Source organism: Gossypium raimondii, chromosome 6 (genome assembly GCF_025698545.1).
Source record: "Gossypium raimondii isolate GPD5lz chromosome 6, ASM2569854v1, whole genome shotgun sequence".
Taxonomy (NCBI): Eukaryota; Viridiplantae; Streptophyta; class Magnoliopsida; order Malvales; family Malvaceae; genus Gossypium; species Gossypium raimondii.
In genome coordinates this window covers 21146450-21218538 of record NC_068570.1, presented here as the reverse complement: position 1 = coordinate 21218538, position 72089 = coordinate 21146450, and the positions used below count along the sequence as shown (strand labels likewise).

The window sequence follows — 72089 nt, the reverse complement described above, 5'->3', positions numbered from 1 at the left end:
TAAAGCCATTAATTAAGTTTATTAGGATTTATATCTCAAATGGTTCAATTGGACTTTTATCATTCTATCCATCATATCCATCAGTTTACTCGTCCATCTTCCACTTTGTTTTTTTTTTAATTTCTATTTCTTATTTTTTTATGATTTTTATTTATTTTTATTCTCAAATTTTTTTCTTTTACGATTTTTGCTTTCTTTATTACTAAATTTGTTTATTTCTTCTTTTGAGATCATATCCAAATATTTTCTTTTCGAGTCAAACAACTTGATCATTGATCCGCTTCTACTTCATTTCTTTCTATTTGGTATCAAATTTGGGCATTTTAGGTGTTCTTATAAAATTTTTTTAAGCAAACAGCCTCAAAATAATTTTTTTTATCCAGACAGTTTTTGAAAAAATATTTTTTGTGGGTAAACATTTTTCAAGCGATATGAAATTTTACATACTGTTTCTTGGCACCATTTTAGAATATAAAAAAAATATTTCCCACAAAAAAGTGATCGAAAAGGTACAGAAAAAAGAAAATATGAAAAAAATAAAAAATATTCTGTGGGTTGAATTTTGTGCCGAAACTTTCCAAATCAGATCTACATTATTTGAAGAGACTCCAGTTTAAATTTTGTGATTTTTGGAAATTGAGAACACCTCGAACGAAAAAAATTCAAGTTGTTTTCCATTGTTTCGGGTTTTCCGTTGGGTAGTTTATTATCTTTGATTCTAGCATTAGGTTTTATTTTATTTTAGCTTTTTTTTTTAAAATGCTATTACACATTCTAACACATTTTCGTTTCTTGTGTTAATAGGTATGAAAAGAGTTGTCTCTCCTTTTTCCGCACAACTTACTTCCTTTGGAGTCAAGTTTTTCTTTAGCTATACTTTATTAGAGAGTGATCCCACATCTTTTTGAATATTATTGACTTTGATTTCTCTTTAAAAGTTACAAATGAGAAAAATCTTAACTTCTTTTCTTTGTGTCTTAGAGTTGTTTTTTTTTATTGCGAGTTTATCATGGTGAGGTTTAATTTTCTTTGATCAACTCTCTTTTGAGTGTTTTTATTTCAAGCTTTAATAATGATTCGCAAACATAGTATGGAAAAGTTTTTGGAATCTCCTACCGATGGGGACGATTTGTTTGATTCCCATTGTCTTGTAGTGTGACAATCCTCTAACATTCAAGTAAGGGATGATTCTGACGAAGTGCAAAGGACTAACATCTTTCACTCGAGGTGCTTGATTCAAGGAAAACTATGTTCTTTTGTTGTTGATAGTGGTAGTTGTGCCAATATTGTGAGTAGCTTTTTAGTGAATACGTTATCTTTACCTTGTCAAAATCATCCTAAGTCATATATCACTTACAATGGCTTGACGAAAGTTCAGAAGTTAAGGTAGTTAAACAATCCTTAATTGCATTCAAAATTAGAAATTATTCTGACGAGGTTTGGTGTGATGTAGTTCCTATGCATGTTGCCCATTTGTTTCTTTGAAGACCATGGCAATATGATCGTGATGTGGTACACCATGGCAAATTGAACAGTTTCTCCCATGTGTTTAAAGGGAAAAAATACACTAGCCCTTTTGGAGCCCAAAGATGTGTATAAGAACCGATTGAAAATGATGAAATTTCGTGAAATGGTTAAGGGGAAAGAAAAAATTGAAAAGAAATAGAGAAAAGAGACCTTGAGTGATAAAAGTATACTTGATGGTCCACTTTTGGTGAGCAAAAATAAATATGAGGTAAAATTGGAGAGTTCTCAACTGAGAAAAGAAAATGAAAAATAAGAAAATATCCATGTAAAAGTGATGAATTATTATGTTTTAACTAACCATAACTCGAATTTGTTTAGTGGTGTTTCTTTGTTACAAGATTTCAAGGATCCATTGATGGACTTCCAATTACATTACTCTACCATCGATAGACAATTTTACTTGTGGGAGAGAGGTAAGTTGAACATTGATAATTTTCCACAAGTGCTACAAGGTTAGAAAAGTAAAGATACATTAAATAGGTTTATTAAAGCATTTTATACATTTTCTCTTACAACAAAATTTTCTATCTTGACCTTTAACGATGAATTTTACATAATAATCTTAACCTTTTATTTTTATTGTTATGTGAAATTCTTGACTCATTATTGAAAATTCTTATGGATAACCTTGCATATTCAAATAAAGTTACTGATTATTTTTACTTGAAAACTCATGTTCCTAACACTTATTTGTTTAGTGTTGATACATTGTTTTTAAAGGAGACATACATGATTAAAGCTGATTTGCAGGATCAAAATAATGTCTTTGATCCCAGAGATAGTTTTGGTGCACAAGAAAGTTTAGGTAAGTATTTTTTTTTCATTTTATTATTATTTATTCTAACCGTTTTTCTTTTTGTGCAGCTAAAGATTCAGGGACAAATCTTTGTAAGGAAGGGGGGAATGATACGAGTCTCAAGGCCCAATTTCAGACCCATGAATGTGATGGGTTCACACTACCTAAAGGCCTAATAGTAATGTCAAAGGCCAAGCAAATTGAACCAAAATTCGATCAAAGACAAGATTTGAGGATGAATCTTTTTGAGGAAAGGGGGAATGATACATACACGGATGGGGTGAAATTTATTAAATTTCATTCATCGAAACTGCCAATTTTCAAGTTAGGGAACTTAGTAGACTTGCAATGACATTGTCGATGGGATTCAGGCATTTCTAGGTTAAGATGTCTCATGGTGTTCGAAGATATATCTCTTAGCTTTAAAACACACTTTAAAACACCCGATTTCGAGTCTGGGAGCTCAAGTTATGATCGTTTTAGTGAATACTACGGAAGCAAAATTTTTGGATGGGATTATGACGGGAATTACGAGTTTTGGGCTTTTAATTCGAGTTTAAATCATATTGGGTTTGGGTTTTATGCTTAAATTTTATTATATATGAGCCCAATATTGAATTTATTAACTCTTATTATTTTATTATTTTTTATTACAAAATTTTATAATTATTAAGTATTTTAAGTAATTTAGGAGTTTTGTGTTAACAAGAAAGTTTTGTTTAAAACTACTTCTTATTTAGATTAATTAGAGTTTTAGTATACTTTAGAGTTTTATTTGAATGTACTTAGCTAGCATGTATAAAGGCTTCTTCATTGTTTATTCGACACACAATTGTTTTCATTAATAAACTTTTCAACTCTAGGAGTTTGTTTCTTATGCAAGATTTCTTTCTTGTGATTTTTAGAAGTAGTTTTCTTCTCGATTTTCTTCAAGGAGTCGTGGGAATTCATTCTTCACCCTTCAATTTGCCAAGGATTATTTCTTGGCGGGTTGCTTAGAGCCATTAATTAAGTTTGTTGTGATTTATATCTCAAAGGTTTTAATTGGACATTTATCCTTCTATCCATCATATCTATCGATTTACTCGTCCATCTTCCACTTTGTTATTTTTTTAATTTCTATTTCTTATTTATTTATGATTTTTATTTGTTTTTATTCTCAAATTTATTCTTTTGCTATTTTCGATTTCTTTATTTCTTTTTAAAGATCATATCCAAATATTTTTTTGAGTCAAACAACTTGATCCTTGACCTGCTTTCGCTCATTCCTTATCACACTAGGTACCCTTCACAGTATTTCTATGGTGGTCAAGTTTCTCACCTTTTCCTGTCATGAGCCAACTTATAATTCATTAATTGAGATGGTGAGGGTACTTGTGAGTTGGATGAAGTCCTAAACTAATCAGAAACAACTTCGGTCTCGTGAGAGCCAAAATTTTGTCACGTCATCGTGACATCATGTGTTTCTTTGTCGGGATGACGTCCCTATTTGTCATGACATTATGACGTCTTGATCCCTCTCATTGTGGTGTCACTTATTGTTTCTTCTTTCGACTTCACGTTGTTTGAGACACTCTGATTTGTTGTGTCTTTAAATTTAGGCGACCCCCTTTCTGAGCCAATCATGGTAAATTCATCGAATGTAACATCTCTAGTAACAATTATTTTATTGGTTTTCAGGTACCACAACTTAAAACCTTTTTTACCGACAGATAATTCCAAAAATATGCATTTCACGACCCTTGGTTCAAGCTTTCCCTAGCAAACCTTTGCATAAGCAGGACAACCAAAAATTCCAAGGTTAGAATAATTGGGAGAATTACCTGATCATATCTCCTCTGTGACTTTACCATTTAATGCTCGATGGGGAGATCGGTTCACCAAATGATTTTCCAAGTTTATAGCTTCAGCTCAAAATTCCTTCCCTAAGCCTGCATTAGAAAGCATACATTAGGCTTTTTCGTGCAAGGTTTTGTTCATCCTTTCAGCAACTCCATTCTATTGCGAAGTACTTGCAATGGTGCAATATCTCTCTATTCCTTCCCGTTTGCAGTAATCATTAAACTCCGATGAACAAAATTCATTACTATTTTCCATTCTTAATCGCTTCACAGACTTTTTGGTTTGTTTCTCTAACAGCGTTTTCCACTACCTAGAGATTCTGAAAACTTGTTCTTCTGTTTCAAAAAATAAACTCAAACTTTTCCATATTAATCATCAATGAAAGTTAGGAAATATTTATTACCTTCTTTTTAAATGTTAGGAGTCGGACCCCATAAATTGGAATGGATATAGTCAAGAGTCCCTTTTATTTTGTGTATCGCGAAATAAAAAATTACTCGTGTCTGTTTTCCATAAGTGTAGTGCTCGCAAAAACCTAACTTTCCAAGTTTAGTGTCTTTAAAAAGACCTCTTTTACACAATGTTGTCATAACTTTCTCTCTCATATGACCAAGTCGTATGTGCTATAGTTTGGTTGATTCGGGATATATAGAGAAAAATCATGTTGTATCATCGCGATGTCATGGTGGTCCTCATCATAATATGATAATGGTTTCAACTCTTTTTCAGTGATTGCAGCCACACAAATTACCGTTAACCCCTGCAGAACGTAAAGGCTGCCCTTTTTCTATCCTCTCATCACAACAAGAGCTCCACAAGAAACTTTTAAACTGTTTGACTTGATAATTATCCTGCAACTATTAGAGTCCAAAATTCCCTTTGAGATGATATTTTTCTTTAAGTCAGGTACATACTTGACATCTGACAATGTCCAAATAATTTCACCGTGCATCCTGATTTGTACTGTTCCTATTTTGGTTATCTTACATGAAGAAATTTTCCCCATCAACACAACTCCACCTTCAATAGAACTATACATTGAAAACCAGTCCTTGTTGGGAAACATGTGATAAGAGCATCCTGAATCTAGGATCCATTCAAAAGTAAGCTTGGAACTTTTGCTCGTCAACACTAACAAGAAATAATCACCTCTTTCTTCAGCTACACTAGCATCAACAACTTCTGCTTTTTGCTTACCTTTCTCATCATTTTCGACATCCCTTTTTATTTTTATTTTCAAGTTTGTAACATCCTGATTTAGTGTGTCCCATATTCTTGCAATAGCCATATTATTTGTCTTAGTTTATGGATTTTGATCTTACCCTAGACCCGCTTCAATTTGATCTTTTGGATTATTGCCTGGCCCTTGCAGCAAGAATTGAGGCTTGCCGATCTGACTTCTTATTTGGGCCTAAATCATTATCAAGTTTGTCTTTTCTAAGTAGATTTCCCTTCACGTCCTCGAACAAGAGATTATCTCTCCCATAAATCTGGGTTTCCCTGAACATTTTGTAAGAAGGGGTAAAGAACATAACAACAACATAGTCTGATCCTCGTCACTAATATCTGTTTCGAGATTCTTTAGGTAATTTAGAAGGGTAACAAACTCACTAATATGAGTTCTAATAGACTCACCTTTGGCCATCCTGAACGTGTATAAACGTTGTTTTAAAACAAACTTGTGGGCTAGACATTTTGTCATATATAAGGCTTTTAGTTTTTTCATAGTGCAGATGTTGTTTTCTCCATCAAAACCTCCTGTAACACATTATTTGTAAGGTATATTTGAATTGCAGATAGAAATATTTTAGCAAGCTCTTCCCATTCTGACTGATCCATATCTTTGGGCTTCTTCCCTATAGCTGTAATACCCCCTACCCGTATTCGTCGCTGGAATAGAGTACGAGGCATTACTAGATTTTACCAAATAAATTTTTCGTTATTACGAGTTAAATACTATTTATTTATCGAAACATGTCATGACGTCCCTTGGATGGGCCTCCGAAGCCCAAAACATACATCAGGACCAAATTGAGATTAAATCAAAACCATAAGAAATTTTTCACAAAATCTCAAAGTTTTGTTTTTCTTTTTTGAGATCAATATAACCCCTTTATAAATATCTAATCTTCCCTGCAATTTTAAACTGAGACCAATCCAACACAACCAATCCATTTCAACATATTTTCAAGATAGATTTAACGTATTCATAAGATAACCTCATCACATACCAAAACCAAAATTTGTTAGCCATACCAATGGCTAACCATACATTCATTTCACATTAACATTTACTTTACTAGCTTATACATGCCATTGATTTCCAAAATAAAGTTTCTTTATATACCGAGATCTTGAGGTTGATAGTGTGATACGTCTCTGACCGAATCCGACCTCCGAGCTCTTAACACTACAAAACAGGGGAAAATGAAACAGGGTAAGCACTTTGTGCTTAGTAAGTTCATGTAACAAGAATTATACTTACCTAATATTTTCAATACAATGCAATAAACATTCATACACCCATTCAATATATTATTCCCCTATCATGCACAAACTCAACATTTAAATTAGTCCAATAATTTCCATGTATCAATAATATATACCATGATTTCCATTCCCTTGTTATTTTTCCATATTTATCCCGTTGAACTACTTGGAATTTCGATGGATTTTCAGGGGTACACCTAAGTGTACAGATCCGGGTCCATCAATTCATATTCATGTGCGCACATTTCCATTTCAGAGAGTACACTCCCGCGAACCTCATCCTTATAGCGGGATTACAAGTCCAGGCTAAATCCCCTGTAATATAAACTCATAGAGTATTGTCGGGATTACCAGTCCAGGCTAAATCCCCTGCAATGACAATTACTCTAATGAGCTTGGATCTGAATTACTAGTCTAGGCTAAATTCAGACCCTAATTCGGATTACCCGTCTGGGCTAAATCCATTTTCCACATATTCTTCGGGAGGGCTATATCAGGATAGGATCACCCGTCCGGGCTAGATCCTATTTACAGTCAATTCCTTTTCAAAGATCCATCGAATTTTGCTTTCATTCAACTGGGATTCCTTCCCCTTTTTTATCAAATATATCAATGTTTCATCAATTTTCATACAATGAACATTCAAATCATATTCACATCAATAACAAACATTTCAAGCATTTAAGAATATAATTCAAGTTACACGAACTTACCTCAATACTTGTTCGTAAAAAAAAATACTAATCTTGAACTTTTTCTTTTCCTCGATCTAGCTTCGTATTTGAATTTTTTGGATCTAAATAAATAAATTTAATCATTAATCTAATACATTTCATGTTCATATGTAACATTCTATATAATTCCATTATTATTTATAGTGCATTCAAAGCTGTCTTATTGAGTCATAGTCACTAAATTATTTATATCTTGAGCTACAGAACTCAAAATTAAGATCCGCTAATTTTCCTAAAACTAGACTTATATATCTTCTTATAGTAAAATTTTAAAAATTTTTGGTTTATCCAATAATTACAGTTTATTCTTTAAATTTTCCCTATTTCACTGTTTGACAGTTCCGACCCTCTTCACTAAAAATTAATTATCTCATTGTACAGAATTTGGATGATGTTATAATTTGTTTCTTTTGAAAATAGACTCATTAAGGATTTTAAACATATAAATTTAAGCCCATAATTATTTCTCTCCAATTTTTATGATTTTCCAAAGTCAGAATAGGTGAACCCAAATTCATTCTGACATTGTCTCATAAAATCTATTATATCTCATGATTTACAATTACATTGCTTACACGTTTCTTTTATAAGAAAATAGACTCAATAAGATTTAATTTTATATTTTATTCATCCTTTAATTAAATCTCTAAAATTTTTGGTGATTTTTCAAAGTTAGACTACTGCTGCTGTCCAAAACTGTTTTAGTGCATGATGTTAATTACCATTTTCGCCCTAAGCTTTCAATAAATGATAATTTCATCCCTGCTCAATTAACCTCTCAATTGAGCTGATTTTTCTCAATTAACACTTTATTCTATGACTTTAAACTACCTTATAACCTTTGGAAATCAGAATTTTAGCACTAGACTTTAATTCCAAACTTTTTTCACAGTTAGGTCCTACAAATCAATTTCTATTGAAATTACGTAATAAAATCATCTCATAAAAAATTAAAGCTTCAATTTCATTCTATTCATCTTAAAATTCCAGCACATATTCATATAAACTTTCAATTTCATTCATAAAATCAAAAACTAATGAATTTAGTATTAGGACCAAGTTGTAAAAGTCTTAGAAACACAAAAATTACAAGAAAAAGGCAATGATTAACTCACTTGGTGCAAAAATTATGAAGTACCAGCTTGAACAAACCCCTAGGATGTTTTTTGGTTGATGATAATGAAGAAAATATGAAGAGAATTCTAGATATTCCAATTTGGTTCCATTTTTATGTTAGTAAAATTTATTATTTTCCCATTTTACCCTTATTTCACTAATTCTCCTGATCTTTCTCAGCTTATGCCGCCCAAAATATCTCAGTTTGGCTTATTTACAATTTATGTCCCTCCTCATTTAATAATTGAGCTATTTAATCCTTCTAGTAAATTTTACACCTTTTTCAATTTAGTTCTTTTCACTTAATTGACTCCCCAAACATTAAAATTTTCTAACGAAATTTTAATACCATATTATCGACATTTCATAAATATTTATAAAAATATTTTTGACTTGGTTTTATGAGATTGAGGTCTCGATACCTTGTTTTTACCCAATTTCTTCAATAATTTCTTTTTCTAACTAACCACTAAATCGGTAAAATTATTCTATCTATATTTTCATACGATTTTCTTATCATATCAATATTCATGCAAAACTATTAAAATAAATTTATCATTAAATAGGATTTGTGGCTACAAAACCACTGTTCCAATAACCTTGAATTTAGGCCATTACAATAGCGACCTTTTTCAAACTGTTCTGAACTAGTATTGTCGTCATCTGAACTTGCCACAGACTAAAATTTGCAATTCCATCGAACTTCTCAATATCAAACCTTGTCATTTCCATATCTGAATGAGTAGAATGCGGACTCAAACCAAGCTTTGATAGCAGTTTGTTGGGGATAAACCCGTGTATGCAACAAACAAGAATAGTAAAGAAGAAATTGAAAAGATAGAACACACAAATTTACATGGAAAAACTTCTCAAAGAGGATAATAAACCATGAGAAAAAAAAAGATTTCACTAATATAAAATAAGTACAAAGATGGAGAGAATTAAAGAAAGGAAAACCCAAAACCCCAAAAGAAAAACCCTTCAAACTTAAAAAACACAGAATTCTCTCAATCTGTATATTTTATGTACTTTAAACCTAGGGTAAATAAGGCCTATTTATAGGTTGAAATTCATAGCTTTTATGACTAGAATATCCCTAGGTTAATTAAAGAGATTTAACCAATGAAGCAAACCGTTTGGAACTAGTAAAAAATTGAAAATCGAGATAAAAAAATAACAGTTGAAGTTTTAATTATTTATTTAACTATTTTTGGATCGACGATTGAATAAATTGAACCGAGAACCAATAGTTGGAATAATTCAACCATTGGTTTGAGTTTTAAAACATTAAGGTAAGCTAAAAATATTAAAGTGCAATCATTAATTAGTGTCTCACAGGTAAAAGTACCATTGAGGCTCTTGTACTAGGAAGTAAATTATATTTCCCCCATCTACTTAAAAACTAGGTAAATTAGCCCCCCGTGCATTAGGAAATAGTGCAGATTAGCCATTACGTTAATAATTACATCTATATGTGCTATGAAGTGATGATTTGGTTTTTCTCAATTTTTTATGTAAGTGACCTAGAATTAAGGGATGAGTAGAATTAGATAAAAGGAAAAATTAGTCAAATTGCATTTTACCACTTCTACTTAAAAGTGACAAATTAGTCTTTGTACATTAAATTAAAGAGCAAATCTATTCTTCTAATAAAAACTACATCTACTTTTACTGTTAAATGTTGATGTGGCTGATAGAGGACCCAAATACTAACATGTGACATGCCACATGTACTTCATGCTAACATAACAATATTTAAAAAAAATAAAAAAATATCAAAAATAAATATTTTTCATAAATATTTTTAAAAAAACCACATCTAGAATAAACTTGGGCAAATTGTTGTCTTGGTTCATTTCATCTTAGACATGGTTTTCAAAAATTATAAAAAAACATAAAGAATTATTTAAAACTATTAAGAACTATAAAAGTTTTAGAAAAAGTTCTAAAATTATTAAAAACAAAGTCTAAAATAATCTTAGACAAATGGTTGTCCAAGCTCGAATAAACTCGAACAATTATTTGTCTAGGTTCATTCTAAAGTAGTTTATTAAATAATTATAAAATATATATAATTATTTAAAATTATTAAGAATTATAAGAAATTTTAAATAATAATTAAAATTTTTAACATATATATACACATAGACTTATATAGCATGTTTAAAGAATTCAAATTTACCCATATAAACACATATGTATCTTTTGATTCAGTTGATATTTTAGTTAATCAAGTTGATAAGTCATATTTTATTAATTTCTTATAATTCTTAATAGATGTTAAATAAATTTCTATAATCATGTACAAATATTTAATAAACATGACCATAGGTCATTTGTTGTAACACCCCAAACTCGGCCTAAACGTTATAGCTAGATTTGGAGGTGTTACCATAAAATGGTTGAAAATCTAGATTTCATATATTTTGAAAACATCATAAAATCTTATAAAATGAAAACTCAATTTATTTGAAAAACATATCTTACTTAGTTGTTGTGTTGAAAAAGTTGTTTATTTATGTTTTCTGAAAACGTATAACTTTGCAGTGGAAATTTTTAGAAAGTTAAACTTTAGAAAACACTGTTTGTTGTTTGAAATCCATTATTTTTGTAGAAAAGTGATTATTGTCGATAAAACTTTTAAACAGTATTATGCAAAATACAAAAATAGAGTCCAAAACCCAAAACAATCCAAAATGTCCAGACAATCCAAAATTTACAAAACTCTCAAACTCAAATTTAAATAAACCAAATTTACGAAAATGTGGTTATAACCGAGCTCCGTTGCACTGACTTACTTAAGTCTAAGGATTACCTGCAAGTAAATGATAAATAAAAAGTGATTTTTCATAACTCAGTGTGTAACTTTAAACCAAATAAAATTACAGATTTAATTTCAGATTTATATCATAGTAGAGCAAATACAGAACGTATATCTTGTACAAAATCAGATTTAGATACAAATTTACAATCTTACCCCCATCCTTACTTTGCAGACCACTCAGTGTCGATATGAAACTTTTCAGAATGTTTACAGCTAAGCTACTTGTTTATTAGGCAGTTTATCGCCATTTACAGAAATACTTGTGGTTGTGCCACCAAATATGGTATGTTATTACAACTGCCCACACTTCCTCCATAACACAAATCACATCCCAGCTACAAATGCAAAACTAACAGATATCAAATATACTTATGATATACATGCTTATCATGACAGATAGAGACATACACAACATTTTTCAGATTATAGATAACATATCACGGATTTTACTCATCATAAATCATATTAGACATACATACATACATATATCTTATCTTACACTATTAGATAGTCAGATTTCATGTTTTGCAGCTTATTTAATCATATATCGGCCTTACGGAAGGCCTATATTTGATTCAGACGATAACTACAGCCTTAAGGAAAAATTTAGGATTTTGGGCCAACACGCCCGTGTGGTCTACACGGGCTAAATAGCCCAGACCGTGTGTCACACACGGCCGTGTGGTGTCGACTGTGTAGTTTTTTTGGCTTTTTCCTTTCGCTATTTTTCGTATTTTTTGTTACACACCTAACCCGATTCCAATGCCAAACTTCTCACAAGCCGTCCAGAACCTAAAGTCGTCAATTAGTTCACCAAATTAACAATGGTAGCGAATTTATTTAGAGAACAAAATCATTGATTTAACCTAAAATACCAAACGTGCTCACATAAAAAACCCACACAACCAAAACATCTCCAAATCAGAATTAATTGCTTACCCTTGCACGTAACAGAAGTACTACTTCATCAACCTGAAGGAATCGCAAAACTAGAGAATCATCCCTCAATTGTTTAACCCGAATTTGATCAATCTAAGTCGGTGTAACTTGCAACTCGTCTAATAGACTACCATCATCAAACAAACTTAAGTGAGCAAACATCGCCCTCAAATCAAACATTGCTTTACGACTAAGAGAATTAGCCATCACATTGGCCTTACTGGAATGATACTCAATCATGTAGTCGTAGTCCTTAAGCAACTCAATCCATCTACGCTGCCTAAGGTTCAACTCCTTTTGAGTAAGGAGGTACGTGAGACTCTTATGATAGGTGTAAATGGTACACCTCTCACCATACAAATAATGCCTCTAAATCTTTAAGGCGAAGACAATCGTATCCAACTCAAGATTGTGCATGGGGTAGTTTCTTTCGTATGATTTAAGCTATTGGGATGCATAAGCCACTACGTTACCATCTTGCATCAGAACACAATCCAATCCAACATGTGATGTGTCATTATAAACCACAAACTCTTTGCCAGATTCAATTTATATCAAAACGGGAACCTGAGTCAAAATAGATATGAGCTTCTCAAAGCTTGATTGTTGCTCATCAGTCTAGATAAATGGTGCATTCTTACGCAACAACTTAGTCAGAGGAGCTGCGATAAGCGAAAATCTTTCAACAAATCTCTAATAATAACCTGCTAACCCAAGGAAATTGCGGATCTTAGTCACATTTCTAGATTGTTTCCACTCAAGAACAGCCTCGATTTTCTTAGGATCAACTCGGATCCCTTTGGCAGAAACTACATAATCTAGAAAAGTTACCTCCCTTAACCAAAATTCGCACTTACTCAACTTAGCGTAGAAATTCTTCTCCCAGAATACTTGCGGAACTACTCTAAGAAGCTCATCACAATCATCCTTAGGCTTAGAGTATACCAGAATATCATCGATGAAAACCACGATGAACTCATCCAGATACGGCTGAAAGACCCGATTCATAAGGTGTATGAATGCAGTCAGAGCATTCGTTAAACCGACAGGCATGACTAGGAACTCGCAATGACCATAATGAGTCCTAACAGCAGTCTTATAAACATCAACCTGTTTAAACTTAAGTTGATTGTACCCATAATGGATATCTATCTTAGAAAACACAGAGGCCCCACGAAACTAATCAAACAAGTCGTCAATCTTTAAAAGTGGGTACTTATTCTTTACCGTCAATTTATTTAGCTGACGATAATCCACACAAATCCTTATAGTTTTATCTTTCTTCTTTACGAACAAAACTGGTGCTCCCCATGGGGACACACTAGACCGAATAAAACCTTGATCAATAAGTTTTTAAAGTTGAGCCTTTAATTCCATAAACTCCTTCGGGGCCATACGATAGGGAGCAATGGACACCAGAGCTGTACTCAGTAGAATCTCGATACCGAACTCAACCTCCTTGTTCAGAGGCAACCCTGTCAACTCCCTAAGAAAAACCTTCGAAAACTCCTTAACCATCTGAATATCCCCAACAGATGAATCCACAAAAACTAAATCACACACATAGGCCAGAAATGCCTCAAATCCTTTATGAACCAAGTTTTCGGCCATAAGAGCAGAGATCACATTGGAGAGGTAATCTCGACGCTCATCGACCAAAACCACTTCTACACCCTCCTCAGATCTCAGAACCACCCTTTTTGTAACACAATCCAAGTTGACCCGATGCTTCATGAGCCAGTTTATTCCCAGATTTAAATCAAATTCCGCTAATGGTAATTCCCTCAGATTAGTTGGAAATACAACCCCTTGTATATCCAGTGGTACTCTCATATAAATCCTATGTCCAAATAAACTGACCAAGTGGACTAATCACATTAACCTCACCAGAAGTGCTCTCAACAAAAATACCCAAGTTCACAGAAGCAAAACTAGCTATGTAGGAACATGTTGATCCTATGTCTATTAAAGAAAAATATGGAGCAGTATTAATGAAAAACGTACTAGCTATAACATCTATGACATCTCTGTCCTCACGGTGCCTAGCCCCATATACCATTGCAGACTACCTACCCTCAGTCTAATTAACACCTCTACCCAGTGCTCTCTAACCTCTACCTAAACCGTTACCACCCTTGGCCAGACCACAGCCTCTAGGCGATTGCTAAATTGCCCACTGAGGCTGAACTAAACTCAGAGCTGGAGCTTACACCTGATCAAAACACTATGGACAATCCCTGATACGATGTTCCATCAACCCACATCATAAGCAAGCACCCAACCTCCTCCAATATTCTCCAGGATGACGCATGCCACAATCTCTACATGACTGAACCACAATAAGAGCAACATAAGCCTCAACCCTCGGAGGCCTATCAAATCTGGCTCGTTTTTTAGGCTGTTGAATAGAACTAGAGGGCTCTGAATCCCTCTTATTCTTACCCCTCTCATGGTCCCTATTTTTGTGCTCAATGTGCTTAACCTCCTCAATAATTCTCGCCTTCTCTACCAAGACGAAAAAACCCGGTCCCTCTATGGAGCTATTACAACCTTGAGGTCATACCTCAACCCTTCCTCGGAGCGAATACATTTATCACAATCATTCGATACCAGCCCAAGAACATATCTACTTAGTCTCAGAAATTTGGCCTCATACTTGACCATAGTCCTATTTCCCTGAGTAAGGCTCATAAACCTGCATCTACGAGCATTCACATAACTCACCCCCACATATTTGCTTTGGAAGGCATTCCTAAAATAATCTTACGAAATCTGATTCGATTGACTACCCTTATCAACCGTCAACCACCACTGATATGTCTCATCGTGAAGCAAAGATACTGCACCCTTCAATTTATGCCCGGGGGTGCAGTCAATATCGTTCATGATACTCTCTGTGGCCTCCAACCAATATTCAGCCACAGTCGGGGGGACACCAGTGACACCCCTAAACAATTTAGCACCATTGGACTAGACTTGTTCAGATATTGACCCTCGGCTCTCAGATCCAAAATAGGGCCAGCAACCTTCTCCAAAACCCTCAACATAGCTTGGGACAATACGTCATCCCTAGTCGTCTGAGTCTGAAACTCGGTATCAGCAGTAGGTGTACCCAGCGTCTCACTTGTATCCAAATTGGGTATGCTACCCATCGAGGATGGCTCAGCCCATGCCTCTCTTCGGCGCCCGTCGCACCCACGGTTACTGCGTCCATGAGTTTCACGTGTACTCATAATTTGTTTATCTACACTACAGAGTTTTATGCATTAGTTCTGATGTTTATTAACATATATTTTATGCTCAAAAAGTTATTAGAAGAATTTACAGACTTGCTACAGTCTAGCTATCACAGAAGAATTCTAATCGTTTTAGAGTTTTTTCTAAACTAAAAGTTTATCTAAGTTAGAAGTACTTACAAGATCGGTGCTGGAAACTCGATAATTTATAGACATATTTTTTAGTTTAAAACAAAAATAGGTTTTGTTCGAAATATCGTTTTCACAAGATTTTGAACCCAAAATTTCACAGCCCAAGTTTTGCAACCTAGCTCTAATACCACTAAATGTAACACCACAAACTCGGCCTAAACATTATAGCCAGATTTGGAGGTGTTACTGTAAAATGGTTGAAAATCTAGATTTCGTATATTTTGAAAACATCATAAACTTTTATCAAATGAAAACCTGATTTATTTGAAAACATATCTTACATAGTTGTTTTATTGAAAATGTTGTTTATTTATGTTTTCTGAAAACGTATAACTTTACAGCGGAAATTCTTAGAAAGTTAAACTTTGGAAAGCACTATTTGTTGTTTGAAATCTATTATTTTTGTAGAAAATTGATTATTGTCGATAAAACGTTTAAATAATATCATGCGAAATACGAAAATTGAGTACAAAACCCAAAACAATCCAAAATGTCTAGAAAATCCAAATTTTACAAAACTCTCAAACCCAAATTTAAATAAATAAAATTTACGAAAATATAGTTATAACCAAGATCCCGTCACACTGACCTGTTGGAAAAACGGGTTTGGAAAACATAGCAAAAAATAAATTTAGGGAAAAACCAAAGTTTTAAAAAAATTTTCAAAACAAGATCTTAGTTATGATATCTAAAGTAATATACACTTAACCAAAATTGTACATTTTCGATTCTTCTAGGATGAGCGCTTCGACTGAGTAGCCTTCTCCTCTATCCTCAAGGTCACGTCTGCCGAGTGTAGGCTCACTTTGAATCAGAAAATTTTTGACAAAAATTACCAATGAGGTAATTTTGCAATTTCTCTAAACTTTTGGGTCAAGTTGTTAATCAGAAAAATATTTCTAGATATTTTCTGGAATAATCTCTTTAGAGAATTTTCTCTTTATAACTTTCTATTGAATTCAAGTATGTGTAAATAATGACCCAAGGCTCTCTTTGTATAGGGAGATTTTAGAGAGGTCAACTATAATTAAACTTAATTACTTTAATATTAATTTAATATAATATTTTGTTGATAAATATTAGATTAAATTTAATATTAAATCTTATTAAAATAATATAATATTTATAGATAAACATTAAATTAAATTTAATATTAAGATAATCACTTTAATATTAAATTAATAAAATACTATTAAGATAAGTATTAAATTTAATTTAATATTAAACTATTAAACTATTATTATTTTTGGAATAATAAATCTAAAATCAATTTCTCCGGTAGAATTCCAGTAGGAGTGTAACTCTTCAACCGCTCAACTACCGGTAACCAATCAACACTAGCCACATGGATGCTGTCGTCAGAGCCACGAACACCGTCGTGTCTGGTGGTGCAGGTGCGACACCCTTACGGCACAACGAGCCAGTTCGGCTGCTGCCAGTTTAACTGTTGTCATTTTGGTCTGGGTTAGTGACGACCCGACCTGTCTGATCTAGCCACGTAGGACCGTCGGCTCGGTTTCACATACTAGGCCCAGTTCGACCAGTTTTTGGGTCTTGGTCTCGATTTTGGGCTTCTAGGCCCAATTTACTATCTCAGATCAAATTTTCAAGTTTAATTACCCATTGGGCCAATTGTCTGACTTGAAATTAACTTTCAAAAATATCATATTAATTTTTATTTGATTTGATTAAGTTAATTTTACTTGATCAAAATTAATTTTTCCAAAAATCACTTAGATTTTCCAAATTAATTTGAAAAGAAAATTCTTTAATCAAATTTTCTAGTTGAATAATTATTATGACCATCTAATTTATTTCCACATCGAATAAATCAACTTGATTAAATTATTCCCAAAGTCGTAGAATTTTTTTCTGATTCAAATGCAGTCCGATTGAGCTTTTGTTGAGCTAGTGGAGGGACCAATCAGACATATACAATTAGGCTCTAATAATTGCAATTATGTCCAGAAGCATCGTTCCGATAATTTACAATTACTTAATCATGGAGTCAGTTCACAAGAAGTACCATGATTTAAAACTCCTAATTGTATACCCTTTTACAAAAGTAATTCATCCAATTGCTTTTTCCAATTACCTCGTCATGTGTGTGTCACCCACATATGATATCCTTGATTCCTTTGGGTTAAATTCGTTCACACAATACAATCCTATTTTATCCTATTGTCACCATTGTGTTTTCTTAATGATTAATGTGACCACTGTCAACAAATGACTATGATAAATTGCTCTTAGCTTTTGACTTCTTAGCCTTCTTCCTATCCACACGAGGTGGAACCAAAGACGTAGTCGATTTCTTCTTTCCTTTACCTTTTTGTTTCTCTTTAGAGGACGAGGGGCCCACAGCTAAGTTTTCCTCAGGTTTCTCCTGAATCGACTTACCACCATTCAGCTTCAACTTATAGGATTGTAATTCCTTCATGAGCTGAGTCAAGGTAAGTGCCTTGTTCCTTAAGTTATAAGCGGCCCAAAAACCAAAAAACTCTTTGGTTAAGGGTTTGAACACTATTTCAATTTGAGTGTTCACGTCTAGTTCAACCCCATTATCCTCTGCTTCCGCAAAGAATCCCATAAGCTTAAGCATATTTTCTGTGACCGGGATGTTATTTTCTGTTGAGAATTCATCAAATTTGTAATAATGAATTATTGAGCAAATGCAACATAGCCTCCAAGCAAATCCTCCAAAATTTTCATGATCTCTTTGACAGTACAAAAATTCACGTGTTGCGTTTTCAAAACACTACTCATGCTCGCTAACATATAACATCGAGCAATCGAGTCAGAATCTCTTTAATGATTTCTCGCTTTAGGCTGAGCTTTAGGAGGGCACGTTTCGTCAAAAATGAATTTTTATTTCTCACAGACTATCAACAAGTTTCATTTCCATTCTTAAAAGTTATCCCCATTTAATTATTCTCAGTAAGAATACTAATAAGAGGAGTAGGATACATATTTGAACTGAAAAAATAAAGATTTCACTAATTACTATATTTGTATTAAGCAAATATTTTTCATTTCAGCAACATATCAAGAACACATATGATGCATGCGCCTTGTATTAAAACATTGAAAAAAATTTGTTGCTATGATCAGTTCTAACACCCATCAACCATGTTGGCTTAGGGTCTTATGATTAACTAGTAAGAACATGGATTACATCCAATCAGTTCGTGAATCTTAATTCTTAAGACTCCACACGAACTAACGATCGTTTAACGTTTGACCATCATCTCTAGCTTAAATATTGTTTCTTGGTAAAATATTTAATAATAGATGATCTTGAGTGTGTAACCATTGACTCAACACCCATCATGAACATGTTTTCATTTGTGAGTCATCTTGGGACAATCTCTCTGAAAGTCATGCATGACTAGTTTTCCTTAAAAGAAAATCTCATCTAGTGAACCCACATGACAAAATTTACCTTATTGTACCTAGCTTGAGACTTTATCATGCCATCACTAGGGACCATCAATGGAGGCTGTAAGTCTTGTTTAAATACCTTCTTCCACTCAATATTTTAAAAACATGCAAGGTTTTTTATCCCAAATTTTAAGAATGATCATACAATAATCCTAGTGGAATTTTTACCTAATCTAAATGACATGCTTCCAATATATGAATGACATGCTGTGATAATTTTATAATATTCACATTCAATCGCAATGTAACAGTCTATTTTTAGTGAAATCAGAAAAGTGGTTTCAGGACCACAAATCTAATGTCAAAATTTTTATTTTAGTAATATTTTATTGTCTACAGCATGATAGTAGTACCATAAAAAAATTTTGTTAAGAAATTTTACCGTTTACATGCTCAATTTGATAAAAAGAACTAAATCACATAAAGTGCGAAAGTGGACTTCTATAGGCTAAAGGCATTAAATAGCTATGGAACCTTAAAGTATGAGTCCTTATGTTGTAATTAGACCATTAATAGAGATAGTGGATGTACAGGGCTTAGCATTATTAAATTGGTAAATAATGACAAATTAAATAAAAATAAAGCAAGTTATCATCTTTTTGTTTCATTCTCAACCAAAAATAAGGGTTAGGAAGCCATTGGAGAAGCTTCAACATTCGACTAGTCCATTTCTAAGTGAATGGTATGTATTTTAGTCCCGTTTTTAATGATTTATATGCTTTCGGGATCGTTGTAGCTTAATCTAGCTAGCTCGGGGACTAATTTGTGAAACTGTTAAACTATTAGGGTTTTTCCATTGATGAATATGCATGAGTTTTGTTGAGTTATGGAAGAAAATGATTACTTGTTTTTAGATAAACAACTTTTGTAAAGATATTTTTGACGAAAATGTCAAATAGGGATTAAATTGAAAAATAAAAAATTTTACATGGTGAAATTGTGAAATAAATAAAATATAGGGCATGCTAGGTTCCGACCTAGAGCTCGTGTAGTATCGTGTGAGCAGTATCGTGTAGCTACGTTCCAACCTAGAGCTCGTGTAAGGAGGCCCATTTGTGAGCATACCGATTCACAGCTCATGTAAGCATACATGTACAGGATTTAGCGTATTACAGTTATATGATTTAGCACACTATGTGTGAACTATCCCGGGTATCCAACGGTATTCTAAATGGTTCAATAGACATTATTCTGATACGAAATAGTAAGGGTTTATTACGGACTATTACAGGGATACATATGAATTATCTGGAAATGTTGTTACATGGTATATGGGAAATTGAATTGGATGATACATGTATATGAAACTTAATCAATTGTTGTGCTCATCCATGATTATTGGTTTGTATATGTATTTACATGGCTAACATGGTTGGTGTGTATGTGTTTAGGCATTTGGCCAAATTATGTTGGGATATGCTATGTCTATCTTACCTATTTTGTGATTAAATGGTAAGTTATGTTTTAAGTTATACAAACTTACTAAGCTTAAATGCTTACTCTATTTTATTTTCGGTATTTTATAGTGAATCGAAAGCTCGTTTGGGTTGGAAGCTTGTCGGAGCTATATCACACTATCCACCGGTTCTTTTGGTACTTTCGGTTGTTTAATTTTGGTTATAATGGCATGTATAGGTATTTTGGCTAATGTTGGCCTATGTGTTTTGGTTGTTGATATGGCCATTTGACTTGGCTTGTGTTATGGTATTTTGGTGGTGTAATAGATATGGATTTGACATGTAAATTTTAGCCTTAAAATGGTTGATGCTTGGCTTGTTATGTTTAAAACATGGATGATGGAATGATAGTTCAAATATGCATATGGTAGGTGCCATTATGGAACATGTGAGTGGTGATTTGGTACATTAGTTATAAGTGAATTATATGATTACTTGGTGATAATTCTTGAATGACATATTTAGTACCTTTTGGTATGTTTTGGTAAGTGAAATCAATGGTATGAATTAATGCAAATCTAGTTGGAAGTTAGTTAATCATTTTGACCAAAACGAGTACATAGTTAGACATTTTACATATTGTCATTGTAGGTGTCTAAGGGCATACCGATTGTATGATATTATACCATATGTATATGACTTGTTTACGCATGATTTTGATGCCTTGTTATGGCTTGTGTATGTGCAATTTTTGTTGTAGGTATATGCCAAGTTGGGTGAGAAAAATGGCTTATAAAATGACCTATTTTTGTCCACATGGGTAGAGATACGGGCGTGTGTCTCAGCCATGTATGACACACGACCAGGTGACACGGCCGTGTGTCCCCTACAGCTTTCAAAGCGTTACGAGTCATGCTGTTACGTGGCCTGACACAAGGGCGTGTGGCTTGGCCATGTGACCCAAGTCGGTGAGTTACTGGAAACACAAAAATATACACACTTTTTCATGCCCTTTTTAAATCAAATTCATGTAGTTTCAGTACAATTCTTGTCGAAAAATATATAATAATTATAAAATAATTAAATTGTACTTAAATTATTAACATGTTGAATTTTAATTAATTTTATAATAAATTTTGATTATTTTTGATAGATTCGCACAAAAGGCGAAAAATTGGCTCGGCAGACACTATTAAAAGCGCAAAATCGAGAAGTTATTTTGAAGCATCAAGGCAAATTAATTTTTCAGCATAAGACAGTCCAAATTATGAATATTAATTCATAATATAATTAATTTTAATTTCAATCCACTTTACTTTGGGTTAAATAAATTATTATTAATTAATTATGAAAAGAGAGTTGAACCGAGAAAACCAATCTAATTGAGCACTGGGTAGCCCAAAAGCATCCCACAAGCTGACTCGATCAGCTTGTTTGGCTGATTATTTGGCTTGAAAAATGGCCCTTGAAGACTCCTTCAATTTGCATTTAAAACCCTCTACTATTCATGCCTTTCTGGATTTGCCCCTACCTAAAAATAACATATTTGAAACTTTCAAACATGCCACATGTGTGGCCGGCCATGGGGGGAGTTTTTGGCTGCTAATTTTTTCTATTTTTAGAAGCCTACTCTACCTATAAATACCTCAATTGGCTGCTCATTTCAAATAGATTTCAAAACCTCTCATCCTTTCATTTCTCTCTCACTTTCTCTCCTCAATCCCCTTTCGTTGTTCTTAATTTTCTTCACCATTCCCTTGCTGATTTCACCTCTTGAAAAAGAGTCCTTCAACCACCATTTGGAGCAGCAAAGTGTTCGTGGGAGTCTCGGTTCAACATGAACAAGCGGAGAAGGAGGAGCGGAGCAAACTAGTCAAGCCTCGGAGAAATACCAGATTTAATTCTTGTTCCTTATCCTTTTAATTTTATTGTTGTTGTTATGAACATGTCTATGAATAGTTGTGATGTTGATATGTTTAATTTAATTAATACGACTTAAATTTAATTCATGTAAGGTTGATTGCATTTTGTCTACTTAATTTATTAAAATCGTGTTTGTGTTGTTATAGGCCTTGGTAAGATGTTTGATTAAGTAAAACCATGACTAAGTTATTCTTGCATTAAAATTGTAAGGTAGCTAACGAATTAATTATTTAAATGGATTGAAATTGTAATTAATTGACACAATACTTAATTAGTGCATGTTTAATCTTCTAAGGTAGCTGAGGGTTAATTTAGCAATGGTATCTAACGATACATTAGCCTTGCATAACTTGCAAGATTATTGTGATTAAACTGTGTCAAGGTAGGAATACATTGTTACTTTACGTAATCTTTTATGTGTCTATGAGATTGAACTAATTGTTTGAATTTGCATAGTGATATGTACAAGAGATTATTTTAATTTCATAAGTATGTATGTGCATTAACGCATTTGCTTATTATAATTTGTTTAATCGGTTGAATTGACATAGAAATATAGTTAACGAGATAAATAGATTTTGGTAGGTGAGTATGTTCATAAGTTAGCAAATTACCAAGTTACCGTGAATTTATTCGTAACAACACGAACAGGATTTTAGTAATTCTAAGTTAAGAAATGTAATTAATCTAACATAATTATGTCATCTTGATTAAAATCATATTTTGAAATCGTAAATTGGAACTCTTTTTTCCTTTATTTATTTTACTTAGTTAAAAATCTTAATTTTTTATCACCTCATCAAATCAAAATATTTTTCTTCACCAAAGTGTTTTGAATTGCATTCATAAATAATCCTTTTCACAGTTCCTGTGGGTACGATAACTCGACATTTACTTGTCACTTTATTACTTGTTGCGATTGTGTACATTTGCACATTTCCATCGTTCAAAGTTTTTTGTGTCATTGCCGACGACTGTTTTAAATTTCGTTATTTGTGAATTTGTGAACTTTGCATTTTGGTTTATTTTTCTGTTTACTTTTTAACTTAATTAATTTTTCTGTGTTTGTTTAAGGTGTTTATCAGTATTGATTGAATCATCGATTTACTCCATGTAGACCTTGAGATTGAAAGAACTTTTTGATAGTGAAGAAGACAAACAAGTCAGAGAATGACCGAAGAGATGAACTATGAAAATTTGAATCAAGGAAATAGAGCAAACCCTGCTCAAAATCCTATCCTTATTGTTGATGATAGGGATAGAGCTCAAGACAATATGCTATACCAGTATTTCATGATCTTAATCTGGGTATTAGGAGACTTGAAATCGAGGAACAACAATTCGAGCTGAAGCCAATCATGTTCCAGATGCTTCAGACAGTGGGCCAATTCAGTGGAATGCCTACCAAAGATCATCACCTTCACTTAAAACTGTTTATGGAGGTGAGCGATTCTTACAAGTTAGTTGGAGTACCTGAATATATGTTATGATTAAAGCTATTCCCATATTCGTTATGGGATAGAGCTCGAGCCTAGTTGAATTCATTGCCATGAAATTCAATTTCCACATGGCAAGAGTTAGCAAAAAGATTCCTCATGAAGTATTTCCCTCCTAGCAAGAATGTTAAGTTGAGGAATGAGAATACTGGTTTCCAACAAATGGATGATGAATCCTTGTATGAGGCAGGGGAAAGGTACAAAGAATTATTACGGAAGTGCCCTCGTCACGGAATCCCACATTGCATCCAACTTGAGACGTTTTATAACGGTCTCAATGCTCACAATAGGATGGTAGTGGACACCTCTGCTAATGGTGCTCTCTTTTCTAAGTCTTATAATGAGGCTTATGAAATCATCGAGAGGATTACGAGCAACAATTATCAATGGCCAACTAATCGAGCAGTGTCTGGAAGACGAGTCGCTGGAGTACATAAAGTCGAAGCTCTCACTTCGCTTGCATCTCACGTATCCTCAATATCCTCAATGCTTAAAAATTTTACCACTAATGGGTTTAATAGTTTTGCAGCACAACCACCAAATCAATTTGAAAATATAGTCTGTGTCTATTGTGGGGAATTACATTTGTTCGAAGAATGTCCATCAAACCCAGAATTCGTGTATTACATGGGTAACCAGAAAAAAAATCAAGGGAGGCAAGGACTACAATCCAATTTTTATAACCTATCATGGTGAAACCACCTGAATTTTTCCTCGAGTAACCAAGGGACTGGAACCAGTAACACTTATGCACAACCTAGACCGACTGAGCCACCTGTTTTTCCCCAACAAGTTCATAAACCAACTCAAGTTGAACCTTCCAATAGCTTAGAGAACCTATTGAAGGCATAAATGGCAAAAAATGACGTCATTCTAAGGAATTTGGAGAATCAAGTAGGTCAACTTGCTACTGAACTTAGAAACTGACTACAAGGTGCTTTACCTAGTGATGCGGAGAATTCGAGGAATCTCGAGAAGGAGCATTGTAAAGAGTTGACATTAAGCAGTGGAAAGACATTAGAGCCCAACACTTTCGAAGTTGAAGAAGAGCCAGCTGATGCTCAAGACTTAGTGGAACTTCATCTCAGTGTTGAAATTCCAGTTTCACCGGAACCAGAATCTACAAAATTTGATAAGGTAACTTCTGAACCAGTTAATTCTGATAAAATAACAACTTCGTTAGATGCAGAATTACCATAAAAGATGAATCAACCAGTTCCAGTAAAGAAGCCTCCACAACCCTACCCTCAAAGACTTCAGAAGCAGAAGCAGGAAGTCCAGATCAAGAAGTTCCTAGATGTACTCAAGCAACTTCTTATCAAAATTTCGTTGGTAGAATCACTTGAACAAATCCCGAACTACATCAAATTCATGGAGGATATCCTATCTAAAAACCAAAGACTAGGAGAATTTGAGACGATAGCCTTAACGAAGGAATGCAGTGCATATCTTCAAGATAAATTACCCCCGAAGTTGAAGGATCCTAGATGTTTTACCATACCTTGCAACATTGGAGCAACATATTATGGTAAGGCACTATGTGATTTGGGTGTGAGTATCAACTTGATGCCCATGTCAATATTTAGGAAGTTGGGGGTAGATGAAGTTAGACCTACTACAGTTACACTTCAATTAGCGGATTGATCCTTAGCACATTTAGAGAAAAAATCGAGGACGTATTGGCTTATTGATGTGCATAAGGGCGAGCTTACTATGTGTGTTTAGGATGATCAAGTAACATTTAATGTTTTTAAGTCTATGGAATTTCTTGACACAATTGATGATTATTCTGTAGTATCTGATTTAGAGGAATTAATTATGGAAAGGGAACTCAATTTTTTTGAGGACCCATTGGAGCAAATTTTGATGTCAGACCCTCCAAGTGATGAAAAGGGAAAGGAATACTTAGCTTTGCTAGAAGCTAATCAAAGGGGATTTAATCTGCAACCCCACTTTGAATCTTTAGAGTTAGAAAGCAGAGATCATGCCCGCAATCCAGATTTAGGTAACGCTTCTACTTTGCCCGTGATTCTTTTAGCAGAGTTGACTATAGAGCAAGAAGAGAAACTCATCCTAGTATTGAAAAAAATTCAAGAAGGCTATTTGATGAACCAAAGCCGATATTCGTGGCATTAGTCCATCTGTATGCATGCACAAGATCATCCTGGAAGATGGCGAGAAAGGGACGATTGATGGACAACGAAGACTGAACCCCATCATGAAGGACGGGGTAAAGAAAGAAATCATCAAGTGGATAGTTGCGGATATAATTTACCCTATCTCAGATAGTTCGTGGGTAAGTCTGGTCCAGTAGATGCCAAAGAAAGGATGTATTACAGTCATAGAGAATGAAAATAATAAGCTAATACCAACCAGAACGGTTACAGGATATAGAATTTGCATCGATTTTCGAAAGCTAAACAATGAGACAAGGAAGGATCATTTTCATTTGTCATTCTTAGATAAGATGCTGGATAGACTCGCGGGGCGAGACTATTACTGTTTTCTCGATGGATACTTAAGGCACGTTTGGTTCGCTGTTTTGGATTAGAGGTGTAATGGAATAGAGGTGTAATAGCAAATCAACTGTTTGGTTGAATGTAATGGAATAGAGGCGTAATAGTAATCTTGTGTTTGGTTGAATGGAATAGAGATGTAATAGCATAATGGAAAAAACTAAAATGACTAGAATACCCTTAGCATAAATTTATTTTGGTAAATGATTATTGTTATTGTTATTTAAATTTTAATAAGATTATTATTATCAATAATAAATAATTTAATCATATTTAAACATAATTATTATTAAATATATTATAATTAAAATATATAATTTAATAAAATTCTTAATAATTAATATTCTTATATGAATTTACTCAAATCATAATATATGATACTACAAAAGATAATTTGAAATGATTAATATTAAATATAATTTAATAAAATATATAATTCCCCACGTTATTTGGAGATACAAGATACTAAAGCGAATTAATTGTTTGACTAATCAAGGGACTAATTTTGTTTAGCCATGAAATACATCAATATATATTCATTTGATATGAATATGTTTGGATCATACATGAATTTGTATACACTATCAATCAATTAATTACAACTTGTTTAACATCCATCCATAAAATGTTTGGAAATTTCTTTTCTTGATTACATATAATAAGCTTAAACTTCTTTAAAATGGATGTGAACTCAAAAGGTCAAAATTGAAGATTATGGGGACATAAAGCACATCGACTACAAAACCAACCAAATAATTTCTCAAGGAGCAAAGGTAGGGAAGAATTCCAAAGACAATTTCTCGACATCAAAACATATTCACGTTGAACCAAAAGAAAAACAAATAACATTCAGCAATTGCTCCAAATCCAACAGATAAATTTACGTGCTCGATGTATGTGAACCAAGAGAAGTTTTCTAGATTTGAATTACAAACAAGTTGGAGCGCACGAGTGGAATGTACAAAAATAAAATAAAAGAGTGTGATTGATGTACATCAACTGCGGTTCAAATTGATGTCGCCATTGTCGAATCTTGAACACCAATATTCCTTGCTTGAGTAGAAGCAAGAAGTTAGGATCTGTTATAGGATCACCGGTTTCTCGAGAAAAAGGAGGAAAAATTATGAAATCGGAAAACACAACAAGAAAACGGACTCGAATCATACGAGTAAGAATTAATCATGTTCCAACTACAATTTGAACCGACGAGAGAACCAAAAATATCAAGATAATCAACCAATTAGCCATAACAAAATTTGGGATCGTAAGGATCTTGCAATCGCAAAAACCAACAAAACTATAGTCTCTAAATCTGCAAGTTTCAAACCGTACACATGGATTATTTTCAAGGTAGATAGTAGTGAGCTTTTCTCTTGAACCGAAACACCCTCACTATGTCCTCAAGTGATTGATAATAGCACGACCAAGAAATCAAGTTAGATAGAATAGAAAACTTTAGGTCCAAACAAAATGAGTTTAAAAAGGGAACCGGTGGAGCATTTTCAAAATCCAACAAAATAAAGACCAAAAGGCAATGCTATCACATGAAATAGAAAATCCGGTTAATTAGTAAGAAGTCAATGCTATCAAACGTGCTTCCCTTAAGTTGGTTAAGCAAAAGAACCCATTTTGATCTTCCTAATTACAAATTTCCAAAATACAATCATCATTTTAACTCGGATAATATGCATAACTAACTTGCATATATAGCTCGCTACCTAATCGAAACAAAACCGAAAAAATAAAAGAGAAGGTGACATATTATTCAAAATTTAAACCTTGCATATATATTACGAAGTATCATCATGATTTATAACATACTTGGAACATTAGTGTAATGCCGAGCCTCCAAGAATCATCCCGAATGCTCTAACTTCACCGGTGATATCGACAAGCGAAAGACAAGTAGATGAGTGGTACAATGAAGATTGACAATGGATTTCTGCATGACTCACAACAACAGTTCCTCTTTAGAGATTTGAATTTACAAGATTTCGCAGATAGGAACCCTATAGTAACCATAATATGTGGATGAAAAGCTTCGTGAATGATAATCTTGAAATACCTTCCTTAAACCTTTGTGTTGAAGCATTGCTTGCTTCGATATCCTCAACATCAAATGAAATAAATAATGGTGTTGGGGCCTTATGATATTTACACCCTCAACAAGTGTGATGATTTGCTCGCTATCTATACACCAAAAGGAGAGAATCTTCATTGTGGCGATTTAGAGCCAAAAAACTCTCTAGCATTTCATATGAATTACCTTAGAAGGTGTCACAAGTTTTGATTGATAAGCATAAGCAAAGTCACGAATCTTCCAAGACGGAACGATGGAAGTGTATCCCCACTCCAAAGAACTAGCGGGATCATAATGAGGAAGACACTTAAGGGGTGATTCAACTCTATCAAGAGGTTTCCTTCTTCATCCACAATGACAATGAAGGTTACGCTTCGGTTTGATATCACACAAACAAATACTAGGTTTCTAACTAACCAATGACACATGGGAAAATGCACAACTATCGACAAACTACTCAACAGCTAGAATCATTATTCATGTCTTGAAACATGGTACACTTTTCATCAAAAGAATAAAAGTTTCTTACAAAAACAATCAAACAAGAAAACGAAGGTTAAAAAGGGTGATAAACTAAACCTTGAGGAGGAAATTCAGGTTTAAACATGGGTTTTTCGGTATCTCGATTGTTACGCAACATCGCAAATACCAAAATCAAAATCATCATTAAAATTTTCTTAAGAATACCCGTATTTTAAACCGAGTAATAACTAGTAAGGATATTAAAGCCGAAGAAAGAGAGTGACACAAAACAACGAACCTCAACCATGTTATTCTCCTTTTTCATGAAAGATATGATCAAAGAACCTATAATTGGAATTTCAATTATCCTCACAAACAACTTCAGTATCGATCCCGTCAAATGAGGAGCTGCACCCCGATCGATCCAAATCCAAAATAAGAGAACAAAAAAGTTTATCAAATTCCAAGTCAAAGGGTCGGATTGTATCACATTTCCCATATATAATTAATAAAAATTGATACCTTGGATTGTTTCTTTCTCGTATTTAACGGACGACAAGTCCAGTTCCTTGGCCGGAACCATTACCCGCTTCTTCCCTATCGTTGGTAATGAGTGTTTTAGTGGATTTTTCTTCTCGTGAATTTATGAATCTGGGAGTTGTGATTATTTGATGATAAGTGTTCAACAAAAGGAAGTGAGTCAGTCACTCTGATAGAGGAAGTGGTTGGTAGCCATTGTTATGTAAAAGCTGCTTTGTTATGGTGGAGAGCGTGAATTGGTCCTTCATATTTTGTGGGCAAATCGGCAGAAGGTAGAAGGTAGAAGGAAGGAACAGAAGAGGCAAAGGGGAACAGAAGAGGCAGAGGGTAAAACAGGGAGGGTAAAGTGAAGCAGCACCTAATCTGAGCAAAAGGGACGAATTAGAAATCGGTGGATTTCACCGATTAGGTCAGTAATGTATTACACCCGTAATAGCATTACCATGAACCAAACAACGAAATAAATGGGGCTTAAGTGGGGCCCACCGATTAGGGGTGTATTGGCTATGCCAATACACCCAACCAAACATGGTGTTAGGGTATAATTAGATTACAATAGCGCCAGAAGATCAACAGAAGACAACATTCACCTGCCCGTGCGGTACATTTGTATTTAGACACTTGTCATTTGTTTTATGTAATGCACTTGCTACATTTCAACGACATATGATGTTTATTTTTATTGACATGGTTGAGAAATACTTGAAAGTGTTTATGGATAATTTTTCAGTGTTTGGAGACAGTTGTGGTGATTGCTTAGCCAATCTAGCCAAGGTACTAAGGCGATGCGGAGAAACAAACCTCTTACTTAATTAGGAAAAGTGTTATTTCATGGTACGAGAAGGAATTGTTCTAAGGCATCGGATAACGAGAGATGGAATCGAGGTAGATAAAGCAAAGGTAGATGTTATTGAGAAACTCCCACCTCTAACATCTGTAAAGAGTGTTAGGAGCTTTTTGGGCCACGCCGGTTTCTATCGAAGATTTATCAAGGACTTCTCAAAAATTGCTAAACCCTTATGCAAATTATTGGAGAAGGACATGATGTTCAAATTTGATGAGGAGTGCTTAAGAGCTTTCAATGATTTGAAGAGTCGGTTAGTTTCAGCACCCATCATTGTCACACCGGATTGGGATTTGCCATTTGATCTGATGTGTGACGCAAGTGACTTCTCGTAAGGGAGTAGAAAACCAAGTAGCAGACCACTTGTCCAGATTGGAGCCGCAAGAAGGGAATTCTCCACTTATACCTATTCAGGAGACATTACCAAATAAACACATACTGAAGGTATATCATGTCCATAATACCCCTTGGTTTGCTGATATTGCTAACTATTTAGCTTGTGGTTTGATGCCGATTAATAAGACGTATCATCAAAAGAAAAAGTTTCTTCACGATGTGAAATACTATTTCTGAGAAGAGCCATATGTTTTTTTAAAAGTGTGCAGATCAAATGATCAGGAGATGCGTGGCAGAAGATGAAGTACATAAGATTTTATATCATTGTCACACAACTCCAAGTGGGGGACACGTCAGAGGTACACATACTGCGGCCAAAGTATTGCAAGTCGGATTCTTTTGGCCAACACTATTCAAAGATGCGTATGCTTACTTAAGGAGCTGTGATCGATGTCAAAGGATTGGAAACGTCACCAACAAAAATGAGATGCCCCGAACAAACATCATTGAGGTAGAATTATTTGATGTTTGGGGTATTGACTTCCTTGGTCCTTTCCCTCCGTCTTTTGGTCACAAGTACATATTGGTAGTAGTAGATTATGTGTCTAAATGGGTTGTGGCTGAGGCATATCATACGAACGATGCTAAGGTTGTAATGAAGTTTTTACAGAAGCATGTGTTCACAAGGTTTGGAACCTCGAGAGCTTTCATCAGTGATGAAGGGTCCCATTTTGTGAACAAATGGTTGGAATGGTTACTCGACAAACATGGAGTGAAGCACAAGGTAGCCACAGCTTACCATCCGCAGACGAATGGGCAAGCTGAACAGGGAAACAAAGAAATAAAAGGCATACTCGAGAAGGTAGTTTGCCCAAACCGACGAGATTGGTCCAAAAGACTAGACGATGCTTTATGGGCCTACAAGACAGCATACAAGACACCTTTAGGGATGTCACCTTATAGGTTTGTCTTTGGGAAAGCCTGTCATCTGCCTTTGGAGTTAGAACACAAAGCCTACTAGGCTCTCTAACAACTCAACTTGGTCCTTAAGCTTGCTAAAGAGAAACGGATGCTTCAACTCAATGAGTTAGAGGAGTTATGAATGTTCTCATACGAGAATGCGAAATTACTCAAGGAAAGACTTAAAAGATGGCATGACAAGCACATTCGAATTCGACAATTTGAAGCATGTCAGCAAGTCTTGTTATTCAATTCCTTATTAAGGTTCTTTCCAGGTAAGTTAAAATCACGTTGGTCCGGTCCATTTACGATTCACCAAGTTTATCCATACAGAGTTGTCAAACTTCAAAGTAAGGGAGGTAATTTTCGAGTCAATGCTCAGCGTTTAAAACATTACTGGGGGATAAAATTGAACGGGATCAAATCTCGTTCATTTTATCAGAAATTTAATTTTCTCATTTTTCTATTTAATAAATGATTTAGGGTATATTTTTGGGATTAGTATGTTTAAATAAATTATGTCTAGGAGATTGGAACTTAAGAGGGACCACTTATGACTCCTCCAGTCTTTCCTGGGATTGATTTTAACATAATCTTCCTAGAAGTTATTCCTAAATAACAAAATAAATTTTATTTTTCAAATAAAAAGGGTCAATTTTGATCCAAGTTTTAATTGCAACTCAATTTCAAATTTTCTTTAAGTCTAGGTACTTAATTGAACTATTTTCAAAATTTGGTTGCTTTTTTAAATATTAAAATTTGATGTCTCTTTTGTAAATATTTTCAAAGGCATCTAGAATAAATGTTTTTAAGTTAAATTTAATAAATAAGATGATAATAACTAGTATATAATTATATTTATTATAATATATTAATTATTATCAACTTTGCATAGAATTAGGATTTGTTTAAAATTGATCATATTTTAATTAATAGTTTTTATTTCAATAAATTAATAGCAAATAATAAATTAATATGCGTTATATTATTTTTTAATTGTTATTAACTTTGTGTAGAATTAGAACTTAGAATATTTTAATTATTAATTTGTTCTAAGAATTCTAATTAAACTCCTACACTCCTCACTATAAATTCCACCCACCTTCTCCATCTTTTTCGCATCACCTTAAGCAAATCACACCAACAATCACCTAGTGCTGCAGCTCCTGACATCCTAGCCACAACATCGCCTAGCTCCGCACGACACACTCACACCTAGCAACAAATTTCCACTCGATCGGCATTTCACGACGCACTCCAAAGACTCACCCCACGTTGTTACTCGCCACTTATGCCAGACCTCCTCCCACGCACCTTCTCGCATGCACCAAGGCAACAGCCCTGCTACTCGCTCGACAGTGCTACCTGCTGCTCCCTTGCACACCTACTCGTGCACCAACCCTACTTTCCCGCACACGCCACTGCTGCTTCTAGCTCCAGCTCACGTGCACCAACGCTGTCGCACCTCACGTTTACCTTGCACGCTACTATCGCGCATTGTTGTGGTTCTTTGCTTCAAGCCCGTGCGCACCCTTGCTAGCTGCACACCATTGCTTTGTACGAACCGTAAAATCAAAACACCCTTCCAACCATCCCTAAACCGAACTCTTTTACTTTATATTTATTTTCTTTGAGTTCTTAATTTTTATAAAGGTGGTAAGACAAATTTTTCTCCTAAATTTCAATTTTATTTAACTTCTCAATTTCTTTAAATTGTTAATATTTTATACTAATTAAATTTTTGAGAAGATATTTGTTTCCATCTTATGTTCAGGTTAATCATGCCTCACAAAAGAATTCGTGCCTTTATCGAAATTGAAAAATCACAAAACAAATTCCACAGTGAAGAAGCCAAAGCGAGATACGAAAGCGTTTTCAAGAATAAACAAATGCACCTAGAAAAAGGCTTTACGCTGGAAGAAAGCAACTATATTGACTTCATGGCGTGCATTCGACAAATTATTGAAGCTCTTAATTGAGAGTTATTTTGTGAGAAAATACCTAGTGCAGATGGGAAGTTAGTTCGTGAATTTTATGTGAATTTGACCTCAAGCGAATTGATAGAAGTTTCTGTCCGAGGAATTAAGGTACTAATAAGCTCAAACGCTATTAATGAATTCTTTAAATTACCTGATTTCGAAGACGATGAATATTCTTCCTTGATGAGAAATATTGAGGCTGAAAAATTGTAAGAAATTCTCGAGGAATTGACAGTTTTGGGTTCTAAGTGGACTGTGTCAAAGCAAGGTATTCACACTTGTCGTAGAGAATACATGACACCACTAGCGAAAGTATGGTTCTATTTCATTCGGTTCAACCTTATGACTAATTCACATGGTATTACGATTTCATTAGAGCGAATGGTCTTATTGTACTCGATTTTAACGAAAAAAACCATTGATGTGCGAAAAATCATTCTGAGGGAAATGCAGAATTGTGCCACTAGACGTTCTGGCCCAGCTTACTTTCCCTTTTTCGATAACAATTTTGCGCTTGAAAGCTAAAATTCTTGAAAACGTAAAGAAGGCAAGTTATAGCTAGGGCACAATCATAGATTAGGACCTCTACCAAATAGCCGGAGACTCTGTTCTATAGCAACGAGTTAAAAAAAGTGAGAATCCTAAAGAAGAAGAAGAAGATCCCACAAAGATCGAACCGATGCAGTCAACTGAAATCCCTGATAAGGCAGAACCAATGGATCCAGTAACCGAACCTAACATCGCAACTTCAATGTTCAGGACTCAATCGCCTCGCCCAGATCTTCGAGATGAACTGTCAAAATTGGTGGACATAATACAACACATGCAGTGGCAGCAACAAGCTTACTGGAGATATTCAAAAATACGGGATGACTTAATAAGAAGCGCCTTACGAAAATATACAATGACCAGTTTATTTTTGTACTTGAGTTTCCAGATTTCATATTTGAACCATAGAGTCCACTATCGAAGAGGGAGCGAAGTGATTCATGCAAAAACAAAGATGATGGAGCAAAAGATGAGTTAGGTTCTAAGGGATCTGCAAATAAAAAAAAGGGGGTCTTAACTTTATTTTATTTTTGTTTTTAGGTTATTTAATATTTTAGGATTAGGTTCTATTAGGATTTTTTCGCATAATAAAACAAGAGGTGGAAATCATAAATAAAAATAAACAAGTTGCAAAGTACAAAGTGTGGCAATAGATATATACATGTCTAGGATTGGATATAGAAAGAGCTTTGTACTTAAGCAGTCAAATTGACTCACCTCCTTTTTTCTAGAATCCTACCTAGTGTATAGTATCTATTCACTTTTAACAATGAGGACATTGTTTATGTTAAGTAGGGGGACCAAAAAATTGAAATTATTTCCTCTCAGAATAAAATTTTCTTTTAATTATGATTAGGATATATTTTGTTCAAAATTTTGAAATTTTGTTAAGTATGCTAAACTTTAGTATGAATAAAATTATATTATTTCAATAATTGCTATGTTGGCTAAATTATGACATAAATGTACTCTTAATAAAGCATGCAAATCATACCATAAAATTTTTAGTCTCTAGAATTGACTTAGTAGTTTCTTAAGGTGAAATCCTAGGAAGCATGGAATGTTGGAAATGAGTTAGGCAGCTTTTGTTTTGACCGTTTGAGCCTTTAAAGCCAACCTTGATGAAATTTTATCCCTTGAAACCCAACTTTGAGACTATATGGCCTAATCGTATTTGAAACCTTGCAATATTTAGCCATCACTTTTCTCTTAATTATCTTTAAATTGTCCCAAAAATTAGACTAGGTACTATTTAGAACATTCTTTGAAAATAAGTTTGGGAGAGTTGAAATGAAGTATCAAATGCTCAAAAAATTATACTACATACATCAAAATGCTCATAAAATCAAAAAGAAAAAGAAAAAGAAAGAGAAGAGCATACGCACTTGAAAGAAAATAGATGTACAAAAGATCATATGAGAGCAAAGTAAGTTGCTGTATTGAAGGTAATTATTCTGAAGGTCCAAATTCGAGCTAAGTCTAAGGTTCTTTTAGCCTAAATTGATCTATCTTTTACCTACCACTAGTTAGCCACGTTACAACCTATTGTAAAGACCTATTTATTCAAGTTTCTATGCTACCTACATTAGTGGAGAGAAATTGCTATGTTCAACATATGAAGGCATAAGTTAAACTTAATGATTGCAGCTTAATCTTGAATAAGGGAATAAAATCAAATTGGTAGGGATTTAACATGTCTTTATTAGGAAGCATTTAGTCTATTTTTGCTATCATAAGAATAATTGAGATTAATTTGAATGATATGTATACTTAAGTAGCATAAATATCAAATTTCTTATTTTTTAGTATAAGTATACCAAATTCATAATTTTTGGAAGAACTTTGTTTTGAAGGAAATTTTCAAAGGTGTTTCCGAAAAAATTCTTTTCAATTTGTGCATTACTCGGGATGAGTAATGAATTAAGTTTGGGGGTGTGGAAACACGAAAATATACATACTTTTTCATGTCCTTTTTAACTCAAATTCATGCAGTTTCGGTAAAATTCTTAACGAAAAATATATAATAATTATAAAATAATTAAATTGTACTTAAATTATTAACATTTTGAATTTTAATTAATTTTATAATAAATTTGATCATTTTCGACATATTCACACAAATGGCGAAAATTGACTTGGCAGACACTATTAGAAGCGCAAAACCAAGAAGCGATTTTGAAGCATCAAGGAAAATTAATTTTTCAGTATAAGACGGTCCAAATTATGAATATTAATTCATAATATAATTAATTTTAATTTTAATCCAATTTACTTCGGGTTAAATAAATTATTATTAATTAATTATGAAAAGAGACCCAGTTGAGCTGAACCGAGAAAACCAATCCAATCGAGCACTGCTCAGCCCAAAACCGTCCCACATGCTGACCAAGTTAGCTTGTTTGGTTGATTATTTGGCTTTCAAAATAGAACTTGAATACTCCTTCAATATGCATTCAAACCCCTCTATTATTCATGCCTTTCTAGATTTGCCCCTACCTAAAAATAACATATTTGAAACTTTCAAACATGCCACATGTGTGGCCGGCCATGGGGGGAATCTTTGGCTGCTAATTTTTTCTATTTTTAGAAGCCTACTCCACCTACAAATACCACCTTGGTTGCTCATTTCAAACACATCTCAAAACCTCTCATCCTTTCACTTCTCTCTCACTTTCTCTCTTCAATCCCCTTCCGTTGTTCTTCATTTTCTTCCCCATTCCCTTGCCGGTTTCACCTCTCAAAAAAGAGTCCTTCAATCACCAATTGGAGCAGCATTCATGTGTGCGTGGGAGTATCGGTTCAATAAGAACAAGCAAAGAAGGAGGAGCAGAGCAAACTAGTCAAGCCTCAGAGAAACACCAGATTTGATTCTTGTTCCTTATCCTTTTAATTTTATTGTTGTTGTTATGAACATGTCTATGAATAATTGTGATGTTGATATTTTTAATTTAATTAATATGGCTTAAATTTAATTCGTGTTAGGTTGATTGCATTTTGTCCACTTAATTTATTAAAATCGTGTTTGTGTTGTTATAGGCTTTGGTAAGATGTTTAATTAAGTAAAACCATGACTAAGTTATTCTTGCATTACAATTTTAAGGTAACTAATGAATTAATTATTTAAATGGATTGAAATTGTAATTCATTGATACCAAACTTAATCAATGCATGTTTAATCATCTAAGGTAGCTGAGGGTTAATTTAGCAACGGTATCTAACGATACATTAGCCTTGCACAACTTGCAAGATTATTGTGATTAAACTGTTTCAAGGTAGGAATACATTGTTACCTCACGTAATCTTTTATGTGCTTATGAGATTAAATTAATTGTTTGAATTAGCATAGAGATATGTATAAGAGATTATCTTAATTTCATAAGTATGTATGTGCATTAACGCATTTGCTTATTAAAATTTGTTTAATCGGTTGAATTGACATAGAGATACAGTCAAGAGATAAATGGATTTTGGTAGCTGTGTTTGTTCCTAAGTTAGAAAATTACCAAGTTGTCATGAATTTATTTGTAACAACACGAACATGAGTTTAGTAATTCCAAGTTAAGAAATGTAATTAATCTAACACAATTATGTCATCTTGATTAAAATCATCTTTTGAAATCGTGAATTCGAACTCTTTTTTTTTCTTTATTTATTTTACTCAGTTAAAAATCTTAGTTTTTAATCAGCTCATCAAATGAAAATATTTTTCTTCACCAAAGTGTTTTTAATTTCATTCATAAATAATTCTTTTCACAGTCCTTGTGAGTATGATAACTCGACATTTACTTGTCACTTTATTACTTTTTTTCAACCGTGTACAATTGCACATTTCCATCATTCAAAGTTTTTTTACGTCGTTGCCGACAACTGTTTTAAAAGTCATTATGTTTGAATTTGTAAATTTTTCATTTTGGTTTATTTTTCTGTTTACTTTTTTAACTTAATTATTTTTTTTGTGTTTGTTTTAGGTGTTTATGAGTATTGATCGAATCATCGATTTACTCCCCGTAAACCTTGAGATTGAAAGAACTTTTCAACAGCGAAGAAGACAAGCAAGTAGAGAAGGACCGAAAAGATGAACTACGAAAATCTGAATTAAGGAAACAGAGCAAACCATGCTCAAAATCCTATCCTTATTATTGATGATAGGGATAGAGCTCTAAGAAAGTATGTCATGCCAATGTTCATGATCTTAATCTGGGTATTAGGAGACCCGAAATCAAGGCACAACAATTTGAGCTGAAGCCAATCATGTTCCAGATGCTTCAGACAGTGGGTCAATTCAGTGGAATGCCTACCGAATATCCTCACCTTAACTTAAGACTGTTTATGGAGGTGAACGATTCTTTCAAGTTAGCTGGAGTACCCGAAGATGCGTTATGATTAAATTTGTTTCCATATTCATTAAGTGACAGAGCTTGAGCCTGATTTAACTTATTGCCACCAAATTCAATTTCCACATGGCAGAAAAATTCCTCATGATGTATTTCCCACCTAGCAAGAATGCTAAGTTGAGGAATGAGATCACCACTTTCCAACAAATGGATGATGAGTCCTTGTATAAGGCATGGGAAAGGTACAAAGAATTATTACGGAAGTGCCCTCATCACAAAATCCCACATTGCATCCAACTTGTGATGTTTTATAATGGTCTCAATGCTCACACGAGGATGGTAGTGGATGCCTATGCTAATGGTGCTCTCCTTTCTAAGTTTTATAATGAGGCTTATGAAATCATCGAGAGGATTGCCATCAACAATTATCAATAGCCAACTAATCAAGCAGCATCAGGAAGACGAGTCGCCGGAGTACATGAAGTGGACGCTATCACTTCACTTGCATCTCAAGTATCCTCAATATCCTCAATGCTTAAAAATTTTACCACTAATGGGTTTAATAGTTTGCAGCACAGCCACCAAATCAATTTGAAAAATTTTACCATATCAATTTTACCACTCATTTAGATTATCTACTGAAGTAAGTCATTCTCACAATATAAATATTCTTTACAGTGCCACTTATCTTTAGTTTGAACTTTAGACAATCAATGAGCTAATATTTGTTTATCGCAATTTCTTTATGCATGCAAAATATAAAAGACATAAATACAAAAGACATAATAGTGAAATGTGAAATTAACAATATTATGTGAAATACGGAAACAGGGTCCAAAACCCAAAATAGTCCAAAATGTCCATACTGTCAAAATTTACAAAACTCTCAAACCCAAATTTAAATAAATCAAATTTATGAAAATGTGGTTAAAACCGAGCACCTATCGCACCGACCCGCTTAAGTCTGAGGGTTAACTGAAAGCAACAGACAAACAGAAAGTGAGTTTTCAAAACTCATTGTGTAACTTTAAACCAAACAGAATTACAAATTTAATTTCAAATTTAAATCATAGCAAAGCAGATACAAAACGTATATCTTGTACATAATCAGATTCAGAGGCAAATTTACAATCATACCCCCATCTACTACACACTATCTCTGACCATCCCTACACACCATATAAGGTATTGAATACCCATATAGCCCTACACACCACTTAATGTCTATATAACACTTTTCAGAATGTTTACAACTGAGCTGCCAATTTATTAGGTGGTTTATCGCTGTTTACAGAAATACTTGTGGTTGTGCCACTAAATACGGTAGGTTATTACAACTGCCCACATTTCCTCCATAACACAAAACCCATCCCAGATGCCAATGCAAAACTAACGGATATCATATATACTTATGATATACATGCTTATCATGGCAGATACAGACAGATACAACATTTTTCAGATTATAAATAACATATAACTGATTTTACTTATCGTAAATCATATTAAACAAAGATACATTTATCTTATCTTAAACTATCAGATGGTCTGATTTCATGTTTTACGACTTATTTGATCACACTCTGACCCTACATAAGTTCTACGTTCAATTCAAACGATAACTACAACCCTAAAGAAAAATTCAAGATTTTTGGCCCATACGCCCGTGTGGCCTACACGCCCGCGTATCACACACGGTCTGTAACTATTTTTCATGTTTTTCGTTACACACCTAACCCAGTTCCGATGCCAAACTTCTCATGAGCCGTCCGGAACCTAAAATCGTCAATTAGTTCACCAAATTAGAAATGGTAGCGAATCGATTTAGAGAAAAAAATACTCGATTTAACCTAAAATACCAAACAAACTTACACACGAGAAACGCACACAACCACAACAACCCCAAATCAAAATTAATTGCTTACCCTTGCACGTAACAACAACACCTAACTTAACTCACTGGAGGAATACCAAACATGTCACAATTCTCCCCTAATCGTTTATTAACAATGAATAAACACAGTCATATAATCTCATCACTTAAAATGAAACCCCCAATTACTCAATAAGAACGCAAAAATAACCACTTCCCCTATCTCGCATACTTACCGAAACATAGCAATAATGATAGAATTGAAAGTCAACAATTTATAAGCAAAGTAGAATTAATGAAATAGAAGCAAGAAAAGCAAAATCAAACTTGCATTTGCTTGGCAAAGAATGATAGCAAAAAGGACAGCAGGGAAAAAATAAGAAGAAAAAGAATAAAAGAAGAAACGTTGGAAGAGGGAGCAAATTCCTAGAGTAATAGATTAAGATAAATTAAAAACAATTAAAAAAATCCTTAACAAAATATATTTCTAACCAACCAATCATTTTTCCCTATAAATCCACAAGCTTGCTAGAGAAAAAGAGAGATATTCCTTATGCACATAGAGACTCGAACACGAGACCTTAAGTAGATATTCTAAACGATTAACCACCCAACAAAACTAAATCACATGACAAAAACCAACAAATCAAAACTTAAATTTTTGGGACGTTACATTTGTCTTTGTGATAAATGATTGAATTACTATTCTATAGTAATTGAATTTTATGAAGAAAAATGTAATGGTTATCGTGAGATAAAATAGGATCATATTTGGAGAATGGATTTATCCCAAAGAAATTAAGGATATCCTTTGAGGGTAACACAATTATTTCAAGGTCATTAGAAAAGTACTTATTAAGTATCATTCATAATGGAATATAATAAGGAAGAGCTTAGTCACGACACTTTACTGGAATGATTTCGTGACTAAATAATTGTAACGACTTGAAACTCAGTGGTGGCAAAAATTTCAGTTTTAGGACTGCAGTTCTGTAAACCAAACCCTTAGATATACTTATCAAATATTTACAGAGTTATATTAGAAGTGAATTAAATTCTGAATAGGTCATTTTGTCGATTTAGTGATTAACTAAGGTACAGAGTCTAAATTGTAAAAATAGTATAAGTTCAATCACTTTAGATATTTAATTAGAAAATGGACTAAGAACTAAAGTAGAAATTATATCACTTATTAAGTAAGTGATGGAAGCTTTAAAAATCTATATGGGATGCATGTTATACAATTTATAATAAAAATTATAAAAAAATATATTATGAAAAAATTCATTTGATAAAAATAGTTTAAGTGGGATGAAAGAGAAGATATTTATCTTTTTCCTCAAATGGCTGAATTTTATAAGAAGAAGAAGGGACGCAAACTTAGGGTTTTCAACTTTCAAGCCTTAAATTTATTTGTTCAGTTTAGTCATTTTCTTATAATTTTTATGTTTTTGAGACCATGTGAGCTTAATCTAGCTAGCCAATGTATCAATTTGTAAACCTGTTAAAGTTTTAAAAAGTTAACATTGTTGTTTTCTTAAAGTTTAGGTATTAAATTCATAGATTTTAAGCTTAAAAGTGAAAAAGGACTAATTTGTGAAGCTAATTGATAGTTATGTACATTAGGGCTAAACTACAAAAAATGTAAAATTGGTTGTAGAATTAGGAAATAGGAAGTCTCTAATAGACTAGGGTGAAACCAAAATTTAGATTTGAGTTTTAATTTGAAAGTTATGTTAGTCTCAATTTTAGGGACTAAATTGAATAAAATGAAAATTTTGTATAAAATGTCGATTGATTTTGAAATTGGTTGAATATTGATGAAATTGTATGTTTAGGTTAATTTGTAGCTAATGTCGAATCCAAGAAAGGTAAAGGAAAAGATAAAACTATCGACGAATAGCTCGAGTTTTTAGTAAGTATTTCTATAATCTAATGCTTATGTAAATCTCGTATCTTTGTTTTACTTTACATCGTAAATTGTCTTATTGAATAATCAAGGATGAATTGAATTATATTGAGGTACGTTGAGGTTAAATGTTGATACAAGGACTAAAGTGAATAAACTAGAACTTATATATATAACTCAATATCAACAATCTGTATGAGAAATTAGTTGAAGTCTTATGGAAGTATTTGTTAACTATTGAATTTTTTTTGTGAATTATAAACTTATTTGCATGAACGAAGGAAAGAATGAATGATATATTTGAATTGATAAACCATTATTATCCGGGGAATCCAGGGTGGTAAGCCATCATCGCCAATCAATCCGAGGTGGCAGGTTATCGTTGCTGGGTAATCCAAAATGACAGTGGTATATTCATAAACCATAGTTGTCAAGCACTTCAGGGTGGTAAGCCATTATCGTTGGGCAATCCGGGGTGACAGGTCATTGTTGTTAGCCAATCCGATGTGACAATTCTATAACGATAAATTGTTATTTTTAGGCTACTCGGGGTGGTAGGCCATCATTTTCGGGAAATCTAAGGTGGCAGGTCATCGTTGTTGGGAAATCTAGGATGACAGGCTAAAGTAAGTTTAACATGAGCACGTGAACTCGGAATACTGACTAAAGGGTAACTCGGCTGGAATTTCATAAATTAGAAATGCATATCGAATAATGTTTTATGCTTGAGTTATAAGGAATCAGATGTTTAGATCACAATTCTATGTATTACCAATTATACCATCCCCTTATACTATTTTAGATTTATAGAAATACTACTGAGTGATATACTCATCATACGGTTTATTTCCCATGTGCAGGATAGGTTCAAGCCCACATTCCCGGCATCTATTTCAACATCACGTTAAGATTCCTAACTCTATAAAGTTTGTGTCTCTTATTCTAGTTAGGCTTGGCATGCACCTAGTGAGTCTTATAAGTGTTTTGTCCTGCAAATGATGTTAACTAAAGGTGTTGGTAAGGAAAGTCATTTTGAGTATAATGTGTATATGTTGTGATATGATAGGTAAAACAAGCATACTCAAGTTATATTGTTCATTTGGTCATTTTTGTGGTTGTTTTGTTGTTGGCTTTGGTTTGTATGAAATGACAGGTTTTGAACTTAATTTTTTTTGCAAAAATAGAGAGTGACGTTGTGACAGCATCCAAACGACGTCACGACGAGAATTCCATGTCGCAACATCATAAAGTTTTCATCGGGATGAGTTTGGAAAATTTGTTATGTCGTGATGAGGAACCCTGTAGTCACGACAAGACCAAAACAATTTGTCACGTTACGACGAGGGACACCCTCACGTCGCAACGCCAATCCTGTAAGTTGAATACTTTATGTTTTGATCCCTATTCATTTTTGGTTTGGTTTTTGAGCTTTTGTAAGTTCATATAAGACTCAATAACTATTAAATGCCATATAAAATGCATGTAAAGCTCGATTTTAGTTACTTATTGCATTATATTGATAATTTGTGAACGTAGTTGCTTAGGCAAAAAATGTGGCACTCCGTAACTCAGACTTGGCGATCAGATTGGGATTATGGTGTTACATTTATTGGTATTATTGCTATAGGTTTAGTCGATTCTCAGACTAAATTAAGCTAAAAAATGAGTCTAGAGATACATGCCAAGGTTGAGTTGAGTCTGGACTGGGAATTGGATGCTGATTATAACATGTTCTTGTTGTAGCTAAACATGTCAAGTGAATCTAGAAATGATGTTTATAATGATATTAATAACAATGATTGTTTTGATAAGAATGAAAACTGAATTGAAACCGAGACACCAAGTGTGGATTCAGTTAGCACCCGTCAGACCAGTATTGCTGGACATAGATCTAAGGGTCAAGGAGATGAAAATTTACTCCGTACTATTGCAGAAGCTCCTCAAAGATTGGTAGGGGCTACTTTGTCGATTTCACCTACACTGACAGTTTATCAAGCTCCGATAAAAGAACTATGAAATTACAGTGCCACTGAGTTTATGGGAATAAAAGGGGTTGATCCTTCGACAATTAAAATGTTGTTAGAAGTGACGATTTGAATACTACAGCAACTGGAATGCACTCCCCGTTAATGTGTCACATGCCTGGTATCTCTTTTGCAAGAAGAGGCATATACATGGTGGCAGACTATTACACAACATGTAATCGTTGATCAAATTGATTGGGATTTCATTCAGTCTAAATTTTAGAAAAAAAAAAGTATCGGTGAACTGTGCTTAGAATATTGAAAACAAGAGTTCTGTTGTTGAAACAAGGCGAGACTGTAATTGATTATGAGCTGGAATTTCTGAGGCTTATTAAATATGCCTTGGAATTAATACCAACAGAAGAAGAAAGTTGTAAATGATTTCTTTGCGGATTACGTGAAGAGATCAAGGTTCAGTTAGTTTCGCACAACATAAAGGAATTTACAGATTTAACTGAGTGAGCGAAGATGGTTGAGTAGGAAATGGGACCAGATAAGAAACTTGAAACCCACTTAGTATCTAAGAAGCGAGTTGGGATCTCTAGCTCACATCCATTACCTAAATGGGTTAGAGAGTCTTGGGATCATTAAAGATTAGCTACGAGACCCGTCAAGTCAGAGAGGGGTTGAGATAGACATCCGACAGTATCTGTGGGCAATGTGAGAGAACCTAGCATGGATCATAATATTCCTGGTTGTACACTGTGTGGAAATAAACACAAGGGCGAATGTTGGAAGAAAATCGGAGCTTGTTATTGATGTGGATCGTTGGACCACTTTGCACGCGATTGCCCTAAAAATAACATTGATTTACCTGTTGCTACATAGAGGATCATTCCTGTTTTTAGGGGTCATGGAAGTGCACGTGGTGATTCTGCATTCAGAGGTGGTTCAAAGAAAGGGTATAAGTCTACGGAACAAAGACATGTGGCTAGAGTACAAGCATGGGCATATGTGGTTCGTACTCGGGAGGAAGGTGGTGCTACAAATGTTGTGGCAGGTATTTTTCTTTTACATTCAGTACATGCACATGCTTTAATTTATCAAGGCTCTTCTCATTCCTATGTGAACTCTAGTTTTGTGAAATCAGGAAATGTGAAAACAAAAACGTCGAATGTTACTATAGTTGTATCAAGTCCATTGGGATAGATCATAATTGTTGACCAAGTCTGTAAATGGTATCCATTAGATATTCATAATGTATTTTTTCCTGTTGATCTTTTGATTATGCCATTTGATGATTTCGATCTGATTTTGGGAATGGATTGTTTAACCGAAAATGGGGTAGTTCTGGATTACCGCAAAAAGAAGTTTTCTATTCAGAGTCCTACTGGTGAGATTGTAGAAGTGAATGATATCAGAACAAGTAGTTTGACTCGAATCATTTCATTGGTTCGAGCTAATAAATTCCTAAATCAAGGTTTTAAAGCTTTTCTAGCTTATTTTATTAACTCAAACTCAGATGAAATCCAATTAAGCAAGATTAGAATTGTGTGCAATTTCTTAGATGTATTTCTCGAAGAATTGCCAGGATTGACTCCCGATCAAGAAGTGGAATCCGTGATTGAAATTCCTTCTGGTATGTCTCCAATATCGATCGCTCCGTGTCGAATAAAGCCAGCTGAGTTGAAAGAGCTTAAGGTACAACTGCAAGATTTACTGGACCGCGACTTTATAAGACCTAGTATCTCGCCCTAGGGAGCTCCAATTCTGTTTGTTAAAAAGAAAGATAGTTCGATGCGACTCTGTATAGATTACCAGCAATTGAATAAGTTGACGATCAAGAATCAATACCCCTTACCTCATATCGATGATTTATTTGATCAGTTGAAAAGAGCCTCGATCTTTTCTAAGATCGACCTAAGATCGGAATACTATCAATTGAAAATAAAGGATAGTGATATATCAAAAACAACATTTCGTACGTGTTACGGCCATTATGAATTTTTGGTGATGCCTTTCGGATTGGCTAACACTCCTGCAAAATTTATAGATCTCATGAACCGTATATTCCAGCCTTACCTGGATCAATTCTTGTGAAAGAAGCAACTTTATGGAAGCTCAGTAAATATGAATTATAGTTGTCTAAGGTTGTATTTTTAGGGCATGTGATTTCAAAAGAAGGGATCCATGTTGATCCAAAAAATATTGAAGCTATTTTACAATGGAAAACATCGAAAAATGTGTTAGAAAGTTAAACCGTTAAAGTTTTAGAAAGTTATCATTGTTTTTTTTCTTAAAGTTTAGGTATTAAATTGATAGATTTTAAGCTTAGAAGTGAAAAAGGACTAATTTGCGAAGTTAATTGATAGTTATGTACATTAGGGGCTAAACTACAAAACATGTAAAATTGGTTGTAGAATTAGGAAATAGGAAGTCCTTAATGGACTAAGGTGAAATTGGACTTCGGTTTTGAGTTTTAATTTAAAAGTTATGTCAATCTCAATTTTAGGGACTATGTAACGCCCCGAAATTTAGGCCTAGAAGTATTGGGCTTTGAGCAAGGGAACGGTTTGGAAACTATGTACAAAAGTATGTCTGCTTTAGTGGTTAAAGGTCCTGAGAGGAGTTGGAAAAGTCCTGGGTTCAAACCTGGGCTTTAGCAAAAATTTTGGTTTTAAGTGGATAAAACCCTGGATGCTTGGATGTAGGCATTTTAAATTATTGTGTTAAAAAAATGTCATAAGGAAGCATGTGGTCTAGTGGTTGTGGCGTCATTAAGGTTGCAAGGGAGCCTGGGTTTAAGTCTTGGCTCTTGCAATTTATTTTGGTTTTTCTTTTAAAGGAACCTGGACTTTGGCCTTTAGACCTTTTAGTTAATTGAAGACAAAATGTGATACAAAAGAGCTTGTGACAAGGAGGCAAATGGTGTGTTGAGCTATTGACGGGGGATTTGGTTCAAATATTTATTTTGCTAGCATGAGGCGGCATGAGTTTGAGGTGGTTTCGAACTCTGTTGGGTGAGAGTTTGAATGGGTCTTGGAGGTTGTGTTATGGAGGATATCAAGGAGGGGATATTTGGAGAGATTTGAGGAGAGAATATTGGGATTTGGGGAGGTTGTTGTTGTGGAGAGCTATATATATCCATCTCATTTGTTCCTTTTTCTGAATGGGGGGAGATAGGCGAGGCTTTCAATGTATTTGTCGCTTTCTCCAACCTGCATTGCTTCCATTCCTTACTAGTGGTGGTCGAGGTTGATAGACACTTTTCCTGGGAACCAAGGGTGCGATGATCATTGATTTGCGGAATAAGAGTGTTCGGCTCGAAGGGAATCTGCAAATTGCATCAGGTGTGTAAACTCCCCACTGTAACTGTAGAACGGCAAAAGCTGAAATACGGCGGGTGTGTAAACTCCCCAATGTAACTGTAGAACGGTAAAAGCCGAAATATGGCGTTTGGGACCACACGAGCGTGCGATCGCTCGTGTGGAAAGCCGAACCTGCGAATCATGGGCGATAGACTGTAGAGGCCATGAGTATTTTCATGGGCTTAAGTCGTAATAGGCCATGTGGGCCGAAATGGGCCGTACGGACTCAATAGGCTTGTAGGCCCCACATGGATAAAATCCACGATTGGTGGCAAATACTGGACCAGGCTATGTAGCTCGCATAGTCGTGACTACATTTGGGCTAATTGGGCCACACGAGCTTGTGGGCCTACTTGGGTCGAATATGAGCCTTAGGCCCATTTGTACCGTTATGACCATTTAGGTTATCTGTGTCACTCGAGGCTTTTGTAGGCTTTCAAAAAGGTTGTAAAATTACTAAAATACCTCGAAGGGTAAAATTACCGAAATACCTTCGACGGGTAAAATGATCGTAATGCCTCTGTAGGGTAAAATGACCATAATGCCCCTGTAGGGTAAAATGATAATAACGCCCCTATAGGGTAAAATGACCGTAACGCCCCTGTAGGGTAAAATGACCGTAATGCCCTGTAGGGTAAAATGACCGTAATGCCCTGTAGGGTAAAATTATCGTAATGCCACTATAAGGTAAAATGACCATAATGCCCTTGTAGGGTAAAATGACTATTTTACCCCTCGAGGTTAAATGATTGATTTGCCTGTAATGTAAATGAATGATTTTTCCGAGATGTAAATGACTGATTTGTCTGTGATTTAAATGACTTATTTATCTGTGATTTAAATGACTGATTTGTCTGTGATTTGTATGACTGATTCCGTGCATAGAATTCTGCATACACGACATACTGCATGGGGTGGGGATTTTGTTATGGAGGAAATATCAGATCTTGGTGGCTTTGCCACAATCATCATTATCGATGGCTTGGCCACATATATTATTCTTGGCGACTTTGCTACGATATCATTTGTTGGCGACTTTCTTTGCGATGCTATTGTTGGCTTTGTACCAATCATATTACCATTACTGATGGCTGTGTGCCGATCATATTACCATTACTGATGGTTGTGTGCCGATCATATTACTACTATTGAGGGCTTTGTACCGATCATACTACTATTACTGATGGCTGTGTGTTGATCATATTACTACTACTGATGGCTTTATGCTAATCATATTACTGTACTTATGGCTTGTAGCCATTCTGTTTATAACTTATAGTTATCCTGTTTACGGCTCTTAGCCATTCTGGTTACTGGCAGCTTTGTTGCGATACTGGTTAGTGCTGCAACCGATGCTACATAAGGAGTGTAGGGATGGGTGGGTCGATTTAATCCCCACAGGAGTGTAGGGTTGGTATAGGTATTTATGCATTGCATATACTGATTCTAATATTGAGATGGGCTTAGTCCCAGATATATGTGATATGTGCCATTTGATATAGGCTTAGACCCAGCTGAGGCTAATGGGGGCTAGGGCCCAATCGTCACCGTTACTATATTAGGCTAAGACCCACACTTTGTCATTATTCTTGTTAAAGGGCTCGAGCCTAGACGTGTTGTTTACATTTCTTGTTGTTTCTTTAATAAGGGGATTACACACTGAGTTTTCGTAAACTCACCCTATTTTTAACCTTTCAGGTAATCCCCAGCGTTAGACAGTTCGGAGCTGCAAGGGACTCGGAGGTGGCCACACAACCGCATCAGCTTTCGTTTTTAGCTTTTAATTTATAAGTAACTGAATTTGGGTATTTTTATGTACAAAGGCCTCTTTAAAGTTATAAACTTTAAATTAGGATTTTTATTTATTTAGTTTGATATAAACTGATAGTTGTAGAACAAGACGAGTATTCAAAAAGTAACTGTTTTCAAAGACACCAAGTTTTCGCAATAAATGAGATTTTGGAAAATTTATAATGTTTTAAAAGTGATTAGTTTTTAATGATGCACGCTTGGAAATGAACAACCCGTTTTGGAATCACCGTTTAATAACAAAATGATTAATTGATTTTAAAGATTTCAACAACAATTTTTACGCTAAACGCCTCAATGTGACACCGCCAGATTCGGCCATAACCCTTAGGTCGGGTTTGGGGTGTTACAGACTAAATTGAATAAAATACAAACTTTGTATAAAATATTGATTAATTTTGAAATTGTTTGAGTATTGATGAAATCGTATGTTTAGGTTAATTCATAACTAACATTGAAATCCCCAAAAGGGAAAGGAAAAGCTAAAACAATCGACGAATAGCTCGGAGTTTTTGGTAAGTATTTCTATAGTCTAATGCTTATGTAAATCTCGTATCTTTGTGTTACTTTACATCGTAAATTGTCTTATTGAATAATCGAGGATGAATTGAATTATATTGAGGTACATTGAGGTTAAATGTTGATACAAGGACTAAAGTGAATAAAGTAAAAATTATAGATATAACTCGATATCAACAATCTGCATGAGAAATTAGTTGAAGTCTTATTGAAGCATTTGTTAACTGCTAAATTTTGCTTTGTGAATTATAAATTGATTTGCATGAACGAATGAAAGGACGAATGATAGATTTGAATTGATAAACTATCAATGTCGGGCAATCTGAGGTGGTAAGCCATCGTGCCAGGCAAGCCAGGATAACAATGTTATATTATTAAACCATCATTGTTGGGTAACCCAGGGTGGTAAGCCATCTTCGTCGGGCAATCTAGGGTGGCAAGTCATCGTTATCGAGTAATCTGAGATGATAGTTCTATAACGATAAACCATTATTGTCAGGCAACTCAAGGTGGCAGGTTATCGTTGCTGGGCAATCCGGATGACAGAGTAAAGTAAGTTGAACATGAGCACGTGAATTCATAATATCGACTAAAGGGTAACTCAGTTTGAGATTTTGTAATTTATAAATGCATATCGAATGATGTTTTATGCTTGAGTTATAAGGAACAAGATGTTTAAATGACGATTCTATGTATTACAAATAATACCATCCCTAATAAAGAATGATATGGCACGTTTGTGGAACAGGATCGTAGCTTGTCTAAGTTGCGAATTTATCCTAGATCTCTAGACAAACTTAAATTGAAGCAAGAAACAACAAAAAAGATTAGTTGTCACAAAGGAGAGTCAAACGAAATTAAAACAAAAGAAATATGAATCGGTTGGTAAAGAGTCCAAAAGAGAAAGAATTAGGGTTTATTGGATGGAAAGAAACCATCTTTTGACCTCAAGAAAATGCCCCAACCAGATCTGGAAAAACAAAATACAAACAGATTTGTTAAAAGTGATTTTAAAGACAAAAGCAAACTGTTTTGTGCAAGAATGTTTGAAATAACAAGAAAAGATTAAAACTCCTAATTTTGATGTGTTTCTTGATGGAACAAGATAGGAGAACATCTTTCTTGAAGCAACTTTATCCTAAAACGAAAATAAAAAAACTCAACAAGCCAAAACAACAACAACTAACTTAAATAAGCAAGAAACGATAAATTAAGGATAAAAAAGAGAAGATGACGTCCTAAGAAGCCTTAGAAACATTAAGAATCCACAAATCCTTTCAATGGCTCTAATTCCTCCTCCAAGAAAAATATCTTCGCAAGAGAAAAGATTGAAGATGCTTCCCTCAACTTGAAAGATTGTTAAAACAGCTTCTAAAAGAAACTCAGGAGACATTCTTGAAGAAAAACTCAAAGAGAATTATTATTAACTCAAAAAAACATAAATCAATCATGTGTCTATAAGGGTGGACGTCCATGCTACTTATAGGCCTCCAAAATAAGTTTTCCTAACCCTAATGGAAAAACTAACATGACAACTCATCAAATAAAATAATAATAATTCTAAGTGTGAACTTTTAATGAAAATTCAGCCAAATGAATTAAATGGGCTCCTTGGGCTGAATTCTTACATGATGATCCACCTATTAAAATAAAACTGGACCTACAGTTTAAATATTTTATAATTTGGGCCACTTTGATAATTTGGTCTGATATTCAATTAAATTACTTTCCAAACTTCAAGATGGGCTTGTAGACATCTTAATGGGCCATTTTTTTAAGAACTTGGTCTTGTGATCTGTTTGCTCTTGAAATTGGCTCGTTCAAGCTCATGAAAGCCAATGTGCCTTGGCTATAAGATTCGGTTTCTTGGACCAAGATTTCCAAGATTTGAAATCTTAATTTTCTTGATTCTTGAAATTGTCCAAAACAACAAAATTGGATCAAGATTCAGTTTCTTGATTTTCTTGAAAACAAGAAAGTGAATCTCGATTTTTTTTTTCGATCGTGTTCGCATCTAAGGCCTTGGTAATGAAGTCTTGGATGGTCCCGTTCAATCTTGCTCGAATTTGCTTAGCCTTTGACCTCGTTATTGGGTTTTGAGGAAATTTGAGCCATTCACGTTCATGAGCATGATTTTTGGCCTTGAGACTTGCATCAATCCCCTCATACTATTTTGTTTTATAGAAATAATATTGAGTGATATACTCATCATATAGTTTATTTCTCGTATGTAGAATAGGGTCAAGTCCACATTCTCGGCATCCATTTCAGCATCACATCAAGATTCCCGACTCTATAAAGTTTGTGCCTCTTATTCTAGTTAGGATTGGCACATACCTAGTGATTCTTATAAGTGTTTTGTCTTGCAAATGATCTCAACTAATGGTGTTGTTAAGGAAATTTATTTTGAGTATAATGTGTATATGTTGTGATATGTATAGGTAAAATAAGCATACTCAAGTTATAATGTTTATAGTTTATTAAGGTGTGATGTATGGTGTTATTTATATTAATCAAAGCTATGAAATTGATGTTTTGGAAGGTGATATAGGTGTGCTTTGGTCATGTTACAATTGCTTAAAAACTATTCATTTGGTATTTTTTTTAGGTTGTTTTGTTGTTGCATTTGGTTGGTATGAAATGGCAGGTTTTGAATTTTTTTTTGTAGAAATAGTAAGTGACGTTGCGACGTCATTTGAACAGCGTCATGACAAGAGTTCCATGTCACAACGTTGTAAATTTGTCATTGGGACGAGGAACCCCATCATCATGACGAGAACAAAACAATTTGTCGCGTTGCAACGAAGGACACCCTTACATCACAACGTCAGTCTTGTAAGTTGAATACTTTATATTTTGATCCCCATTCGTTTTCGGCTTGGTTTTTGAGCTTCTGTAAGTTCATATAAGACTCGATAACTATTAAATGTGTGTAATGCTTGATTTTAGCTACTTATTTCATCATACTGATAGTTTGTGAATGTAGTTGCTTCGACAACAAATGTGGCACTAACTTAGACCCAGCGATCGATTCGGGATTAGGGTGTTACAATAATATTATAATTAATAAGCGAAAAGTTTGAATTTAATTATAAATTATTTGATCTCTAATTGTATATATCCAATAGGTCCCTCCGCAAGCTCGAAATAACCATAAATGAATTGCATGTAAAACCAATTAATAGAAATGAATGGAAACGATGAAGTAAGAGAAATAGATCACATGTATCACTATCCGCAATAAATGTGTTTTCTCGCTAATTACAATAAATGACTAAGAAAATAATTTAAGATTCTTTAAATTATTGTTTAATTAATTATAATTACATAGTTGAAGTTCAAAGATGAAATTAAATTAATTAGTCATTATGGATTTATTATAGTAAAGCTATTATGAATTTAACGAAATTAGAATTGGATTGAAAAATCATTTACTTGAGAAATTAATTTAGTTAATTTTATTAATTAAATTAATTGATTAAATATTCTTTATATTTGGAAATAGAAAATAGATATTGGTTTGGAATAAATTATAAAATGTTGAGTTTAAAAGTTTAAGAAGTGCACATAATTGAACCCAATACATAAGAGGCCCAATTAGCTCTCATATGTATATGAGGGGTCATACCCTAGTAGAAAATACAAGGGTGTTGCCACCCCTTACTCTAGTTAGACTAGGAATGTATTTTCTATTTAAATAAAATTATTTTGTCAGTACTTATTCAACCTAAACTCTTGTACTTCTCCCTATAAGTAGTGGTGATTTATTTACAAAGAATAAATTCTAAATTCTGAGAATTATGAGTTTTACCGGTTTATAGAGGGAACTTACGTTCCTACTAAAAGTAAGTATATTTTTTTTCTTTTCTGTGATTCAGTTTGTGTTGCTCGAGCTCACACTTGACGTAATTCGAGGTTTGACAATAGCATAGAAGGTTGTTTGGTTGAAAGCCAAGATTGACTTAAGTCTGCCTCGTACAAAGCACGGGTACAATTTTGGTTTAGGTTTATTGCTATAAATATCACAGCAACTTGGTTTTAAGAAAAATTTTAAACTTCTGTTGTCACTAAATAATTGTTTTCTTAACCGGATTTTTCGAACAATACCATGTTCATTACAAAATTTATCAAAGCCAAGGTTTTCAAATTATTTACCATGACCACTTCTTACACTTGAAATTGAATATCTCACTTGATTTTGAATCATTTTAAAAAATGTGACAAATTTTTCTAAAGCATCTTTTGAAAAAAAAAAGAAAGTCCAAGTATACCTAGAGTAATCATCAACAATAACAAATACATATTGTTTATCACCTAAGCTCATTGTCCTAGTTGGTCCAAAAATATCAAAGTGAATCAATTGAAGTACTCTAGACGTGGAGACTATATTTTTAAGCTTGAATGAAACTCTCCTATGTTTACATGTTGCACATGCATTACACACTTTATCAAATTCAATAGACATTTTAGGCAAACCAACAACAAGATCATTTTTAAAAAGCTTAGAAATGACACTCATACTAGCATGCCCTAACCTTCTATGCCATAACCAGCAAGCACTCTCATTACTAGCCATGAAACAAATATTTCAAGAATTCAAATCATACAAATGCACCATAAAAATATTACCTATCCTATGACCTACAAAAAGAGTCTTATTATTTACAACATTTACAACCTTGCACCCATTGGATTCAAATATCACTTTGAATCTCTTTTCACAAAGTTAACTAATACTAAAGAGGTTATACTTAAGACCATTGACATAAAGCACATTTTTAATAATAGTGAACGAATTTATACCTATAGAGCCAATACATTCTATTTGACCTTTAGAGTTGTCACCAAATGTCACATTTCCTCCACTTTTTAACATTAACTCTATAAGTTGGATTTTTTCATTTATCATATACCTTGAGCATCCACTATCAAGCTTCTTTGAGTTGTTTGCCTTAAAGCAATGCTCTTTCTCCTTAAGCTAATCAAGAGCCATGAGACATAGGTTGGCAACTTTATGTTCCTCATCACTATTGGAAGAGTCGTTATTGCTCCAAGTTTCAATCATAGCTTTCTTATTTTGTTTTGATGTCCCCTTCTTCTTCCATTAAGGGCATTCAAATTTAATATGACTTGACTTTTCGCATTCATAACAAATAATAGTCATTTTTTTCTTGTTTGATTCCCTCCCGATGATGTCTCTCCTTGGAGGTCTTTTGACCTTATTGAACTTCTTGAATTTTCTTGCAAACATGGCCATCTCCTCATCATCATCTTCATCATTGCTAGAGCCATTCTCCTTTTCATAATAGTAAACTTGAAAGCAACCCCTACTTTCTTTGGAGCTTCATTGGTCTCTTAATCATTGTAATTGATATTTATTTCATATGTCAATAGAGACCTCATTAAGAGAAAGAGTGTCAAGGTCCTTTGACTCATCTATGGTAGTCACTTTAGCTTCCCATGATTTTTAGAGGCTATTCAACATCTTCTTTACCATCTCCTTGTTGGCATAAGTCTTCCCAAGTTCCATGAGGCCATTTATGATATTGGTGAAGTGGTCGGGCATCTACTTGATTCATTTAGTTTTACCTTGAAGATTTCATAATCCAAGGTGAGGAGGCTAATCTTAGACTCATTGACTCTACTTGTACCTTCAAGAGTGACTTCAATTTTATCCTATATCTTTTTGCCATTATCACATAAGGAGATTCTATTGTATTCGTTGGGACCAAGGGAAAAAAAATAGGTGTGTATAGCTTTGGCATTCAATTACACCATCTTGATATCAACTTCATCCCATTCGTCTTCTTCTTTGGAAACTATGACACCGTCAACTCTTTTCTTAGGAATAAATGGTGAATTTGTGATCACCCTCCATACTTCATAATTATTTGCTTGGATGAACAACTTCATTCTTGTTCTCCAATAAAAGCAGTTAGTGTCATTGAATAGAGGAGGCCTCATGGTGGAATGACCTTCTCCCAACATTGTTGAATTTTTCTCTACTGCCAGGAGATAAACTTTTTGATTTGTGGCTTCCATCTTGAGCTTCTTGTGGATCTTTTCTCTTGGTAGTGATATCATATTTTGAGTTCAGGTTTTGATACCAATTTTTAAGCTTAATATACACCAAAAGGGGGTGAATTGGTGTTTTAAAAATTTGTAAGAAAGATGGCAATAAAAAACAACATAAGAAATTTATAATGGTTCAACCTCAATTGTCTACCTCCACTACCTTAGCTTACCACAACTAAAGATTTTCCAAATTCACTAATTGAAACCTTTTTAGGATTAGGTTTAACTTTTACCATCACTATCTTTTCAATAGGCAAGATAAAGCCACTTCCCTTGAGGCTTTTTACCCAAAACTTATAGTAAACCTTCACAAAATTGAGAAATAAGATTGAGAATGAATTTTCACCTCTAGAAAGTAGATATACAATAATTAAGCTCTCTCACAATACAAGACAACACTTGGAAGAATGAATTACAATTAAACTCGCAAGTGCGTACAAGTGAAAATAAGAATAATAAAGAAAATTGATTGGATTTTTGTTCTTCATTTTTGGATGTTTGGAGTCATTGTAGGGAGTTCTAGCCATTGAGAGCATTTATTTTACATATTTAATGCAGCCTGAAGGTATATGTCTCGAGACATAGAACCATTGTCTCAAGATACAACAAGGTATGTCTCAAGACAAAATCACCATTGTCTCAAGACATGGCTCCTTTGAAACAGGCCCTTAGCTTCGATTTTTTTGTCTTGAGGCAAGTCTTGTTGTCTTGAGACAAAACTCAAATTGTCTCAAGACAATGCTCCTCGGGAAAAAATTTTGCATTCCATGTAGTGTATCTTGAAACTAAGAAAACATAATTTCAAGGCTTAGAAACATTTTAAAGGACTTAGGGGTGCTCAAAAACTTTTGTAAAAAATTGAACTCATTTAGAAACTTTAATTTTGAGTTTGTAACGCTCAAAAATAAATTTAATTGTGACCAAAGTAATATGTGCAAGGGAATTTAGAATTAATTTTGCTATATTAAAACATTTAGAAATCAAAACTAACCGTGTCAATTGGGTCAGCGGGTGTTCATGTGTTTCTTTAATTTTAGTTTTAAATATTACAAATAGATAAATATCAAATTTATATGTAAACTTTGATTCAATGAGTAATTTGATAAATAAATTTTCATTTGATATAAAATTTAAATTGTGGTTAATACGCGTACATGAATCTTGATTTTGATTCAATTATATATATTTTAAAAAAAGAATATGTACATTTATTAAATTAATATAATTATTTATATATGCAATATATCAATGTAAATTTGTACTAATTCAATAATGTTGTTTGTGATTATGAAAATCAAATCAAAATTTAATGTATAAAAATTTAAATATAACATTATATATAGATATGGAGTATTAACGTGTTAATTTAAATCTCACATCACCATTAATGTATTACCATATTTTAATTTTAGTTTTAAGTTTTTCAAGTCGAGACTCCTTTCAAAACACCCTCTAACCTCTGATTGAATAACATTAGATGTCAAAGGATAACCATAAACGGATTAAAAAAGCTCCACAAACAAATTTAAAATATCGTCAACATCTTTTATTCTAAAAGCACCTAATGACATCCCTTTGAAAAATGTCTAACAAAGAAAATGAAAAAAAGATTAATATCTAGGGGAAGGCTCGTGCAAGAATGATGATTTCTTTAATCTGGTCTAATTCTGGTTTTACTCACTCTATTATGCTGAATTTTATTATTTAATCCTTCTACCTTAAGTTGTCATAATTGAATCACTACTTCATAACACCATTAGTTGATGACATGAACAAAAATTAGCTTTAATAGAGAAAAAGAGAAAGAAAACTGTATTTTACTGAATGCAGAATGTATAAAATGATCTCAGGATAACAAAATTGTAGGGGTTTATCATGCACAGAAAAAAAACAAAGTTTCAGCAAAATTCGGTTTAATCAGTTAAATGAGCCAGCTCCATGGTTACTGGTTAGGGTTCTTGCAAGGTCCTGCAGACAGATGAATAAAAATGAATTTGTCGTTTCCTTTTAATGTAAGAGACACAGAGGGAGAGATCATTTACCTTATAAAATCAGCAAACTGCAAGAAACACAAAAAGATGCCAACTCTAGCCATGCTTTTGTCTCATCCATTCGACGAAATTGTCAAGAATCAACGGCCAAGCTAGGGCTGAATCATAATTTCCAAGATCTGGAAAACTAATCTGTGCTAGCAAGGAATCACAGTTATCAGAGATGCCACAAATTGCATGAAGGGGGAAAAAAAGGCAAACAGATACTTTTTCCTCACGTATCATGCATAGCTCCATTCTATCGATCCGATTATATAGATTAGCATATTTGTGAATCATTACCAAACAAATATAGTATGAACATTTTCTTTTCAAATAGGCTTACCTCTTGGCAAAAACGGAGAAAATTTATCCACTGGTCCAAGTTTATTACTTTGTAATCACTCTGGACCTACAAGCAAATCAAGTCCAAGTATAACAAACATGTCATTGAACGAGTGTTCTGATAATTTGGAATGGCATCTGATCTGCATATATTTTCTAAAGATGAAAGAAATGACGGTCAAACCTTTAAATACTCGACTAGTACATCAACCTTAGGACGAAATTGGGCTCCCAGAACAAGATTCAACAATTCACAGATGCTGTCAATGTCCAAGCTCTTTTGCTTCTCCTCTGAGGCAGTTGATCAATGTCAATTTTTTGTTAAAAGAACAAATTGCTAGACAAGAGAAGCTGGCATAGTGAAAAAGAAAGGTTGTTTTCATTCAATTAAAGGGAAAACCTGTTAGGCAGTATCGAAATGCATAGGTATAGAAATCCTCATAGTTCGTTGGCTTCCCCACCTTCAAATTTTCAGATGAAGAAAAAGCTAAATTCAGCACTACCACTTAATTTCTCACTTGTCAACCAGAATATATAACTTTACAATGGTAGCAATAACTGCTGCAACAGATACAAGTATGGAAGTACCTCAATCTCCAGTTCGCAAAGTGCCTTTTTCAGTTTGCTAAGTGAATCGACCCCCAATGCTTTCATGCCAGTTCGCCACTCATCCTGATTCAGTGCAAGAGAAGAAAAAAGGCAGTCATTCTTCTAATGTCAGTTAAGATGTTCTATTATAGCATCCATCAAATAGAGCACGCTATGTAAGTTGCACTTCTAATGACCTGGGTGAAATAGCCCTGCTTTCCAGCTTTTAATTTCCTGAGATATGCAGCAGAACACATAATGTTAGAAGAAACTCAGACCAAATTTCGGGTCCAGTCTTAAATCCATAGAATATAACATACCAAGCAAGCATCAATATCCTCACATCAGTGTAGTCCACTCCTAGATCTGAACAGAGTGCTTCAATACCATCTGGACTGCTCAAGCAAACAAAGAGTATCAGTGTGTGTACATGCAACTATTTAAAGAAAATCTCTCCTTGTGCATCCATTTAGGCCTATATTAACTTGTTCAGATAAAAAAATGTTTGAGAGTGAGTGTGTGTGTGTGTGTGTGTAAAGATGATTCGTGACCTTTTCAATGATTTATGTTCAAATCACAACTTAAAACAAAAACGTAATGAAATGTAACACCTTTCAGAATCATAAGGAAATGACAACACTTACTGACATTGAAAAATGACAACAACTTGGATAAATATAATGAATTTATTCGGCTCATTCTTCTTTTTTATCTAAGGAAAAAGATTGTTATAGCTAGAGCATAAACATGACCCCACTTCAGTGGCTCTACAAATAAAAAGGAATGGGGGCAGAATATACTTACTCAATCACGCCTAATGAACTATTGGCATATGAATTGAACAAACGATCTATTTTCTCCATCCCCTTTGTTTTAGCTTTACTTGAGACTGAGAAAAGAAATAGCATTATCTAGTTAGAATACCAGCCACTCCATCAAAACACCGCAAAAAGTTTGTTAAATAAACAGAAGCATATTTAATAAACAATTCTTTCAGCCTTCATAAAATAACAAGAATCATTATTTTATCTATTTAACCAACATTCAATACAGAATGCAACACTACAGAACGCCAATTCCAATACTTTTCAGGCATAAACATCAAGCAATCGATTCTCCACCTAAGTTTTTTTTGTGTGTGAAATCAATGTGTCATCCATATCCATTTTACCGTCCACAGAGACTAATCTTTCGAGATTTGTAGTTACCCTCTCAATAATGTTATCTCCAAAGAGAATAATGTGCCTTACTGTTACATCTGGTACTTATCGGTCAAAATTATCAATATCATAGAATCAACATTGCCAGGCTGGTACTTCAGTGAGACCACATACTCTAATCCAGACCACCAATTAAGGGAACAACATAAGGAAAATAACATGTGGCCATTATATTCCGGGTTTTCTAATATATCAAAAATATTTATTTATTATTGTGTATCAAACACGAAATTATATACCAAAGTATACCACCTAAAAAAGTTGAGCTTCAGCTTTGCAATAAAAGTACTATGAAGGCCCCTATAGTAGGTGTCAGATTGCATTTTACCCCACCTCAAAAAATGGGCAAATTAGTACGTTAAATCTAAAGAACAAATTGATCCTTCTGATAAAAATTCCATTCATTTTTACCCTTAAAAACAGATGAAATTTCTGTTTTACTCTTTGATTTAATGTACAGAGATTAACTTCCCTATTTTTTTAATTTACCCATTTTTTGAGTAAAAGCGGCAGAATATAATCTATTTCTTAGTATAAGGAGCTTCATGATACTTTTACTATGCTTCAACCTTCTAATATAATTTGGTAAATAATTTTGTGCTACCAACAACTACCACTGTTAGGTTGAGTAATAAGATAACAATATGAGAGTTTGCTCCTGTTTAGGGCCTATCCAACTCGACTCTAGATTTAATTCGACTCAATAGGGCTTGCTCCTATTTAGGGCCTATCCAGCTCGACTCTAGATTTAATTAGACTCAATGTAGCTATCATGAAGGGAGGTGTTACACCGAAAAAAAAACAAATTGAGTTGGATACATAATAAATAAAAAATTAATTTCATATTTTCTTTATAAAAAATCCTTTATATCCTAAATATTAAAAGCTAGGTCCTTTTTAATGTTTCAATCTATGCCTTCTCAACTCCTTAGTCCTTACATAACTTTCAGGTTCCATGCTAAATAGACCCCTTTTTTTTTTATGTAAGAGTCTCTTAAATTTAAGTGAAGCAGAAATATACTGCAAATTACATTCAGCTACAAAACCCAGAAACTATAATCAATAACCAATTCATTCCAAGATAATAATAATCAATTTACATTACGTTCTACGAAGTTTCTTTGTTGCAAGGTTCCTTCTTTTGTTTTTAGGTATCGTTAAAAATGTAATAACGTACGAATTTTAAATTATATAATCCCAATTCCCGCGGTTCCTGAGAAACTAATCCGAACAGAATAAATTATATATCGCAATTATATACCCGCTAATTACAGTGAAGAACTTTTCATCAGAAATAAATTAATGGGGGTTACTCTAATTAATCAATAAAAAAAATATTTCCTTAACCCTTTTTCCCGCGTTTTCTCGCGTACCAAACATAGCAAAATCTCCTCTCTCTCTCTCTCTCTCTCTCTTTTCTAAAACGATGGAAAAAGAAAATAAGAAAAGGGCAAAGGAGAAGGTACCAGAACGGCCGTCGGATGATGTGACGGTTGAGGAGTTGGGTGGGGCCGATTTTCGCTTAGATGCGCGAGGTGGCATCGCGTCAATGCGGAGGAGAAACAATCACAGCCGCTTGATTTGATGACCAATTTGAATTTTGACCAAGTTTGAAAAAACCAAGAACCCTAGATCCCAATAATATTTACAAAGGAGATAAATGAATTAGTATTTGAGATAGAAGAAAAAGAGAGGAGTTTTTGAGGAAACGTATATTTTCGTTTTATATATAAAAGGAGAAAGAGACTGCGAGAAGAGTGTGTGAATGTCACAGGGAAAGAAGGTTTTTTCTTTTTTGGTCTAATTTTGTCTTTAGTCCCTATACTTTTAAAATGTTTTATATTTAGTCCATTTTGGATATAATTTTAATTATTCGAAATGAATTATACTTTTTATAACTTAATTTGGATACAATTTAAGTATAAGCATAAGCTGAATCTAAGTTAATGGGTGTTAAAACAACATTGCAACATTACAACATTACACATAACAATTTTACAGCATTAGCTCAATTCCGACCCGATTCTAACGACTGTCCAACATGATAGTTTCGCTGAGGGCATTTATTCCAATTATGACCACTTAACCTGCATAATCCACAATGCTTACCCTCGAATTTCTCCATAATGTCCATTTCATTATGGAATCTGTTTGATTGCGGACGACCTCTTGGATTTCTACGTAGCCCTCTATCTCGGAGAAGATCAAAAGTCGTCGGAGGCACCTCCCACGTAGACAGGTCAGGCAGGACGGGGAACTCATTTTCCCAGACACGCAATGTGTGCTCGAGCGTGTATACATCATCGACATATTGTTCAACATTAAGGTCCACCTTAGCACACGCTGCCACGACATGCGCACATGGATAATGAAGTGTTTCGAACCTCCTGCACTCGCATCGTCTGTTCCGGAGATCAACTCCATAGGACCTAGGTGGTATACCGGGTCGATGACCGATGGTCTCACTAACTCGAAATGTTTCCAGACATCGTGAATATATTTCTACAGTCATCGACCTCGCCATCCGATGGTTTGCAACCATTGCATCTCTGACATCTTCGACAAACACGTGTCCCGCCTCCATCTGGTCGACTTGTTGCTGACCTATTCTTGGCATTAAGGTAGCCAACCTGTAGAATGTAGCAGATAAGACAGATGCAATTGGAAGATGACGTGTTTTCAACAACACAGCGTTAACCCCCTCCACTAAGTTTGTGGTCATTTGACCATAACGAAAGCCCTCGTCAAAACTTTGAGCTCATTGCCACGGCTCCATTGTACCCAACCATTATCGGAAAGATGTGTTTGTTTGCCCCTCCATGTCACTCTCAAGTCGAATCATTCTTTGGCGGAAAATATGTGGCTCTAACTCGTACGCTGTATACGTATTAAGAAAAGATAAGTTCTAGTAACTCAATAACATAAAACATTACAACTTATATTGAAAAGATAAGGTTATCATTTACCCATTGTCACGACTTGTCTCTTTCAGTCTACATTCTTATAATCTTTATGGAAGTTAGACGCAATGTGATGGATGAAGTAAATAGATCTTCATGGCACACCGGAACGCCTAATTACTGCAATTAAACCTTTCCCTCTATCGGAGATGATGCAAATATTATCGTTGTTAATAACATACCTCCACAGGTTAGTGAGGAAGAATTCCCAAGATTCCAAGTTCTCCTTATCTACAATGGCAAATGCTATCGAAAGCACATTTCTATTGCTGTCTTGAGCAACCGCAAGAAGTAGGATCTGTGTATATTTTCCATATAGCTAGGTCCTATCCACTACACAAATGGCTTGCAGTAGGGAAATGCCCGCACACATGGATCAAACGTCCAGAACATCCGACGAAAAATTCTTTTTCTCGGCTGTAACTGGTCTTCCGAGCCGTAATAAGGTACGTACTTCCGCATAGCAGCTATCCATCCTTGTAGCTCGTTATACGACGAATCATAATCCCCATACAATTGCTCCATTGCCATCTGTTTAGCTATCCACGCCTTTCGATATGACACTCGATACTGGAATCGTTCTTGCATTTCGGTAATCAGTACCGAAATTTTAGTGGTCGGCATGTCATTTACCATTGGCATTATACACGTACAGATAGTTCTCGAATCAAGTTTTCCATGATTTTCTGTCATACGTGTTGATGTGCATGTATGAGGACCAACAAATTTTCGTATCTCCCACATCTGCGAACTTTGAATGAATGCAGCTTGTACTCGCCAATTGCAGCCTTCCGCTGCCTTTCAACACTCCTCAATATATACTGTCGGTTTAGATACCGCGACTTTATAATCTATTAATATGTTCATGCTATACCGTTTAATAGCAAGTACGCACTCTTCTTTACTTTCGAATCTCTGGCCTATGAATAACTCCTCATGATCAGAATTTACAGCCAGCCGGTGAGGAGGAACTATTTCAAGGTACTCCAGGAACTCAGCTACATGCGCTGCGCCAGGGTCTATGAGCGACATGTGTGGCATAGGATTATTGTGTATCAAAATACGTCGCATCTGGTTCCCGACAGAAGAAGCGTTTATGTTTCCATCGTTATTGACATCTTCATCGTTAGTGTCATCAGGTACATCGTCCATATCGGGATCACCGTCACTATCGACCTCTTCACCACAATGATTGCTACCACCTTCTTCTTCACCACCAACCACATCAATATCGGGTGTAATATTCAGATCGATACTGATCCTACCTATAGTCGATTCACTATCAACGTACGATATTGGAGCCACCATCTACGGTTCTTGATCTCCGTGTTCTTCACCATATGCATTGACATCTTAATTTTGCTCCATACCGGCTAACTCCGTAAATAAGTGAATCGGTGCATTCTTGTCACTCCCATTCCCACAATAAAGAGTGACCATTATCTCCACGTCTTCGTCGTCTACAAGTTCCATTTCGGTGAATTTGATCAGATTTGTCGAAACTGGAAACTTGTAGAAAATTTTTGATATCCTTCTCCCACAATGTCTAACAATTTTTGCATTAATCCTTCCCTTCATATCATCCAACGAGACATTTCTATTAAATCTCATTGCTATTTGTTGCCGACATTTAAATATACATCTAACACTTGTTGTCAAGATGACTCCATCGAAATAAACGCATACAAAAAACTTATCATCCATCTTCAATATTCAATCATCAAAAATAAACAAAATCTCAAAAACAATCTCGAATAGTAAATAAATTACTTAAAGAAAAAATTAATGTTTCAATATGCAAGTTTTTCATTGTTAAGCTCATACTTTTTAGTTATCATTTTGTACATGAACAACGTTTAACCACTAATCCTAATAACTAACACAATAACAATAATAATAGTTTTTACTCAAAATAATACTAACTAACAATAATAATTAGGGTTTTACTAAAATAATAACTAACAATAATATAATGTAAAACTAACAATCATACTAACTAAAATAATAATTAGGGTTTTACTAATCCTAATAACTAACCATAATAATAATATTAGTTTTTACTAATAATAATACTAAGTAACAATAATTATTAATAACTAAACCCTAAAACTAACAATAATAATACTAACTAAAACCATCAATTTGAGTTTTATTAATCTTAATAACTAACAATAATAACTAAACTAACAACAAAAATAATAAAAATTATACAAAAAAACATAATAACAAGATAATCCATTATTTTTATAAAAATACCTTATTTTTTCTATTTTTTCTTCTCTTTCTCTCTTTTTCAGGCACAACCTCCTCCTCCTTCTTCTTCTTCTTCTTCTTCTTCTTCTTCTTCTTCTTCTTCTTCTTCTTCTCCTTCAGCTGGATTGAAGCTGGTATATAATAGAGTGGTGCCGCCTGTGGCAGTGGCACTTTTAGTACCTCCTCTGCCACAGGCAACTTTGGTGCCGCCTGTGGCATCCCATTTTCTACTGTTTAGTTTTTTTTTGTACCATTTTGGTAAATAAAAAAAAAGTATACTATTTTGGTTTTTATTTTTATTTTTTTGTATTATTTTTGTAAAATACCTTACCATATGTACATTTTAATATACAAAATAAAATAAGATACTCATCAATTATATGAATATAAATATTCTTTAATAAGCTTCATAAATACAATCAATCCATCACTAAACAAATTCAAAATAAACAAACAAAAAATTATTTCATAAATTAAATAATAAGATCATTTCATTTTATGCATATAACAATTCATAATTCAAAAAATCCAAAACAAATAATAAAATTTAAATTTAAAAATATTTAAAAATTATTTTTTGTTACAAATAAATAATATGTAACACCCCATACCCGAGCCGATCGTCAGGTCCAAACTAAGGGATGTCACATTCATTGTCAGAGCAACTACGATCAGTTACAATTCAATTGAATAATCAATACATATTATTAAGTTCAAAACATCATTACGATATGATTTACAATCATATACGAGCCTTATATAAATTTACGAAATCTCTTTAGATAACTCGAGGTCGAATAAGGACCAAATTGTAAAATTTTCAAACTATCGGATTAATGTTGCAACTTCGAGAAGTTCCAAGTCGCGACACCACTCATTGAATATTCCTCGTTGTGATGTTAAGAGGTCGATGTCGCGACGTGACTAATTGTTTTCATAAAGACCATATGGTATCGATTTGCCACAACTAGCACATAATTTCATTTACATATTTCAACCTCAACAACATTACATATACTTGGCACATTCCATATTGTATCATTCAACTAGAATTTTTATCCAAAATTCTTGATTTTACATTTACTAACCATAGTTTCTAAAATGACTAATTCTATATAAACCGACTCAACCTTAGGTATATGTCATCTATCGAGAACAAAAGGAACTATACAAACATTGCTGAGTCGAGTGTCACGGTTTGGATGCTGGATAACTCCTTGAGTCTTCGAGTTCTATTGAAACCTACACACGGAATAAACAAATCATACGTTAAGCTATAAAACTCAATAGTACTTTCATAATTCAAGTTAATATAACGATAACATTGATCATATGAACACAATCAATACATGTTCTATATTCAACCAATTCGAATGCTATTCATATATCACGTACTAATATAATGCACAATTTTACTTCACTAAGTTTATGTATACATATCAAGTCATTCATATTACTCACATATCATAGTCATTTCATACGATCTATTTGTTTCTTTTTCTCATTCTTTCTCAAATGTAATGATTCATTTCATTACTATATTGGCCCTCAGGGCTCGTATAAACCTATTTGTACGATCAATCTGTTGGAAAAAATTCAGTTTGAAAATGATTTTCTTATACAGCAGAAAATTAAGAATTTGAAAACTGACCCGTTTGTGATATTTATAGCAATAAACCTTAAACCAAAATCATACATGTGTTTTCGAATAAGTGGATACTTGTCGTTTTCTGACTTTCAACCAAATGATCTTCTTTGCTATTCTCGTACCATGAACTCCTTTGAGTGTGGGCTCGAACCAATTGAATCAAAACACATAACTAGAAAAAAAATTATCTGTAACACCCCTAACCCGTATCTGTCATTGGAATAAGGTTACAGAAATGCTACAGCAAGTTAACAGAAATAAACAAGTAAAATCATGATCATTTCAATATAATATTCCACATATCATAAAGTAATTAAATTACAATAAAATCTTACATTTACAAGGCTTAAATCGAGCTTTGGGGACTAAAGAATTAATCTTAAAACCCTTAGGGACTAATTTGAAACAAATCAGGAAATTTTAGGAAAATATGAAAATTTCAAAAATAAGGGACATACAGCCATGTGGAATGCCCCAGGCTGTGTAACTTTCGAAGTTGGGAACACAACCGTGTCCTAGCCCGTGTCTCCGTCTGTGTAACTCACTGAGTTGGGTTACACGGTCTTTCACAAGCTGTGTGCCAGGCCGTGTAACTCTTTGACTTGTGACACATAGCCATGTAACACACTAACTTAATACACACGGCCGTGCCACAAGTCGTGTGTGGCACACAGCCATGTGACACAGGCATGTCCTAGGCTGTGTGCATCTAAATGAACCTTAAACGTCAAGTTTACCATTTCAAGATTTCTTGGACCCTAAGCAATCTATTTACCAGCCATTTAACCCATTCAAAATGCCATTAAACATGCCCAAAACATGCTAATTCAACCATCTTAAGTGCCTAACCAATGTAGCCTCATTGGTACCACAAGTATACACATTTATACAACAATCTAAATCATCACTCAAACATGCCAATTCACACAACTTAACTCCTAACCAATATGTCTATCATAGGCACCTCAAAGCACAACAGTTCAAAAGAGACATTTTAGTCATACATTTACTACAAGTTAATATCAAAAACATCTTCCATCATTCATAATTCATAATAAGACACTAACTAGACATTTACCAAATAAACATCAAGATCATTGTAGTGATGCTCATGTTATCAACTTGCACTTAGGCTCACTCTTTATATTTATACATATCAAAACAAAAGTAATAACATAACAAGCCTTTACATGTCATATAATCCAAAACAAATGTTCAAAAACTACCAAAAATGGGCGGATAGTGTGACTCGAGTGCTGATCCGTTTGTCCAACCTTCAAAAGTATCTACAAGAAACAGAAATTAACACACGTAAGCTTACTGAAGCTTAGTAAGTTCGACGTACAGAAACAATAAGTCTTACCGAAGTAATATAACAATTCGATCAAAAATAATTCAACAACAAGTGTTTCTTGTCATCCATAATATCAAACCGGTGAATTGCATAATTCAATTCAAAGCTCAAATAATAATCTTCGGGAAAACATATATGTCCACAATGGGTTAATTTAAGATGTCAAATACATGTCCTACCTTTCAAAATCATTAAATAAGCTATAATACAATGATTTACGACTTGATGAATGACTTACAGATACGAGTACACAAGTAATCCAACAAAAACACATCAATCGCTCACAAGAGCTAATCCACCCGATAACATGCCAAATGCTCATAAGATTTAATCCAACTGATAACATGCCACGACACTAAGTGCCTAGCCCACAGGCTATACATCCCCCCATAACACGCCAGATCAGGGTAGTATAACACGAGGGTTTCCAACAAATACTGAACCTCGACATAATCAGGAGAATATATATAACACATCGCATCAATCTCCAATCCCACGTAATATGCCATCATTCAGTTGTACTTTATCTCACGTTCATTCGGCCTAAGTACCGAAATTCAATAACATTTTCCCAACAACTTTATATCATCAATTAAACAATTAATATCAACTATTTCATATCATATCATCATACAATTCATATAAATATTGAATTATAAATTGAACAAACTTACCTAGACTAAATTGTAATAGTTGCAGATGTTCAGGGACTATTCTATAATTTTCCCTTTTCCACATAAATCTACAAGGTCTTAATCTAAAATGTAAAATTTCTAAATTATTAGCTTACATTTCATATTATAATTTATTCTACATTTTATACCCTTTTATTTTTGAAATTACATAATTTCCCTAACTTTTACAACTTTTGTAATTTAGTCCCTTAACCTAAAATCATCAAATTAACCATTTTCTCAAGTAAAATTTATAGCCAAATATTCAAGGCTTCTAAAACTCCACAAAACACCTTTTATTCACAAATAAACCATGTGATTTTAACATTTTGTCAATTTAATCCTTTAATAAAAACTAACCAAAATCACTTTATAAAACAAACAAAAATCCCAATGAAAGCTTCAAACACATATTTATCATAAAAAAAACAACCAAGATTCATCAATGGAAACTTATAAAATTTTTAATAGATTCAAAAACGGAGGTACGAGCTAGTTGGACCTAGTTGCAACGATCTCAAAAACATAAAAACTACAAGAAACGGGTAGAGAAATAACTCACATGCAAGGTATTGAACTTGACTAATTATCTAAGCATAAAAAACCATGGACATTCGTTTTTATCATGAAAAATTAAGGAAGAAGATGATAATTTCATGTTTTATTTTTGTTTAATTAATACTTATTTACCTTTTTAACCTTTAAAAATAATAAAATTACTTTAAATACCATACTAGACCGTAAAATAAATAATATAAGGTATAATTGCCTTATTGGCCTTCCCACATTTATCAATTGGGCTATTAAATCATCCAAATGCAATAATTAACAAGATTTGCACCTTTTACAATTTAGTCATTTTTCTTAAATTAGCTATCTAAACGTTAAAATTTCTTAACCAAATTTTAGTATGACTCTAATGACACAATAAATATTCTACAAATAATATTTATGAGTCGACACGATGAAAATTTGTGTCCCCAAAACCACTGTTCCGTCATTACTGAAAAAGGGCTATTACATTATCATCAGGGTGAAAACAAAAATTCTCTCTTCTTTAATAGAAACCGGTAAAATTGTTATTCTAGAAAAATACATTTAATAGTTGAGAATAAATTCTCTATATGTTTTTGCAAAGTAACAATCTCTCCAAGTTATGTAAATAGTTCTACCGGTGCCATCTATTTATAGAGGGAGAATGTAGAACCCTTGTTGAATTTTAGAGGTTTATTTCAAATAGAAAAATAACTTCCTAGTCTAACTAGGAGAGGGAGAGTGTAACAACCTAAAAGTTAGGGGTGTCGAGAACCGTACTTCTGGGACTCTGTTTCTATGAATCGGGTTCATAAATATTTTCATTAAATGTATTTGGACTTGCCTTAGAAGGGAATTGAATGTTAGTTATATAATTTTAAGTATTAAGTGTTTAATTAAAGTAAAGAGACTAAATCAAATAAGTGATAAAAGTAGGAATTAATACTAAATTATAAGTGGATCTATATTAAGGGACTTATTAAATAAATAAGCCATTATTTATATAATTATGTGATATTGGACGGTTTTAGTAAATATTATAGTATTATTTATGTTTAAGTTAGTATAATAATTAAGTTAAAATTTGTTATAAAAGGATATATATTATTATTATTATTAATAGTGGGGAGAAGAAAGCCAAGCTAAATTTCTTTAATTTTCTTCTTTTCGAAACAAAAAGGAAAGGGGGAGAAGTTGCACGACCAAGAGCTCTTTGTTGCATGTTTAATTTGGTTAGAAAATTTTGGTTATTTTTACATGAAATTTATGTTTTTGAAGTCTTAATTTTATGAGTTAATTTGTCAAAGTTGAAATTTTGAGAATTAATTATATTTGTGGAAGTTACCATTGATGAGAAATTCAAATGATTGGTGTTATTTTGTTGGATGTTAAATTTGTGAGTGATTATGAAATTATATTTATATATATGAAGGTGTTTGAACTACCACTTTAGTAAATTTTGCACCTTTAAAATCATTGAAGCTAGACCAAGCTTAAGTAAGGACTGATTTGATAAATCATGAAGAGTGTATCTACTATTTTTTTTAAATGCTAAATGTCCTTAAGATGATGGATTAAATTATAATTACGGTGGGCTAATTTGATTAAACTGATTGGTGATTTTTATTGATATTAATCTTTAGGAACTTAAATGCTATAAATTCAAAATAACATGGTTTAAATCATGAATTATAATGGTTAAGGGAATGCTAGAAAATAGTATAAATTGGTTTGATGGGAACTGATTCAGGAAAACTAAAATTTAGGGGTTTTGGATTAAGGATTGAATGGTATATATATTGAATGCAAAGATGTGAAATTTCTTTAAAAGGTTAATTGTTTGAGTATAAATATTCTTGGTGGTTGAATTATTAAATTAAATTATTGTTTTAGATAAAAAAATCGAATGGATTGATTGCTAATCATGGAAAAGAAAAGGTTATTGAGTGATCGTCTTCGTTTTTAGTAGCCTTCGTAATTCGAGAAGTTCATAGTCTCGAATTTAACTTTTCTATTATTTATTTATTTATTTAATGTTATTTAAATACTTGATATACAATTTTATGTATATATAATTGAATGATGATGTTAATTGATGAATGAGGAAATTGTGGAAATAAATAATTACAAATATCGTTGGTTTATCCAACTAGAGTTGGGCTCACTATTTATTTCGTCGGTTTATCCGACTAGCACTGGGTGCAACTTCTGTCAATTTATCTAACTAGTGTTAGGCACACATTCTTCAGTTTATACAACTAGCGCTGGGCACAAATATTGTTGGTTTATCCAACTAGAGCTGGGCTCACTATTTATTTCGTCGGTTTATCCAACTAGCTGGGCGCAACTTCTGTCAGTTTATCTGACTAGTGCTGAGCACACATTCATCGGTTTATCCGACTAGCACTAGGCA

General features: G+C 33.8%; 1 protein-coding gene and 2 non-coding genes across 3 annotated transcripts; all 3 read right to left on the bottom strand.

The window, feature by feature from the left end:
* Positions 1-24082: 24082 nt before the first annotated feature.
* On the bottom strand, positions 24083-24189 carry LOC128042030 (small nucleolar RNA R71). Its single transcript, XR_008197238.1, has one exon. It is a non-coding gene; the product is annotated as a small nucleolar RNA R71 (small nucleolar RNA).
* A 14538-nt stretch (positions 24190-38727) lies between these two features.
* LOC128042004 (small nucleolar RNA R71) lies at positions 38728-38834 on the bottom strand. The gene has a single exon (XR_008197212.1). It is a non-coding gene; the product is annotated as a small nucleolar RNA R71 (small nucleolar RNA).
* Positions 38835-57871: 19037 nt separating this feature from the next.
* On the bottom strand, positions 57872-61960 carry LOC105774607 (uncharacterized). The gene is made up of 10 exons (XM_012597153.2): positions 61720-61960; positions 59838-59922; positions 59354-59428; positions 59231-59267; positions 59034-59117; positions 58846-58906; positions 58630-58736; positions 58447-58512; positions 58113-58253; positions 57872-58038 (listed from the first exon to the last, which is right to left on the bottom strand). Exons 1-9 carry the CDS (start codon positions 61793-61795, stop codon positions 58158-58160), a joined length of 687 nt encoding a protein of 228 aa, XP_012452607.1. The 5' UTR covers positions 61796-61960; the 3' UTR covers positions 57872-58038; positions 58113-58157.
* Between the last annotated feature and the right edge of the window lie 10129 nt (positions 61961-72089).

Bases quoted from the DNA above. Each gene is read 5' to 3' on its own strand.
- LOC105774607 (XM_012597153.2), bottom strand. From the start codon at position 61,795: ATGCCACCTCGCGCATCTAAGCGAAAATCGGCCCCACCCAACTCCTCA. The intron at 59,268-59,353 runs GTATGTTATATT...TGCATATCTCAG, and splicing joins AGGATATTGATGCTTGCTTG to GAAATTAAAAGCTGGAAAGC. The intron at 59,118-59,230 runs GTCATTAGAAGT...GCACTGAATCAG, and splicing joins AGCAGGGCTATTTCACCCAG to GATGAGTGGCGAACTGGCAT.